Below are 72,089 nucleotides of genomic sequence, written 5' to 3'. Positions count from 1 at the left end.
TCCTACTGACCTTCTAAGTTGTCTTTGGCATTCATGAGTTGAGAGTTCTGGAAACTGCCACAGCTGCCTGCAATTCAATCCTCTGAGGCCTGCTTCAGGTTTGCTGCAGCCTGCATACTCAAGCTAAACTGTGCTTCTCTCCCTGCCTTGTGTGATATACCTTTCTGATCAAGTATCCAGGTTGTGTTGGGCTGGAAATTGGTTTCACTCTGTTTTTTTTTTGTGGGTTCTGCCACTTTAGAATTTGTTTAGAGCCATTTTTATAGGTATTCGGAGGGGTTTGGGGGAGAGCTCAAGGAATTCACTGCTTTCACTCTGCCATGTTGGCTCTGTCCCCCTATTGGGCAATCTAATAGGTATGAGGTAGTACTTCAGAATTCTTTTAATTTGCTTTTCTCCCATCAATAGTGAGTTAGAATATTTAGATTTCATTATTTCATCTGAAAACTGATCATATCTTTTCATCATTTATCAATTGGGGAATGGTGTTTTTTTTATAAATTTGAATTAGTTCTCTACATGTTTAAGAAATGAGAGTTTTGTCAGAGAAATTTGCTTCAAAATTTTTTTCAGTTACTATTTCTCCATCCTATTCCTCCACCCTCATTTATTCTATTCTCTATTCTTTCACCTTGACCTTCCTCAAATGTGTTTTGCTTCTGACTACTACCTCCCCCAGTCTTCCCTCCCTTGTATCACCCCCCCATTCTCTTATCCTCTTCCTCTCCTTTCCTGTATGAAAAGATAGAGTTCTATCCCCAATTGCATATGTATGTTACCTTGAACCAATTCTGATGAGAGTAAGGTTCAGTCACTCCCTCTCACCTCCCCTCTTTCCCTCTCCATTGTAAAAGCTTTTTCTGCCTCTTTCATTTGACACAATTGCATTCTACCTCTCCCTTTCTCTTCCTTCTAGGTGACAACCAAGTTTTCTATTCTTTTGGTTTTGTTTTATTGTTTCTTGATTTCTCATAAAGTCATTAACTCCATTTGCTCCATTTGTAATTTTTAAGGAATTATTTTGTTCAGTGAGCTTACTCTCTCACCTCTTAATTTTATTTTTTAGATATCATCCCTTCATATTCAACTCACGCCTCTGACTACATATACTTCTAACTACTCTAATAAGGAGAAAGCTCTTATGAGTTACAAACATTGTCTTCCCATGTAGGAATATAAACAGTTTAAACTTATCAAGTCCCTTATGATTTCCCTTTCCTGTTTACCTTTTTATGCTTCTCTTGAGTTTCTGCTCTGGTCTTTTTATCAAGAAGGCTTAAAATTCCTTTATCTCAATGAATTTCCATTTTTTCTCCTGAAGGATGATACTCAGTTTTGCTGGATAGGTGATTCTTGGTTGTAATCCTAGCTCCTTTGTCCTCCAGAATATCATATTCCAGGCCCTCAAATCCTTTAATGTAGAAGCTGCTAAATTTTGTGGTTTACTGATCGTGGCTCCATAATATTTAGATTGGTTTTTTTTCTGGCTGTTTACAATAATTTCTCCTTGAACTGTGAACTCTGGAATTGGACTATAATTTTCCCAGCAGTTTTCATTTTGGGATCTCTTTCAGGAGTTGATCAGTGGATTCTTTCAATTTCTATTTTAGTCTCTGGTACTAGAATGTCAGGGAAGTTTTCTTGATGATAAGCTGAAAAATAATATCTAGGCTCTTTTTCTGATGCTGGCTTCTGGTGGTCCAATAAATTTTGAATTATCTCTCCTGGATCTATTTTTCAGGTCAGTTGTTTTTCCAATGAGATATTTCACATTGTCTTCTATTTTTTCCATTGTTTGGTTTTATTTTATTGTGTCTTGGTTTCTTGTAGTCCTTAACTTCCATCTCCTCCATTCTCATTTTTAAGGAATTATTTTCTTCAGCGAGCTTTTGTAACTCCTTTTCCATTTGGCCCATTCTGCTTTTTAAAGCATGTTTTTCCTCCTTAGCTTTTTGAAACTCTTTTTCCATTTGGATTAGTCTATTTTTAAGGTGTTATTTTCTTTTTTTAAATTAATTTATTTTGATTTATCAATAATCATTTCCATATGCTTTTGAGTTTAAAATTTTTGTCTCCCTTCATCCCCACCAACTTCCCCAAGACAGTTCACAATCTGATATAGGCTATACATTTACATTCCTACAAATGTATTTTCACATTATTGATGTCATAAGTACAAATTAAAACCAATAGGAGGAACCATCAGAAAGAGGAAACAAAACTCAACAGAAGAGGACAAAAAAGCAATTTTAACTTCCATAGTTCTTTCTTTGGGCATGGATAGCGTTTTCCATCAGGAGGCCTCTGGAGATGTCTTACATCCTTGTGTTGCTGGGAAGTGTTGAGTTTATCAATATTAGTCATCGCACAACGTGGCTGTTATTGTGTACAATGTTCTCTTGGTTCTGCTCACTTCACTCAGCATCAGACCATACAAGTCTTTCCAGGTTTTTCTGAAGTCAGCCTGTTCATCATTTCTTATAGCACAATAATTCCATTACATTCATATACCACAACTTGCTCAGCCATTCCCCAATTGATGGGCATCCTCAATTTCCAATTCTTTGCCACACAAAAAGAGCTGCTATGAATATTTTTGTACATGTGGGTCCTTTTCCCATTTGTATGATCTCTTTGGGATATAGCCCTAGAAGTGCTATTGCTGGGTCAAAGGGTATGCACATTTTTATAGCCCTTTGGGCATAGTTCCAAATTGTTCTCCAAAATGGTTGGATCATTTCACAACTCCACCAACAATGTATTAGTGTTCCAATTTTCCCACATCTTCTCCAACATTTATCATTTTCCTGTTTTGTCATGTTGGCCAATCTGATAGGTGTGATGGGTACCTCAGAGTTGTTTTGATTTGCATTTCTCTAATCAATAATGATTTAGAGCATTTTTTCATATGACTATAGATGGCTTTAATTTCTTCATCTGAGAACTGTCTGTTCATATCCTTTGACCATTTATCGATTGGGGAATGGCTTGTCTTATAAATTTGTCTTAATTCTCTATATATTTTAGAAATGAGGCCTTTATCAGAGAGACTGGTTGTAAAAATTCTTTCCCAATTTTCTACCTTCCTTCTAATCTTAGTTGCATTGGCTTTGTTTGTGCAAAAACTTTTCAATTTAATGTAATCAAAATTATCCATTTTGCTTTTCATAATGTTCTCTATCTCCTGTTTGGTCATGAATTCTTCTGTTCTCCATAGATCTGATAGGTAAACTATTCCTTGTTCTCCCAGTTTACTTATGGTATCAGCCTTTATATCTAAGTCATGAACCCATTTTGACTTTATTTTGGTATATGGTGTGAGATTTGGGTCTATGCCTAGTTTCTGCCATACTCTTTTCCAGTTTTCCCAGCAGTTTTTTTCAAAGAGTGGGTTCTTATCCCAGAAGCTGGGGTCTTTGGGTTTATCAAATAATAGATTACTATAGTCATTGACTACTGTGTCTTGCATATTTAACCTATTCCACTGATCCACCTCTATTTCTTAGCCAGTACCAAGCAGTTTTGATGATTGCTGCTTTATAATACAATTTAAGATCTGGAATTGCTAGGCCACCTTCCCCTGCATTTCTTTTCATTAGTTCCTTTGATATTCTGGACCTTTTGTTTTTCCAAATGAATCTTGTTATTATTTTTTCTAACTCTATAAAATAATTTTTGGTAGTTTGATTGGTATGGCACTGAATAAGTAAATTAGCTTAGGTAGGATTGTCATTTTTATTATATTAGCTCCCTACCCATGAGCAACTGATGTTTTTCCAATTATTTAGATCTGATTTTATTGTGTGAAAAGTGTTTTGTAATTGTGTTCATAGAGTTCCTGGGTTTGTTTCGGGAGGTAGACTCCTAAATATTTTATAATGTCTACAGTAAGTTTAAATGGATTTCTCTTTCTATCTCTTGCTGTTGGGCTTTGTTGGTAATATATAGAAATGCTGATGATTTATGTGGGTTTATTTTATAGCCTGCAACTTTGCTAAAGTTGTTTATTATTTCAAGTAGTTTTTTACTTGATTCTCTAGGGTTCTCTAAGTATATCATCATGTCATCTGCAAAGAGTGATAGCCTATTCTAATGCCTTCAATTTCTTTTTCTTCTCTTATTGCTACAGCTAATGTTTCCAGAACAATATTGAATAACAGTGGTGATAATGGACATCCTTGTTTCACCCCGATCTTATTGGAAGTGCTACTAGCTTGTCCCTATTACATATAGTGCTTGCTGAAGGTTTTAGATAGATGCTATTTGTTATTTTGAGGAAGACTCCATTTATACCTATGCTTTCTAGTGTTTTTAATAGGAATGGGTGTTGTATTTTTCAAAAGCTTTTTCTGCATCTATTGAGATGATCATGTGGTTTCTGTTGGTTTTGTTTGATATGCTCAATGATGCTGATAGTTTTCCTAATATTGAACCAACCCTGCATTCCTGGTATAAATCCTACCTGGTCATAGTGTATTATTCTTGTGATAAGTTTCTGCAATCTATTTGCTAGTATTTTGTTTAAAATTTTTGCATCTATATTCATTAGAGAAATTGGTCTATAATTTTCTTTCTCTATTTTGACTCTTCCTGGTTTAGGTATCAACACCATATTTGTATCATAAAAAGAATTTGGTAAGACTCCTTCTTCACCTATTTTCCCAAATAGTCTATATAGTATTGGAATTAATTGTTCTTTAAATGTTTGATAGAATTTGCATGTAAATCCATCTGGCCCTGGAGATTTTTTCCTAGGGAGTTCATCAATGGCTTGTTCAATTTCTTTTTCTGAGATGGGGTTATTTAAGTATTTTACTTCCTCTTCGTTAATCTGGGCAATTTATATTTTTGTAAATATGTATCCATTTCACTAAGATTGTCAAATTTGTTGGCATATAGTTGGGCAAAATAATTCCTAATTATTGTTTTAATTTCCTCTTCCTTGGTGGCTTCACCCTTTTCATTCTTGATACTAGTAATTTGGTTTTCTTCTTTCTTTTTTTAATTAAATTAACCAAAGGTTTATCTATTTTATTGTTTTTTCATAAAACCAGCTCTTAGTTTTATTTATTAGTTCAATAGTTTTCTTAATTTTTCCTTTGGTTTTCAATATTTCTAATTTGGTGTTTAGTTGAGGATTTTTAAGTTTGTTCTTTTTTTTTTTTAGTTGTATGCCCAATTCATTAATCTCCTCTTTTTCTATTTTATTTATGTAAGCATTTAGAGATATAAAACTTCCCCTAAGAACTGCTTTCACTGCATCCCATAGGTTTTGGTATGTTGTCTCATTATTGTCATTCTCTTGAATGAAATTATTGATTGTTTCTATGATTTGTTGTTTGACCCAATCATTTTTTAGGATTAGATTATTTAGTTTCCAATTATTTTTTAGTCTATCTTTCCATGGCCCTTTATTACATATAATTTTTATTGCATCATGATCTGAAAAGGATGCATTTAATATTTCTGCCTTTCTGCATTGGATTGTGAGGTTTTTATGCCCTAGTACATGGTCAATTTTTGTGTATGTGCCATGTACTGCTGAGAAAAAAGTATATTCCTTTCTATCCCTAATCAGTTTTCTCCAGAGGTCTATCATACCTAACTTTTCTAATGTTCTATTCACCTCCTTAACTTCTTTCTTGTTTATTTTTGGTTAGATTTCTAGTGCCAGAGAGGGGAGGTTCAGGTCCCCCACTAGTATAGTTTTGCTGTCTATTTCTTCCTGTAACTCCCTGAACTTCTCCTGTAAGAATTTGGATGCTATACCATTTGGTGCATATATGATTAGTAATGATATTACTTCATTGTCTATGGTGCCTTTTAGCAGGATGTAGTTTCCTTCCTTATCTCTTTTGATTAGATCTATTTTTGCTTTTGCTTTGTCTGAGATCAGGATTGCTACCCCTGCTTTTTTTACTTCAGCTGAAGCATAATATATTCTGCTCCAGCCTTTTACCTTTACCCTGTATATGTCACTCTTTTTCAAATGTGTTTCCTGTAAACAACATATTGTAGGATTATGGTTTTTAATCCATTCTGCTATCCACTTCCGTTTTATGGGAGAGTCCATCCCATTCACATTCACAGTTATAATTACTATCTGTGTCTTTTTCTCCATCTTTTTTTCCCCATTTATGCTTTTTTTTCTCCTTTCTCCTTCCCCCCCACTAGTGTTTTGCTTTTGACCACGCCTCCTTCAGTCCTCCTCCCTTTTATTATCCCTTTCCCTTTTCTTCCCCTTTCCTCTTACTGCTTCTTCCCTCCCTTCTCCCCCTCCCTTTTCTTTCCCCTTTTCCCTCCCACTGCCTATAGGACAAGTTAGATTTCTATACCTAACTGATTATGTTATTCCCTTCTTGAGCCAAATCTGATGAGAGTAAGATTCAACAATTTGGGTCAGTCTATTTTAAGGTGTTATTTTCTTCAGTATTTTTTAGGGTGTATTTTTCCCAGCTGTTGATTCATTTTTTATGACTTTGTTGCATTGCTCTCATTTCTCTTCCTAATTTTTCCTCTCTTTTACTTGATTTTCAAAATTTTTTTTGAGCTCTTCTATGGCCTGAGACCAATTCATATTTTCTTGAGGCTTTGGATGTAGGACCTTTTACTTTGTTGTCTTCTTCTGAGTGTGTGTTTTGATCTTACTTGTCACCATAGTAACTTTCCATAGAGTTTTTTTTCCCATTGTTTGCTCATTTCCCCAGGTTATTGGTTGACTTTTAACTCTTTGTTTAAGTAGGGCTTTGATTCCAGGGTAGGGGCCACACTGTCCCAGTCTTCAGGAGTTTTGTGCAACTGTTTTAGAGATACTTCTAGGAACCTTTAAGTTTTTGGTTCTTCCATGGCATTGTTATCTAAGGAGAAGTGTTTACTCCTCTCCTGGCCTGTGCTGTAGACTATGAATGCCCACAAGCACTCTTCTGCCCTGGCACTGTGAGGAGGGTCCCCCATCCACTGTGGCTACAAGCTCTGCTATGCTGGTGCTCCTCCTCACCCTGGGATTGCCACCTAGGACTGAAGCCTGAATACAATCACAGACAAAGCAACAAAGTTTTGTCTTAGTGCTAGGAAAAAGACACCTGTAATTTCCTTCTGATTAGTTGTTAAACCCTCTTAATATCTATCTGTGGGCTGAGAGCTCCCAAAGCAGCCTTTGCAGCTGCTAATTCGATGGCTCCCTAGTTCTGATCCTGGTTTGCTGTGGCCTGGGCTGTGTTGGTGTGGTCTGTTTTGGACTGTGCTCACTCTAACTCAGGTGTGATGGACCTTTCCTGCCGACCTTCCATATTGTCCTTGGTGTCTGTGGGCTGAGAAGTCTGGAAACTCCAGTTACCCTGAGGCCTGCTTTGGGTTTAGTGAGGCCTGTTCTCTGCTGGTGTGGCCTGTATTGGACTGTGTTTCTCTCTCACCCTGGTGCATCAGACCTTTCTTGCCTAAGTTTCAAATTGTCTGGAGGCTAGAAATTTGTTTTACTCCCTCTTTTTGTGGGTTCTACTGATCTAGAATTTGTTTAGAGTTATTTTTAAAGGTATTTGGAAGATTTGGGGGGAGAGCTGAGTCTGTGCCTTAACTCTGTCATCTTGGCTCCACGTGGCATGTCATTTTAATGGAATATTTTTGTGCTAGAAGAAATGCCAAGTAGGATGATTTAAAAAAAAACCTGAAAAAAACAAACTGATAACAACATAAAATGAACATTGTACATAGTAACAGCAATATTGTTTGATGAAAAATTGTCAATGATTTACCTATTCTCAGTAATAATAAGTAGTCCAAGACAACCTTAAAGGATTCATGATAAAAAATACTATCCACCTCCAGAGAAAGAATTGATGTCTGAATACAGATAGAAGCACACTATTTTCATTTTCATTTTCTTTTCCTTCCTTCCTTCCTTTCTTCTTTCCTTCCTTCCTTCCTTCCTTCCTTCCTTCCTTCCTTCCTTCCTTCCTTCCTTCCTTCCTTCCTTCTTTCCTTCCTTCCTTCCTTCCTTCCTTATTTACTTCTTTCTTTCTTTTCAAGTCTTTTTGCACATAATTATTAATACGGCAATGTTTTATATGATTGCACGTGTATAACCTATATTAGTTTGCTTACCTTTACAAGGAAGGGGGCAGGGAAGGAAGGAGTGATAAAATTTCAAAACTTTTTAAAAAAATTAAAAATTGCTTTCATATGCAATTTGGAAAATAATTTTAAAAAGATATACTTGTTTGATTTTTCTTAGATTTTTAATTAATTTATTTTTACTATTCAATAATCATTTCCATAAGCTTTTGAGTTTTAAATTTTCTCCCCCTCCTTCCCCATCTCCCCCCTACCAAGATGGCATGCAACCTGATATAGGCTCTACATATACATTCCTATTAAACATATTTTCATATTAGTTATGTTGTAAAGAAGAATGAGAACCAATAGGAGGAATCAGAAGAAAGAAGAAACAAAACAAAGCATGTAATAATCTCTGACCATATGCGAGGCTTGATAATAAACATACTGCCTCCCCTTGAATTCCCTTTTTCTTGTCACATTAGAATAAAGTATAACCTTTCAGTTTCATATCCACCTCAAGGGTCTCAATCCCAAGTTACAGCATAACTAAGAGGTCCATTTTGCATTTTGGAATTCTTATCTTTGGATGGGATGGTTAGAGAACAGCCTGATATTTAGTACATAGCAAAGGAGGGTAAAAGTTCAGGGAAGGTGAGAGGCAAAGAGATATCTTGGACATCATCAAGGGCACAATGATTTACTAGGGAATATCTGAAGAGGATATACTTGAAAGAAAGGACTTGCTTTCATAGGTTGTTTTATGGTTTTATCCTTATGACCTTTAATGTTTCCTCAAACTAGTGCTAGGGAGAGGTCAGGGTTGTTCTTAAGTCACAGATTAGGGATTTGAGGCACACAGAGATATACCCAGTCAAATCAAGAGGTTAATTTATCAAGTGAAAAGAATATAATTATAATATGAGAGGTCCAATTAAAAAGAAGCTACACATTCCCTCAAATTAGAATGTCATGATCTTCTGATATGTGGATGAATATACATATATACACATTGGATACACACACACATACATATTAATATATACATATAGATCTGCATATATACACATGGGAGGATCATATACATAATACCTACAGGTAGTATATTTTCTACGTGCACAGTGTAAATGAAAATGCTATAGTATGTACATGGTAAATGTTTGATGATTCCTGATTTGCCCCTAGTTTGACAACTTCAGAAAAATTAATCACCATGTAGGAAACATGTAAATCATTAAAAGGATACTTCTTCTTTATGTGCCTGTGGGCAAAAGAAATAGGAAAGATTCTCAGGAACACAAAGGAGATTAGATAGATAGATAGATAGATAGATAGATAGATAGATAGATAGATAGACAGACAGATAAATGGATGAATGGGTAGATGGGATAGATGATCACTGTGAATTGAGAGGAAAAAAAAACAGGCCTTGAAAATTTTTTCACTCTCATACTTCACTTGTTATTCTAAGTCAGGCGTGTATAACCTGCAGCATGCCAAAGAATTTCCTCTACATACAAAGGATGTTTTCCTCTGTATTTTTCCAGACTGCTTGAAATCCTTTGGTATGCCATAAGTGGCCAGTAGGTGGCCCAGGGGAAGCAGCTTGTGCAGGTCTGTACTAAGTGGCCTCCTTGTTCTGGGTGTTCTTGACTTCCCTCTCTAAGTCATTCTCCACATGGCCTCTCTGAATGAGGGGGTTTATGTCTGGTCTCATACTCCTTTTTCTCACTGTGTCTTTGTACAGTAATACATGGCTGTGTCCTCAGTTTTAAGGGAATTCAGTTGCAGGTGCAGCATGGTGTTGCTGTTGTCCCTGGAGATAGTGAATCAGTTTTTCACAGAGTCTGAATAGCATGTGGTTCCTCCATTACTATTAATATATGGGAGCCACTCCAGCCCTTTCCCTGGAGTCTGGCGGACCCAGTTCATGCTATAGCTACTGAAGGTGAATCCAGAAGCTTTGCAGGAGAGGCAAAGAGATCCTCCAGGCTGTCACATCACCCCCAGACTCTACCAGCTGAACATCACAATGGACACCTACAAATACAGAGTCAATAAAGATAAGAGTCACATAGATACACCACTTCAAAGAATGTTTCCTTAGTCAAAAACCAAAACTACCTCATAAAATAGTTAGAATGAAAATTCCAGTCAGTCCAAAACCCATTGTTCAGGCTCTATACAGTGTCAGTCCTTAGGAGAGAAAGGTCACATGGAAGAAAAGCTCCTCTCCCAGAGCTGCAGGCACAGGTTTTTGCTGGTTTTCATCCCTGGAGGAAGGAGCCCAATTTGCATGTCTTTCTCTGTTTAGTGTGAGGAAGAACAACTGTCTCCCACTGTGATAAGTCCCTCCCTGAACTGCAGAGAGAAGTTTTCCCCAAAATTAGTTCTAAAACCCTGGGGAAAGTTGAGAATCCAAATATTGATAATAACACAGTGTCTCTCCACCACTCCAAGCTATGCTGAATACCAAGGGAATGCTTATTAGGCTTTTCTATGTTTCTGATATTTTCCTAGCTTATTTCAGTGCCATTTCTAATCAGGAAGGCACCCCAAGCATGCCCTTTTTGATCTTCAGCAGAGATTAAATCTACCTTAAGAATTTTTTTGAGGGGAGAAGGGATTTCTGTGCCTACTCCTACGGCAGATCTACTTGCTTATAGGGCTATATTTTGCTCATTCTCTTTGGAACTGGATGTCATGTGGATTATGTACTGCCAATTTCATTCATCGTATGTTATATCTAGGATGGGCTCTATTGGCATGAGAGAGATGATTGTGAAGTTTTCTATGTGAGCACTTCAAAAATCAGCAGACACTGAAAGAGCTTGACTTCAATTGTTTCTTTTTAATTGTTTGGATGGATAAAATATTAATACTGTAGATTAAACAAAAGTTAATCTTACATACATTTTTCTCCCTTGAAAGCTGGTTGTTAAACACTTATCAGCATACCCAAGCTGATATCCCTCTTTGAGCTAGAGGAATCAAGGCATAAAATGAACAGCTCACAGAATGAAGCCTTCTGAGCATCCTAGATCTTCCAAAATGTCTCATGTTTTGTTTCTCACTAGGACTCTTTGTGTGTGTGAGAACGTGATGAATATGTCCTTTGAGTAATGTGTGTATCTTCTGCAGTATCTGGGAACAAGTATAGGCTGAGCTTCAGACTGTAGGGATCTCCTTTTCAAAGCAATCAATTCTACTGCCACCTACTGTACCCAGTGGCATCAGGAGATAGAATATTTTTTTTCTGGCTTATATCTACTTTACATTAATTTATTTACTCATTGGGAAAAGGTAATTCTTATCAAGGATCATTAGAATGCTGAAAAAAAATACAAATTATTCTCCAATCAGTCTTTGAGATTGTGGAATTTTGTATATTGTAAAGCCTGAACTGGGTCAGTTTATCATTCTGTTTTTTCTTCCCTTGATACAGGCCTTACATTTGCATTATCATATCATCGCTACATATTCTATAAGAAAAATAACAATTCAAAGCAGTTTTATAAGATAAATTTCTGTTCCTATAAAATATATTTTGACCTCCCACATCTAAAAAGGCTCACTGACCCTATCTTATCTTCAAGCAATCTTTAAAAATATTTTCCCTTTCACTAACTCCTAGGAAAAGTATATAATTGATACTTTCCTTTAAGGAACTTCTTGACTCTTTGTGATCTCTTTTCTGATCTTCTCACTCAAGTCACATGTCCCAGGTTTCACACTTTTTCATTCCTCTCTCAATATGGCTGCCAATGTATTATCTATCCATATCACATATTTAATGAACTCCAATTTTTTCCTGATACCTGAAAGGTATAATGTGTACTTTAATCTTTGCTGTTAAATTGATTTTCTTAAACTAGCCTCAACTTATCTTTTTAACTTTTATATATGCTAGTCTTCTCATTGAAATCTATAGTTCAGTTAAACTAGCCTCCCCTTTGTTCATTACAAATAGCATTCATTCTCTGTTTCCATGCCCTTACAATAGTTGTTTCATATGCCAGAACACAATTCCTCCTAATCTACATTTTTTTATAATTCTTTGATGGCTTCAAAGCACATCTTACATGCCACCTTCTACATGAAGCCTTTCCTGTTTTCCTCCATTTGCTAGTACCCTCCACCCAGAGTTTCCTTCTATTTATTTTTATATAGTCTGTATATACTTATTTATGTATATATTTTCCCACAAAAGAATGTAAGCAATTTGAGAGTAGGGATTGTTTCATTTTTGTCTTCGTATCTCAAGCACCTAGCTACTAGCATATTGTAGGTGCTTAATAAATGGGTATTAATTGATTGACTAATTGATTGAATTTAGAGATAGTACAATATTTGTTAAGGAGTCTGCTCACAGAAATTCTCCAAGACAAAATCTGTTTTTAGTATGCTATTCTTTTGATCCTGTTAATTAAATATTTTAAAAGAATACACCTGATTAAAATGACTGTGAAAGTTTCAAAGGAGTATAGGTGTCACAATATGCTTCAGAAAAGATATGTAGGGGGACAGAGTGAAGATGGTAGAGTGAAAACAGTGACTTGCTTGAGCTCTCCTCCAAACCCCTCTAAATACCTGTAAAATATGGCTCTAAACAAATTCTAAAGCAACAGAACCCACAAAACGGCAGAGTGAAAAAAATTTCCAGCCCAAGACAACCTGGATGGTTGATCTGAAAGATATCTCGTGCCAGGTGGGGAGAGGAATGCAATTCAATGTGGGTACACAGGCAAAACGGGCCTCAGGGAACCTGGAGCAGGCTTCCAACGACTGAATCACAGGCAGCTGTGGCAGTTTCCAGACTTCTTAACCCACAAATGCCAGAGACAAATTAGAAGGTCAGTAGGAAAGTCTGTGACTACAGTGAAAGAGAAGTTTGGTCCCAGTCTCAGTCACCAAGAGCGGCTGAGCAGGACTGAACACCTGCCCAAAAATTTAAGTGAGAAGCAGATCTTGGCTCTGAAACAAAGCCCTACTCAATGACGAAGGCTTGAAAAAGGAGTGATCCAAAGGAAAAAAAAAACATTGCCTAGTATAAAGAAGATGGTGGCATTACTAAGAGGAGCCCTGATCTCCTACAAACACCCCTGTGGGTCTCAGAAATGCATCAGTATAAAAAAAAATAAGGTGAAACGCCTATAGATTCCATCACAAAGCCCATGAAATATATTTTCTCTTTGGCTCATTATAATTTTCAGCACATTTACTTCTTTTGTGAGGTTAAAATATAGATTCAAATAGATTTAAAATGAGGGGCTAGAGCAAAATCTATTATGCTTCAGCTGAACTAAAAAAAAAGAGGGTTAGCATGAATGATTAAAAAAAAAGCTCCAGTAAACATAGACATGATAAAAAGAAAGCATCAGGGAAATAATATTATGCATTAAGGCATTATAGATAATGCATCAAAATCAATACCTAACATATGCAATACACACACACACACACACAAACACACTAACCATTTAAACCCTTCATAGACAAGTCAACAAATTAGAGGGAGAAATAGAAGTTAAAACTATTACATTTGGAAAACTTCAATATATCTCTTTCTGACAAAGACAAATATAACCAAAAGATAAAAAAGAAGGACTCAAATAATATATTATAACATTAAAGAGATGACATTACAAACCTTATTGGATTGAGCTAAAGCAATTGCTTTTCTGAGAGCAAATTTTTTTATCTTTAAATGCTATCATTAGCAAAAGAGACGAAGAACAAATGAGTGAATCTGTTATACAAGAACAATAAAACATGAAAAACAAGAAATTAAAAATCAACTAAAAATTCTGAAAATGAATAAAACTGAAAACAAAATTATCATTGAATCAATAACTAAAAATAGTACCATTTTAGAGAAAGATGACTAATTAAGTTAGCCAATGAGAGAGAGAGAGAGAGAGAGAGAGAGAGAGAGAGAGAGAGAGAGAGAAACCCTACTACAAATATGGAAAAAAATGAAAAAGGAAAACTCACAATAATTGAAGAAGAAATGGAGGAAATTTGAAGAAACTATTCTTTTTTGTTTTCTTTTTCCCTCTAATATTTATTACTTTTTAGTTTTCAACATTCACTTCTTTAAGATTTTGCATTCTAAATTCTTCCCCCCTCCCAACCCCAAGATAGCATGCAATCTGATATACATGTAGAATCATATTTAACATATTGTCACATTGTGAAAGAAGAATCAGAACAAAAGGGGAAAATCCAAGAAAGAAAGAAAAAAAGAGAAAATTGTATATCTGCATTCAGACTCCATAGTTCTTTCTCTGGATATAGCCAAATTTCAAAATTACCTGGTCAAAGAGAAAATACTGCATGCAGCCAGAAAGAAATAATTTAAATATCATAGAAACACAGTCAGGATTACATAGGACCTGGCAGCTTTTAGATTAAAAGATAATAGGGCAGGGAAAATAATATGCATCAGGCAAAGGAGCTTGGATTACAACCAAGGATCAACTACCCAGCGAAAATGAATATAATGTTTTGGGGGAGGAGATGAATATTCAGTGAAATAAAGGACTTTCAAACCTTCCTGATAAAAGGACCAGAGCTCAACAGAAAATTTGATATTCAAATGCAAGTCTCAAGAGAGACATAAAAAGGTAAATGAGACAGAAAGAAACAACATGTTATTAATAAGGGCAAACAGTTTACATACTTGCAAGGGAAGATGACACTTGTAACTCTTGAGAATTGTACTGTTATTATACCATGTTAAAGTGGTATACATAGAGGGGGTGAGTGTAAGTGGACTTTGATGGAAAGATAAAAAAAAATCTAATCAAGTGGGTCAAATGGATCCAAGTAAGTTCATTAGTCTGATCTAAGAAAATGTACTGAGAAAAATGAAAGGAAGAGGCAGTCAAAGGCAAATTACTTTACAGGAAAAGGCACTAAAACCTAGTACATTACAGAGAAAGAAGAATGGAGATGAACATTCTTTGAACCTTACTTCATCAGATTTGGCTCAAGAAGGAATAACATGATCAATTAGATATAGAAATTTAACCTGTCCTATAGGCAGTAGGAGGGAAAAGGGGAAAGAAAAGGGAGGATAGATAGAAGTGAGAGAAGTAGTAAGGGTAAAGGGGAAGAAAAGGGAAGGGGCTAATAGAGGGGAGGTGGGAACGAGGGAAGCAGTGGTCAAAAGCAAAAAAAACTAGTAAGGAGGGAAAGGGAGAAAGGAGGAAGAAATGCATAAACAGGGGCAAAATAGGACGGAGAAAAAGACAGCAATCATAACTGTGAATGTGAATGGGATGAACTCTCCCATAAAACAGAAGCATACTATTTGCTATTTCTTTTTCTTCTGTTGTGTTTTGTTTTCTCTTTCTGGTAGTTCCTTCTATTGGTTCTAATGCTTACTTACAACACCACTAATGTGAAAATATGTTTAATAGGAATGTCTATGTATAGTCTATATCAGTTTGTGTGCTGTCTTGGGGAGATAGATGCAGAGGGAGGGGTACAAAAGTTTAAAACTCAAAAGGTTTTGGAAGTGATTGTTGATAAATCAAAATAAATTGATGAAATAAAAGACTAAGTGGGCCTACACTAAAAGACTGCAGGTCTTTGAAAACTACGTACCAAAAAGCAAAAGACCTGTGGTTGTGGCCAAAAATATAACCAGCAAAGTTAGGCATAATACTGAATGGAAAAAAAAGGGCATTCAGTGAATTGCCAGACTTTTAGGATTTTGTAGCCAAAAAACCTGAAATCATTCCAAAATTTAACATACAAGATCCAAGAGAAATATAAGATACACACCAAAGCCTGATTACAAGGGACTCAATAAGGTAGATTGTTTACTTTTTATAAGATGAAGTACAAATTGTATGTTAATTCTTAATAGTAATTGAGTAGTTCAAAAGAAAGATTGGAGTAGAGCTGAAGATGATATGACACTAAAAAGTAAACTATCTAGGAGGGTGGTTATCTAGGAGGTGCAAAGGATGATTACCTTATACAAATGAGGTGCAAGAGGAAGAACTGACATAGAGGAATTAGATAAAAGAGGAAGTCTGGTAGTTTCAGGGACCCTACTTTCATTGGGAATGGGTTAAAGAGGAAACAATACATATATATGTACAAAGACATAAAAGTCGTCTAAAGTTAGAAAGAATTAAAAGGCTAAGGGGATAGGGAGGGAGGAGATGATAAGGGAGGGATCTTTGGTAGGGGGGTAAGTTAAATAATAGGAGGGCAAGGTAGTGGGTAGAAATGAAGTATAGTTAGGAGGGATAGGAAATAAGAGATACACACAAAACAATAAAGATCTGAACTAAAATTTATTAGGAAAAAATGCAGGGATGGTAATCATGATCTAAGGCAAAGATAAAAATAGATTTAATAAAAAAAACTTAAGGAAACTACTTTCTATGTTAGCCATGTTAATCAATATCACTTCAAATTAAAATAACTACTAAAAAGTAATAAGAATAATGAGACATCATACCAAAACTTATGCAATGCAGTGAAAGCAGTTGTTAGGGGAAGTTTTATATCTCTAAATGTTTAAATAAATAAAATAGAAAAAAGAGGAGATCAATGAATTGGGTATACAACTAAAAAAACTTGAAAAATGACAAATTAAAAATCCTCAACTAAACACTAAATTAGAAATATCGAAAACCAAAGGAAAAATTAATAAAATTGAAATTAAGAAAACCATTGAACTAATAAATAAAACTAAGAGCTGCTTTTTATGAAAAAACCAATCAAATAGATAAACCTTTGGTTAATTCAATTAAATGAAAGAAAAAAGAAATCCAAATTACTAATATCAAGAATGAAAACGGTGAAGCTAGCACCAAGGAAGAGGAAATTGAAACAATAATTAGTAATTATTTTGCCCAAGTATATGGCAACAAATTTGACAATCTTAGTGAAATGGATACATATTTACAAAAATATAAATTGCCCATATTAACAGAAGAGGAAGTAAAACACTTAAATAACCCCATCTCAGAAAAAGAAATTGAACAAGCCATTGATGAACTCCCTAGGAAAAAATCTTCAGGGCCAGGCGGATTCACATACAAATTCCATCAAATATTTAAAGAACAATTAATTCCAATACTATAAAGACTATTTGGGAAAATAGGTGTAGAAGGAGTCTTAACAAATTCTTTTTATGATACAAATATGGTTCTGATACCTAAACCAGGGAGAGTCAAAACAGAGAAAGAAAACTATGGACCAAATTCCCTAATGAATATAGATGCAAAAATTTTCAACAAAATACTAGCAAATAGATTACAGCAACTTATCACAAGAATAATACACTATGACCAGGTAGGATTTATACCAGGAATGCAGGGTTGGTTCAATATTAGGAAAACTATCAGCATAATTGAGTATATCAATACAAAAATCAACAAAAACCACATGATCATCTCAATAGATGCAGAAAAAGCTTTTGACAAAATACAACACTCATTCCTACTAAAAACACTAGAAAGCACAGGTATAAATGGAGTCTTCCTTAAAATAATAAATAGCATCTATCTAAAACCTTCAGTAACCATAATATTCAATGGGGACAAGCTAGAAGCATTTCCAGAGATCAGGGGTGAAACAAGGATGTCCATTATCACCACTCTTATTCAATATTGTACTGGAACCGTTAACTTTAGTAATAAGGGAAGAAAAAGAAATTGAAGGTATTAGAATAGGCTATCACTGTTTGCAGATGACATGATGATATACTTAGAGAATCCTAGAGAATCAAACAAAAAACTCCTTGAAATAATAAACAACTTTAGCAAAGTTGTGGGGCATAAAATAAACCCACATAAGTCATTGGCATTTCTATATATTACCAACAAAGCCCACAGCAAGAGATAGAAAGAGAAATTCCACTTAAACTTACTGTAGACATTATAAATATTTAGGAGTCTACCTCCTGAAACAAACCCAAGAACTCTAAGAACACAATTACAAAACACTCCGCACAAGTCAGATCTAAATAATTGGAAAAACATCAGCTGCTCATGGGTACACTGAGCTAATATAATAAAAATGACAATTCTGCCTAAGCTAATTTACTTATTCAGTGCCATACCAATTCCACTACCAAAAAATTATTTTATAGAGTTAGAAAAAATAATAACAATATTTTGGAAGAACAAAAGGTCCAGAATATCAAGGAAACTAATGAAAAGAAATGCAGGGGAAGGTGGCCTAGCCATCCCAGATCTTAAATTGTGTTGTAAAGCGGCAATCATCAAAACTGCTTGGTACTGGCTAAGAAATACAGTGGTGGATCTGTGGAGTAAGTTAAATATGCAAGACACAGTAGTCAATAACTACAGTAATCTATTATTTGATAAACCCAAAGACCCCAGCTTCTGGGATAAGAACCCACTCTTTGCAAAAAGAAAAACTCCTGGGAAAACTGGAAATGAGTATGGCAGAAACTAGGCATAGACCCACATCTCACACCATATACCAAAATAAACTCAAAATGGGTTCATGACTTAGATATAAAGGCTGATACTATAAGCAAACTGTGAGATCAAGGAATAGTGTACATATCAGATCTATGCAGAACAGAATAATTCACGACCAAACAGGAGATAGAGAACATTATGAAAAGCAAAATGGAAATTTTGATTACGTTAAATTGAAAGGTTTTTGCACAAACAATAGCCAATGCAACTAAGATTAGAAAGAAAGTAGAAAATTGGGAAAGCATTTTTATAACCAGTGTCTCTGATAAGGGCCTCATTTCTAAAATATATACAGAATTAAGTCAAATTTATGAGAATTACAAGCCATTCCCCAAGTGATAAATGGTCAACGGATATGAACAGACAGTTCCTAGATGAAGAAATTAAAGCCATGTAGAGTCATATGAAAAATAATCTAAATCATTATTGATTAGAGAAATGCAAATCAAAACAACTCTGAGGTACCACATCACACCTATCAGATTGGCCAACATGACAAAACAGGAAAATGATAAATGTTGGAGGAGATGTGGGAAAATTGGAACACTAATGCATTGTTGGTGGAGTTCTTAAATGATCCAACCATTTTGGAGACAATTTGGAACTATGCCTAAAAGGCTATAAAAATGTGCATACCTTTTGACCTAGCAATAGCACTTCTAAAGCTATATCTCTAAGAGATCACATAAATGGGGAAAGGACCCACATGTACAAAAATATTAATAACAGCTCTTTTTGTGGTGGGAAAGAATTGGAAATTGAGAGGATGCCCAGCAATTGGGGAATGGCTGAGCAAGTTGTGGTATATGAATATAATGGAATACTGTTGTGTGTAAGAAGTGACGAACAGGCTGAGTTCAGAAAAACCTGGAGAGACTTGTATGGTCTGATGCTGAGTGAAGTGAGCAGAACCAAGAGAACTTTGTATACAATAACAGCCATGTTATGTGATGACAAATATTGATAAAATTACCTTCTCAGCATTACAAGGATCTAAGTCATCTCCAGCGGCCTTGTGATGGAAAATGCTATCAACATCCAAAGAAAGAACTACAGAAGTTTAATTGCTATCATTTTTTTCTCTTCTGTTGACTTTTGTTTCCTCTTTCTGATGGTTCCTCCTATTAGTTTTAATTTTTACTTACAACTTAAAAAAAAAGTAATAGGGTTGGAATATTTCTATGGTATAGAAAATGATGATTTGGTGGACTTTGAAAAATATGAAAAGACTAGGGCTTATGAAGAAATCTTCATCCACTCTCAGAGAAACAGAGAAATACAAGTACAGAGTGCGGTCTTATGTAGGTGCATATAAATGTATACATATATATGTATAATATATATATGTGATTATATGTATAAATGAATATGAACATAGATATCTAAGTACATGTGTGCATATGTAACTGTATGTATGTATGTATGTATATGTGTGTATGTGTGAGATATATTGGCCCTTAATTATAGCCTTCTTGGAGGGAGAGGAGATGATGGGGGAGGAAAGAACAAACTAAAAACTGCCCAGCAAAGAACAAAGAAAAAGCTTACAAGGAAGCAAAGACAAGTGAACAGCTTGGAACACAGTTTGTAGTATTTATTAAATAGGCTTTCTTGAAATGGAAATTTATTACTGTATATTTTTAATCCTTTGTTATGTCCTACTGTGCACTTGGAAATGCTTTTTTTCTTTTCTCATTTTATATCTAAGTTTTAGTATTTTTTATAATGTTTCTTTTTTCTTTTCTTATTGTGTATTTAAGTTGCAAATAAATTAATTTAAAAAAAAAAAGAATTGAGACTACTAGGGCAGTCTGTGATCAGTCCTGAAATATCTATCCACTACAGAAAATTTGCAAGGCAAATATTAGTGCCTTTCTCATTTAGTGCCCTTCCCAATCAGAAGAATTGATGGGAGTCCATGTCTTCAGGTTTCAGGAGCAGAGGCCCATAGTTTAACAGCTTCATTCCCTCTCATCATTTTTATTGTTTTAGTAATTCACATTACATAGAAAATTTCTTAAATTTTCTCTGAATAATCATGTGAGGAGTCACTCAGCAATTAATTGACCAGAAAATTAGCTTTTTACTTCTTGACTTCTGTCCAATTTTTGACTTTAGTACTATAAATCTACAAACGAGGAGCTTTAGTCAAAACCACTAGCAACTGTAATAAACCATACTCAACATTTTCTAGCTGCTACATTGTCTAGAACTAGTCCTGTGTAGCCAATGCTCACACAGGGAAAATTGTGGTGTTTCTACTGGAATTAAGCATCTAGTTTCTCCTTGATATTGCTGAAGTAATCTGCTCCTATGTAACCAACCTGGCCTTGTTTCACTGCTCCTTGTGTTTATCTGAGGATAAAATGGTTAGAACGGAGGGCTGAGGTCTCCAGTGGGCATATGTGAGACTGCATCTGTGACTTCCTCTGTGAAGGTGTCTTTACCAACTCCAAACTACTGGAGAAAGACAAAATATCAGGGTTGAAGACGTCGTATCACATGGTGAGGAATTGTGGGTTGTGGTGGGGTCATGAATGTTGTTACTGAACCTTTTCATTTGAGGGTCATAGGAAATGCTTGACTTTTGTATTTGTCCCAAAATGCCTTAAATGCTGGGTGGTAGGAGTAGGTTATAAATAAATGTCAGGTGCTTTCTGACATCTGCTGTTGCCCAGCTAATAAAGAAGGTGTTCATCAAACCCTGGTCCCCACCATCAATGCTGCCTTATTCAGAAGCCATATGTAACAGCTGATTGTATGTTTAAATGAAGGTTGTTAAACAAAGAGTCCAGAGTTGAAATAGTCCAGTTATCCTGAGTCTGATGCTGTTGATACCCCCTATCTCTCAAGAAGCTCAGCATTCATCAGTAGCAGACTATCTGCATCCATGAACACACATTTTGAATACTGAATTAATGACCATAATGTGGAGTTTAGTTAACATGATACCCAGCACAGGTCCTTTTTTTTTTCCAATTCCGTAAGGATTTATTAAACAACTACTTTATCAAGCACTGTACTAGGATAAAAAAAAGGGGTGCCCTTTGCCCTCTGAGAACTTACAATTGACTGGAAGGAAGCAGCATACAGACAAATATAAAATACAAAATAATTTCTGGGGGCATAGAAAGTCATTAATGATGAGAAAATAAAACAAAAAAAAGGCCAAAGACCATAGATTCAACATAGCCAGTATAGTTAGAGGCAGATTTTTTTTTTCATTAAATTTTGATTTGTCAACAAACACTTCTATATGCTTTTGAATTTAAAATTTTTCTCCCCCTTCCTCCCCACCACCCTTCCAAAGATGACACACAATCTGATATAGTCTATACATATAAATTTCTGTTAAACATATTTTCACATTAGTGATGTTCTAAGTAAGAATTAGAACCAATAGGAGGAAGCACCAGAAAGAGGAAACAAAACTCAACAGAAGAGAAAAAAAATGGCAAGTAGTATCCAGCACAGGTCTTTTCATTAAGGTTAAATGAGGTGAATCCTCACTGTCTAAGATGTTGACCATGATGACTACTTTGCAAATCTCTAAACTTTCCTGTGATGGTGCTGGTGGAGTCAAAGTCACTGGGAGGGAGTGACTGGTCACTATTTAGTGCAGGAAACCCAGGAACCGGGGAGAAGGAGCAGCTGAGAGGAACAGCTAGAGCTTCTTTACTTTTAAAAAGAACTTAAATCTTTTTAATAAGACATTCTAGCATTTGCCCAATTACCTTAATAGTATTTTTGGTTTTATTGGTCAGCCATCCAGTAGAAGTTCCTCATGTAGTGTCAGTTTCCTTCATGCGTAAAGCCCTAAAGTTCTCTCAGATGGATTAATGAAATTGCTTACAGAAGTTAAAGGAGGGAAGTATAAGAATTTCTTTATATTTCCTTGCAAGTTGTGATGGGACACTCATTAGTTTCCATGTGAAGGCATGTTAAATCTATGCATATGAGAGAAATAGTTATTTCTCTCTTATATTTAATAGGGTACTCAGGCAGGCTTTGAAGTGCAGGGCTGATACTGAGAGGGAGAACTCAGATCTGTTCAAAAGGTAAAGTTAGGTGAAATGATGGATTCTGGCCATTGTGTTTTACTCAGATATGTCTGGGAAAATGTAGATTCTCCCATTTATCAGATGGGGGATATGGATACGGATTCTCTTTGACCAACATTAAGTGATTAGAGTCACATATCCCAACATCCTCATTTGAAAAGGTCCTCTTCTAATTATAATATTCATTCATTCATTCATTATTCTTAGCCAGTCAGAGGTGATTTCTACCCTCAGAAACACCCAGTTTTCCAATGGCATAGATTAAATTCTATGAGGGGTGCTTGGCCTGAGAGGGATGGCTAAATGGCTGACCTTTTATTAATAATATACTAGCATTATTAATTAAATGATTAATTACTGAGAAACTATTTCTCTTAATATTTTATATAACACATATAATGGATATGTAATTACTGTATGCACATGATACTGGGAAAATTAAAATGGATCCTTTATCATTTTCTTATTGATCCTATTTACAGTTAATTGATTTTGTCTTATAACTGACTACTTAGTCTATGTTTATAAACTTAGTTCAGAATTCCACTGACCTGTAATGGGTAACTTTAGAAGTCCAGTCCTCTTCCTAACCATTATTGTATTCTTGCCTCAAGGAATTCTGCTACCCTTGGGGGATATGGTCTATCATAAGAGAATTGCTCCTAGCATATTTACACCACAAAGCTATCCCTCAATGATGTCTAGTTTGCTGTCCAAAGATGTCTGGGCCATTATCTTGGACATTGCAAGACCACTTTGTAGTCACAGGAGAGAGAGTAGGAATGTTGTTGCTAGCTCTCATTTCCAACTTCCAACAATTATGGTTTTCCCCACACCTCAGCTGTGTAACCAATCATGTTGCCATCAAACAATGATGTCACCTATCCTGTTCTGGGTTTTGTTCTGCATTATAAAAAGGGGAGCTGTCCTTTTGTTTGGGGTTTTTGATGGAAGACCGAGGGAGCCACTGACCCATCTTATTGTCAGTCCTGATAGTACAATGTTTCCTTGCTTAGAAAAATGTGCCTTTTTGTTAAATTTAACATTATATAATATGGCTATTTTATGCTTAATATGTTATAATAACAGAGAAATTACTCATTATGTACATAACATGGAAATCATGGACAGAACACATTTCAGCAATACTGCAAAGACTCATTAAGGAAGGAACAGAAGGTCAAATCAGAAACAAGCATTTATTAAGAACCTAGTATGTTCTGGGCATGGTGGTAAGTATTGGGGATACAAAGAAAGGCAAAAAATAGTCCCTGTTTTTAAGGAGGTCAGTCTCATTCAGGGAGTCAACATGAAAATAATTATGAAAAAATATATGTACAGCATATAGAGTATATGTATCATATAAAGTAATGTAATGAAATGTAATGTAATACAATGTAATATAATATAACATAACATAACATAACATAACATAACATAACATAACATAACATAACATAACATAACATAACATAACATAACATAACATAACATAACATAACATAACATAACATAACATAACATAATATAATATAATATAATATAATATAATATAATATAATATAATAATATAAATAATATAATATAATATAATATAATATAATATAATATAATATAATATAATATAATATATTATGGAATAATATAGTATAACATAATATAATATATGTATGTCTATACAGCATATATCCAAGGCAAAGGCACTGTAATTAGAATGGATGGAGAAGTGGTGGGGGTATTTTAGGTGACACTTGAAAAAAGCCAAAAAGGAGAAGAGGCAGAGATGAGGAGGAGAAGAATTCTAGCCAGTGAAAATACATGGAGTAGGTATATGGAATCTCTTGTGAAAGGAACAACAAAGAGGTCAGTGTCACTGAATTGTCAAATATGTGGAAGAAAGCAAGGTAGAATAAGATAGGAAAAATAGGAAAGGGCCGTGCTATGAAAGGATTTAAAAGCCAAACATGATTTTATATTTTCTCCTGGAAGTTATACAGAGTCTCTAGAACTTGTGGGAAATGGTCAGACCTGTGCTTTAGGAAGATAATTTTGATAACCAAGTTTAGTATGGACTGCAGTGAAGAGGGTACTGAGGCTGGGAGAACAACCAGTAGGCCAGCATAATAGTCCAGGTTGAGCTGCTAACAGCCTACTTCAGGATGATTATAGTACCTGAGGAGAGACGGAGAGTATACTAGACATGTGATGAAAGTAGAATTGACAGGACATAATTACTTAATGAATATGGGGTGGGTGTAGGATTGAGAATGAGGAATTGAGAATGACATCTAGCTACTGAAAAAGTTGCTTTCCCCTGGGGTAGAAAAAAAATAGCACAAGTCATAAATAGAAGTAGCTCATATTCACTCTACACCTTTTGCTGGATCTAGGCATCTTTTACTTTGTGCATCAGGAGCTCAACCTCCTTCTGGCCTCACTGACATCTCCCCTTCTGGCAGGGGAAGTTTCTGTGTAGTCTCACATTCCTTTTCCTCACTGTCTCTCTTGACAGTAACAGACAGCTGTATCCTCAGTATTAAGGGGAGTCATCTGTAGATATAGCATGCTGTTGCCATTATTTTCGGAGATGGTGGATCGACCTTTCACGAAGTCTGCATAGTATATATCACATCCATAATTACTAATGCTTGCAATCCATTCCAGTCCCTTCCCTGGAGCCTGGAGCACCCAGTTCAACCAGTAGCTACTGAAGGTAAATTCAGAAGCATTGAAGGAAAGAAGAGAATGCCAGGCTCTCTCACATCTCCCCTAGACTTCACCAGCTGCACATCAAACTGGACACCTGCAACACAGAGACATTGTGTTAAAGTCAATAGTCACGTTAAGTTACTGTTTCATATTGTCCCTTCCTCTCCAGAAAACTACCTTGAAAAATAGTCAGAAGGAAAATCCAGTTCAGCCTAAACTTCATGGTGAGTTTCTAGGTTAGTCCTCTGTGTGGAAGGACACACAGAACTTGAGCTTGTCTCCCAGAGATATAGGTACAGGTTTGGGCTGTTTTTCATCCCAGTAGGGAGGGACCCAATTTGCATGTCTTGCTACATTCAAAAAGAGGAAGAACATCTTCTTCCTCCCAGGGAGAAGTCTCTTTCCCGAACTTCAGAAAGAAAGTTCTCCTAGAGCTGGTTCCAAAGCATTGGGGAATGTTGGTGACTCTGAAGCTCCAGAGCTGATGGTTTTGACTCAGTATCAATCACACCAAATCACTTCAATAACTCTAAACAGTTGGATCTCGTATAATAGGCCTTTCTGTGTTCCCAATAAACTTCTAATCAATCTTAGTCTCATTTCTGATTGTCAAAGCTCCTAAACTCTCTTACATTTCCAATGATCTACAGATTGAATCTGTTCTATGAGTCACTTCTTTCTCAGTTTCTCTTGTCCTGATTTTTGGCACCTCTACTGCTTTCTGGGTCTTCTTTCTGTTTCCCTTTATCTAAAATTACATTTCACTTAAATTATTTATCCACAGTCCCAGTTGTACTCCCCCACTATCTTGCTAGAAGCAGCTTATATTTCTTAGTTCACTTTTCTAAAGTCACAGTGTACATTAAGAAAATTGCACGTCTCCTCCAAGAAACACCTTGTCCTCAGAAGGACATATCCTATTTGATAGGAGAGAGAAACTGTTTCCTCTGTGATGCTGACCTAATAGTTCATGATTTATGGAGCAAATATGGTTCAGATCTGCATGAGATGATCCTAATATTTCACGTTCCATTCTGTTTACCCAGAATATCTACTGCCACCTACTGCAAATTTAATTCTATACTGAGCCACATTTTTCCATTCTCATTTCTACTTTCCTTTTTTTTTTCCAGAAAAGGGATTTGTAATTTCAAACTTTTATGCTTTTAGAGAGCTATATCCAGAGATATTTTAGAGATCATCACTATTTTGAAAGATTCAACTCAGTGGGGAAAAAAAAACACTAATACCTCTCTTGGTCACCACTATGGCTGTGGAATCTTTATTACAAAGAAGGGGGTTGGGTTATGAGCCATGTCTTTTTGTTTTCTCTCCCCTGTGACTGATATTACATTTGAGGTGATTCTTTCTTATTCTATTATTTACTAAATTAGGGATAATTTATAATATAAACAGAGTTGTGAATACAGTTTAATGACTATAGAAAAGTTCATAATGGTCCTCTTCATGTGCTGAGTCCATAAATCAATGTTTTTTTTATTAATTTATTTTGATTTATCAACAATCACTTCCATATGCTTTTGAGTTTAAAATTTTTCTCCCCCTTCCTCCCCACCACCCTCCCCAAGACAGTGCACAGTCTGATATAGGTTATGCATATACATTCCTATTAAACATGTTTTCACACTAGTGATGTTATAAGTAAGAACTGGAACCAATAGGAGGAACCATCAGAAAGAGGAAACAAAACTCAACGGAAGAGAAAAAAAATAGCAAATAGTATGCTTCAATCTTCATTCAAACTCCATAGTTCTTTCTTGAGATGTGGATAGCATTTTCAATCACGAGGCCTTTGGGGATGTCTTAGATCCTTGTACTTCTGAGAAGGGTTAAGTTTATCGATATCAGTCATCGCACAACGTGGCTGTTATTGTGGACAACGTTCTCTTGGTTCTGCTCATTTCACTCAACATCAGACCATACAAGTCTTTCCAGGTTTTTCTGAAGTCAGCCTTTCATAATTTCTTATAGCACAATAGTATTCCATTGCATTCATACACCACAGTGTCTTCAGACATTACTCAAATGATTAGACATTACTCAAATGATGGGCACCTCTCAACATAAATCAATGTTTCAAACATGTTAGTATAAAGGTCTTAGACTTTTACACTTTTCCCATTTCGGAAATAAAATGATCACCCTATGTGTCCTGTTCACAGATAGTAAAGGTTGTCCCGTTCACTGTTCCTAAGAAAATTTAAAGAACTGTTTTTTTTATTTTTAGTCTCTCAGTTGACATGAACAATTTTAATAAACCTGAGTTTTTGAGGTCCTTGCTTATAAGATGAAAGCAACTGATGCCACATGGGCAAGGTCTAGATTAGCCATGTCCCTTTGGTTGATATAAAATAGCAATCTAGCCAATTCTGTTGTAAACACAGTGAGAGCAAACCCAAAGAACTCTCGCATTTTCATTGCCATGGAGTATCCTCCCGTGATCTCCTTTACAAATGGGCTCTGTGGCCTAGCGCCCCCTTCCCCCGAGCCAGGTCACCCATGATCGTCCGCCGAGGCCCACTGCCTGACGTGGGCTGCTCGGGAGCCGCCACTAAGGTTTACATCATCACAATAAGAAAAGCAACGTGGCAGCAATCCCGTCCAGCGGTTCACTCCTAGCAACCCATGACTACTGCCGAAGCAACAGCTCCTGTGGAAGTGCTGAGTATTCTGGGGAAGAGATTCCCCATCACCTTGGTCTTCCCAAATCAGATCCAGAGGTGAGCAAGTTTCTTCTTCGGGAAGTCGAGTCATCCATTCATGACAACTGTATTGGAATCCCGGAGCACTCGGGAACTTTCCAGGTTGCTCATGGCACGATCACCCATGACTGGCTCAGGAGGCCATGAGGAAGTGGCGGTCAGCGAGCCCAGCAAGACCAGCACTGGGCCTTCTGCAAGAGCAGCAGCACCTTTCTTGCTGCCCCCCCACCCCGCTTCTGAAGTGGGCTAGGCATCAGCCAATTTTCCCCTCCCCACCCCCTCCCCCTTCCATCTGCCACCTATTCCCTTAGAATAGACTGGCTGCATAGTGTAGAAGTAGTTGTGTTTTGTGTGTGTGTGTGTGTGTGTGTGTGTGTGTGTGTGTGTGTGTGTTTAAAGGAAAACAAAAGCAAAACACCAAAAACAGTAAAAGAAACCACATTGTTATTGGGTTTTTTTTTTATTATCTGAATCACCTATGTGCTTTCCAACAGCCTCAGTAACTTGTTACTTTGTACTCAAGTGGAAACTAAAAAACTTTGAGCAGCCTTTTAAAACAAAAACAAACAGACTGAGAGTCAGCTCTGCTGCTCAGAGTTGAGCTAAGGAAAAAAGCGGGCCAGGGGGATAAACTGTAAGACTTGTAAGACTAGCAAATATAGTGTTCCCACAAAGAGAAACATGGAAGTTGCACAATAAGAAAAAGGAAGTCAGCGTCTTAAAGTGGCAGAGACTTGAGTTGGCTTGGCCATATGTATTCTTCATATGTATCCTACGACTAGCATGTTCTATGTATGTGCCCATTCTTCCCCCTGACTCTGTGTATAGTTGTGGAAAATTGTGCCTCATGTTTATAGTTACAAAGTTCATGCTATAACTTTTGTCTTTGCTTTGAACTAATTGTGTCAACTGGTTTGGGCCCATGAGTGTGGACTTACAAACTACTTGGGGTACCTCATGAATATCCAACCTGTAAAAGTGACTTGGAGGAGTAGGCCAAGAGGAGGATGCTACCTTGGAAATCACAATTTTTTTCCCTGGTATCAGGAAAAAAATCCTTAGATTTCCTTCAACAAGAATATAAAGAAATTTGCATCAAAATCTGATCAGACATTTAGTCATGTGACCAACAAGATGAAGGAATCTCTAGCTTCTTCATTCCTCACAACCTCTCAAATGTTTTCAATATACAATAATGCATGAGAAGTAAAAGCAGTTTCAGCTATCAACAGCATCTAAACACTAAGCACTCTAACAAGGCATCAAATTGATGAACTAACAGCAGAGAAAGTTTATAATTCCTAATCCCTAACATGTTCCCTCAGAATTCCCTCTCATACCAGTACTAAACCCTTGGAAGGGTGGCACAACCCGACCCATAAATTTACAACAGAACTATATTCTTCCCACTCCTAACTGTGCAGCAGTAGTGGAGGAACAGAAAAATGATTTTTTTTTCTCTTGTTGGAATAGAATGGCAGCATGCTGTGCTACAGCAGTACTTAATTAGAAAAGTAAGGAACAGAGGGACCTTGAATAGGAAGCCAAATGTTCAGGGCTCCACCAGGTCTGAAGCAAAAAGTCCTGGTATCCAGGTGATGCCATTCATTTTGTCCCTTCAGAAGTCACATGGGCGGAGTCTGAGGCCACTGAAATGTGAATTGCTCTAGCACAGGAAGAGGCAGAGCTTTGATGTCTAGACATTAGGGAATCTACCATCAAAGCAGAAAGACTTAGAAGGTGATAGGTAGATAAACAGATAGATAGATAGATAGATAGATAGATAGATAGATAGATAGATAGATAGATGATAGATAGATAGACAGACAGAGAGAGAGAGATAAAGATAATGAAAAGAAGATTAAAATTACCAAAGATCTCAATAAGAAAACTCACAAATAAACCAATAAGGAAGAAATTAATAACATAAGAAAAGATAGCCTCTAGAACACTTAAACTATATCAAACAATGAGTATATATTGCAGCACAAAAGAAAATTAATTAATGCATGATGCAGCAGAAGGCTCTATGGATTCCCAAGCTCTCTTGGGAAGTGACTGCATGGAGTCACAGCAGAATGTTTCCTAATGCTGCAACAAAGAAATGGATGGTAAACGTTGGATTTATCTCCTGTGTAATAGACATAATTGGCAGCATAGAAAAACTTTAAAAGCCATATGGCAAATCTCACTAAAGATAAAAGAAAGAATAAGGGTTGGGAATATAAATATACAAACTGAAGAATAGTCGGAAGGAGAGAAGTAAAAATCAGTAACATGAAAAGGAAACATGATTTCCATATATAAGTTAAATATATTGCTCTCTAAGTGAGGATGAAAAAAAAAATAACAACATAATGATTATAGGTCACCCAGAAAAGCTTGAGAAGTCAAAAAGCTTGTACATCAAAATACAAGAAATAAATAAGAAAAGTCTAAACAATGAAACAGATTTCCTGGAGTTTGTAGCTGAAGAGCATAGTCTTTGTTGTTATTTGTTTTTTTCTTTTCTTTTCTGATGATGATACGTGAACACCTTCAAATATTTCAATATTCTTGGAAGCCAAATTAACATACATACACACACAAGTGATCTAGAAGTACCACTGGCTGTTTTAGTCTGTAATCAAAGCTTTTATCAATTAAAAAAAGAACTAGTTTTATTGAAATACAGAGTATTTATAAGCATTACGAATTTATAAAAGACAATCAAGACAAATACATTTACAAATTAATGGAAGAGAAGAAAAATAAAACTTGTTGCTAAAATCTCATTTCTTATAATGTTAACAAAAGCATTACAAATGAGATGCAGACTGAAGAGACGATCTTTTCTAAAAGGAACTCTGCTAAAATAAATGAATCTGACAACAAACTGATTTACAGACATTATGCTACATTGTTTTGTCTTGTGTGTGAAACCTTCAGAAAGTGAACTCTGTATTAAAGATCTAATACAAGTATTCATGGAAATACCATTTTTAAAAATGTCTGTGAACTGGATTTAATTGTCCATGTAGACAAAGTCCACAATATTCTGGCAAAAATGGTGATATGGGGTATGGTTTTGGAGACCAAAATGCACAAAATTATTACTCACATTGAGGCATAAAACAAACTGGAGAAATCTGAGGCGTTTAGCACAAGTATAGCCTGTGCAGTATCCATTGTAAGGAATATGAATCTTCCTGAGATCCCAAGAAATGTTAATATTGGTGACAACATAAAAGTGCCATGTCCGCCTTCTTTTAAATGAAAAAAGCTACTCAAAGGTAAAATCTAAGATAGAAAAAAATCATCCAACTTTACTACACAATTGCTTATAAAAAAGGAAGAATAAACTCTTCACATTTGCTGTGTGATTAGTTTAAGAAAAGATATTATATGTAATTGTGTATAAAATCAGTATGTTAAGATTAACATCATTTTTGTTTTACTCAGTAATTTTTAAGAAATTGAGTAGTCCCTAAATTTCATTCCTATACCCTCATAAGGCATGCCATCTTGGTTGCTACAGTATTTTGAAAATATGTTTATGGAATTCCTTTGTTATGCACAACCGAAAATATAGGGGTGTTTTGCATATTTTACAGAATTCTATGAGTGCAGCATTCTTGAACTCTTCCTGCTCTTTGTCATTATTATTCTAAAAATACACATGTGATGCTTGAAAGTATTCTTTCCTTTTTTAGAAAAAAATAAACTTCAAATTAACTGGATTTCTAAAGCAAAAAAAAGTATATAAATTAAAAGAAATTCTCCTCCATTGACACTTTCTCCAAGGGCAATTATTTCTGACAGGGAGAGTGGATATCCCTAGTTTCCTTCAAGACCAAGTTAAAATGTTAGTTTTTATATAAAGGTTTGTTTGATCTCCCTTGTTGCTAGTGCCCACATTCCTCACACTGCTATTTTGTGTGTATAGATATTGTCTACCTCACTAAAATGTAAAGTGAGACATAATAAACATCTACAATAATAAGTAGTTAACCATATTTGCTAGTGACAGGACAAAAAAACAGAGAATGCATCCATCAGCCAATCATCAAACATTTATTAAGCAACCATTATATCAGATACTTTTTTAAGTAGGGGAGATACAGAGACAAAAATGAAATCATTTCTACTGTCAAGTATCTCACTTTACATTTTAGTGAGGTAGACAACATCTATACACACAATATAGCAGTGTGAGGAATGTGGGCACTAGAAACAAGGGAGATCAAACAAACCTTTATATAAAAACTAACATTTTAACTTGGTCTTGAAGGAAACTGGTGATTCCAAGAGATGAAGGTCAAGAGGAGTACATTCCAGTCATGGGGAGGAAAATTATGCAAATGCAGAGTTAGGAGATATTGTGTTTTGTGCATGGAACAGCTAATAGGGGGCAGTATGGCTAAGAATTCAGAAATAGTAGAAAGGAACCAGGTTGTAAAAAGCTTTAAATGACAAACAGAAGAGATTACATTTTTCTTCTATTTATTTCAATTAATGAAAATCTATCTTATAAGAACCCTTGTTATACATGTACATATCTAGTTAAGCAAAACAAATTCGAACCATGTCAAAACAAACATATGTCTCAATTGGTACCCTTTATCCAAAATCTTTCTGTCAAGAAGTGGATATTATGGATATCACAAATACTCTGGAATTATGGTCAGTTATTGATGTGATCAGAGTTTCTAAGTATTTCAAAGTTGTTTGTCTTTACAATATTGTTGTCATTGTATAACTCATACCTCTGGTCCTGCTCACTCTGAGCTAGTTTGTAAAAGTCTTTCCAGGCTTCTCTGAAAACTTTCCTTTTGTTATTTCTCATAATTCAATAATATTCTACCAAATTACCCCACAATATACCACATTATACACATTTAAATATTGCTATTATCTATTCTGGTATGTTATATTATAATTATTCTGGACTATGCTATACTTTGTTATTCTGCATTATATTATACTGTTACTTTATGGTATGTTGTGTTACATGGCATCTAGGTGGTGTAGTGGATAAAGTGCTGGGCCTGGAGTGAGAAAGACCTGCATCCAAATCTGGCCTTAGACATTTACTAGCTGTGTGACTCTGGGAAAGTCACCTTAACGTGTTTGCCTCAGTTTCCTCATCTGTGAAATGAATTGGAGAAGGAATGGCAAACTTTTCCAGTATCTTTGTCAAGAAAACCCCAAGTACAGTCACAAAGAATCTGACATGACTGAAATGACTAAATGACAACAATACTTTATTATACACAATATATCATAACTTGTTCAATCATTTCTCAATTAATGAGAACCCTCTTCATTGCCATGTAAAAACAATTTTTAACATTTGTTTTTAAAACTTTGAGTTCCAAATTCTCTTACTTCCTCCTTCCCCACCCACCTTCATTGAGAAAGCAAGCAACTCAATACAGGTTATACACGTGTAGCCATGCAGGACACTTTCATAATAATCATGTCGTGAAGAACTAACTGTACTTCCCTTCATCCTATCCCGTCCCCCATTTATTCTATTCTTTTTTTTTTTAATTTTTAGGCAATTGGGGTTAAGTGACTTGCCCAGGGTCACACAGCTAGTAAGTGTCAAGTGTTTGTTCTGAGGCCAGATTTGGACTTAGTTCCTCCTGACTTCAGGGCCGGTGCTCTATCTACTGTGCCATCTAGCTGCCCCCATTTGTTCTATTCTTTCCTTTGACCCTGTCCCTTCTCAAAAGTGTTTGCTTCTGATTATGGCCTCCGCCAATCTGCCCTCCCTTCTATCATCCCCTTCTCTCTTACCCTCTTCACCCGTATTTTGTTGTAGGGTAAGATAGATTTCCATACCCAATTGAGTGTGTATGTTATTCCCTTCTTAAGCCAAAACCAATGAGAGTAAAATTCATTCATTCCCTCTTACCTTCCTCCACTTCCACTCCACTGTAAAAGCTTTTTCTTATCTGTTTTATGTGAAATAATTTAAAAAAGAAAATCTTATTAAGCATATAATTAGTTAATCTAATTTAAAGAAATGATAGGAGAAAATGATTTGTATCAAAAATTAAAAAGAATTTTCAACAATTGATGAGTAAATGAATGACTTTATGAGAAGCTATTTTAAATAGTTTTATGGCAACAAAATTAACAAGTTAAAGGAAATAAATTAATAATTACAAAAATATGAAATAATGAACAAAAGAAAAATATACTAAAACATATTTAATAACTTAATATCAGAAAAAAATGAAAAGAGCATAAATGACTTTCCAAAGAAAAAATGCAAAGACAAGATAGAGTCACAAGTGAATTCTAGAAAACATTCCAAAAACAATTAATTCCTACACAACATAAATTATTTATCATAGTAAGAAAGAAAGTATTCTTCCAATTTGTCTTAAAACCATAACCAGAGAGAAATCAGTGAATATGCCTAATGAAGATTAATGGGGGGCAGAGCCAAAATGGTGGAGCAAAAGCTGTGCTTGCCTGAGCTCTCCCCCAAACCCCTCTAAATACCTGTAAAAAATGGCTCTAAACAAATTCTAAAGCAGCAGAACCCACAAAAAGACAGAGTGAAACAAATTTGCAGCTCAAGACAACCTAGATGGTTGATTAGAAATGTCTATTGCACCAGGCTGGGAGAGAAATGCAATTCAGGGCAGGCATACGGCCAAAACAGTCCTCTGTGAACCTGGAGCATGCCTCAGAGACCTGAATCAGGGGTGGCTGTGGTGGTTTCCAGACTTCTAAAGCCACGAATGCCAAGGACAATTTAGAAAGTCAGTAGGAAAAGTCTGTGACCCCAGTGGGAGAGAAACAAGGTCTCAGCCTCAGTCCAGCCACAGCCCCGGAGTGGCAGCTGCTTTCAGAACTTCTGGCCCACAGACTGAGGGGGAATCAAGTGGCTGATCAGAGGGGGATTGAAGGGATCTGTTTGCTGGTGCTAAGGCAGGATTCTCTTGCTTTGTTTGTGCTTGGATCTGGGACATGGTTCTGGGTGGCGATTTTGGAGTGGTGGAGCTTGTGGTGGCAGTGGAGAGAGAATCTTCCTCACAGTTACAAGGCAGGGAAAGAGTGCTTGTGGGCGCTCATAGACCAGAGCACAAGCCAGGAAATGAGTAAACACCTCACCCTTGATCATAGCACCTTGGAAGATTTGAAAATTTACAGGTGCTTAGAAGTATCCCTCAAAACAGCTGTACAAAACTCCCAAAGCTTGAGACAGTACATTCTCCACACTGGAAGCAGACCCCTACCTTAACAAAGACTTTGAAACTCAAATAATTGTCTGGGATCATGAGCAAACTGTGCTAAAAAAGTCAGACCATAGAATCTTTCTTTGGTGACAAAAAAGATCAAAACATACAACCAGAAGAAGACAACAAAGTCAAAGCTCCTACATCCAAAGCCTCCAAGAAAAATATGAATTGTTCCCAGGCCATGGAAGAAATCAAAAAGGTTTTTGAGAACAAGTAAGAGAAGCAGAGGAAAAACGGGGAAGAGAAATGAGACTGATTCAAGAAAATCATGAAAAACAAGTCAACAGCTTGCTAAAGGAGACTCCCCCAAAAAAATATACTGAAGAAGATTGGGTTTATAGCAAGAATGTAAGGTTGATTCAACATAGGAATACAATAAATGTAAAAATGATATTAATACAAATAATGTAAATTTGATTATATCAATGCATACTAATTTCTTAAAAGGCTTTGACAATATTCAACACTCAATTCTACTTTAAAAAATATTAGAAATTATAGGAAGTACACAGACTTTTCTTAATATAGTTAGTGTTGATCTAAATACATTAGCAAAGAGTAGATGTTATTGATTTTGTCTGTCCTTTGTTTTCAAAGAATACTTCATGAGGTGGCATCGTGACATGCACGTGAATTGGATTTAAGTGAATCAGAGTTACACAAAGTCATCAGCCTCCCTTTCTCTTCCAGTCATTGAAGTTCAATGGCAAGACAAAAGTAAAGAGGACTAGGGATGGCATGGGATGCAGTGGATGACCTTGATGCCTTCAGTGTCTGATCAAGATCTAAGTGTGCTCCACAACACCTACATCAGTCATCTTCATAACCACTGGAACAAATGGCTATTATCCAATCATTCTTCTGGAGGCAAGTCTTCATATGCTTTGAGTAGACATCCTGGTAACTCACTGATGGATCTGAGGTTCATTGGTTACCCTCAACCTGATTTAGCCCATTGCCAAACCATTTTACTGAGGTATGCCCTCTGAGTATGCTACACCTCCTTGGAGCTACAGGAGAGTTAGGTGAGAGGTAGACACAAAAGGTGAATAAGCAGCCCTGAAAAGGGCTCATCAAGCCCTCGCACCAGAGGTGCTAGTCTTCTTCTTTTTTTCTTTTGGCTAGGCAGTGGGGTTAAATGACTTGCTCAGGGTCACACAGCCAGTAAGTGTTGTGTGTCTGAGGCCGGATTTGAACTCGGGTCCTCATGAATCCAGGGCTGGTGCTTTATCTACTTTGTCACCTTGCTGCCCCAGTGCTAGTCTTTGCTGATCTTTTTATGCTCCCTAGGGGAAGCTAGGTGGCACAGTGGTTTGAACACTGGGCCTGGAATCATGAATATTTGAGTTCAGATCCAACCTCAGACACTTACTAGTTGTATGACCCTGGGAAAGTCACTTAACCTTATTTGCCTCAGTTTCCTCATTGTCAGGGCTATAGCTCACTGTGCAGTCATTGGTATAAGTATTGAGATTTCTCCATACTGCCTCTCCCTTTTCCCCACCCCACTAGCTGTTTTCCTCACTTTGAATGTAAACTTCTGTTTGATTCTTGACTGTCCTGTCTCTAACCTGCTTTGTTCAGCTCCAGCCACCCACAAGTTAGAGACTGGTCTGATTGACAGGTGGACTTTCTGGTACCAATGTGAGTGAACTAGGCACTATTAGTGATTTATTTCTCCAAAGTCCTACCCTGCCCCCACCTCATCTTGTGTATCCACTGCCGTTTCCTAGCTCTAATCCTGGGCTCATGCTCTGGTTGAGCTCACCTTTTTTTGTGTGGAAAACTCCAGGACCACTCTCTTGACCCAGTTCATTCTGGAACACTTTGGTAAGGATAATTGTTACTAAATGCAAATTCTGTCAATTGTCCCTGCTGCCTACCTCTGTAAATTTACTACCACTAGCCTCCAGTTGTTTTGTTTTGTTTTCTCTTCACCTGTCAGCACTGTGTGCCTTGGTCAAAATTAGAATTTTAGTTGTGTACCTTATTAGAATTGTGTTGTGAACTAGCCTGCTATCTATAGCTGGCTTGTCATTTTTTCTGTGTATCTATGTAAAATGTAAAATGTCTGTGTAGATTCTTTTACCCTGAGAGATTTAAAATGGAGCCAGTCAAAAAAACTGCTGAGGGCTATAACCAGTGAATTTAGAACACTGGGAAGGATTAATGAACTTTCACAGCTGAAGCAGTTTTCCCAGTAAGCAGAACTAACTCCTGTTTTGAGCTTTCCACAGGAGATTAGGTTATAAGAAAAGAGGAAAAAAAAACCTGTTAGATACTTTTTTTTCCTCTGGCATTTCAACATTGGCAAAGCTGGAAATACAGAATTAAAGTCAGATAATCAAAGTTTGTAGAACCATTAAAAACGTCTTTTCAGATTCTGGAGGTTTGGAGATTAATCATTAAGGGTTTGAAGATTCATTATTTTAAGACTGCAAGGGAGAACTCCTGAGACTTTGAAATAATTCCAGTAACTCCCTCCCTTCTGAAATATTTCAACAAGTTTTGGGGTACTACTGTATAGAATTTGTTTTAAGGAAAAATGAGGATTAAATTTTATAAAGTTTTTTGAAAGTAAATGGCAAGATTAAAAGCTTCATTGTTGTAGGACAATGAAAGAAAGCAGCAAGTTTGGAGCTAATACAGGGTGGGGGGTAAGAGAGAAGTAGGTAAATGGTTTGTAGTTTATAGCAACCTTTTGTTAACCCCTCCTTGAATTGTGGTTTAAACCAGAGATCCCCTCTAACTCCACCAGCTCAGAGACCCACTCTCTCTCTCTGTTAACCCTTCTCAGACCAAATTCCCAAATACAGGTGTTGAAAAAATTGCTGGAAAATGTAGGAAAACTTGGTTTACATTCTGCCCCTCCAGCCGTGGAGTTCAAAACGTTAAGGCCCACTTGGTGGAAGGAGGCAGTAGCTGTGGTGGGGCGTGAGCCCTGGGTAGTGGCCCCAACAGCACTGTGACCCTGGGCATCCTGTAGCCCACCCCATTAGGCAAGCCTGGGAGCATCACCCAGGTACATTACATCCTGCTCACCCTGCCCTTGAAGCATCAAGTACCCTCAGCCCCAGCAGCACCTGATGCCAAAAGCTGTAGCTGTCAGGGAGTCAAGCCCCACAATCAGCATCTGCTTTGCCCTGCCACCAAGACCTACCACCAATGGGGATGTATTTGCATTAGCTACCCCGGCACTGGGATTCTGTAGCCAGTGCCCTCTGCCACAACCCTCAAAGCCCAGTCAGTTTGTTCTCCAGTGCAGGCCCAGCCCTCAACAGGCCCTGGCCAGCTGCTGCCTGGGAAGCTCCTGGTGCCCATGTTGTCTTATCTCTGTTTGCTTCAGTTTCCTGATCTAGAAAGAGGAAAAAAATAATGGTACCTACCTCAAGGGTTGTTGTAAGGATCAAAATAATATGATGATTATAAAGAGCTTAACACAGTGACTGGAATATGTTGAACACTATATTATCGTTATTTCTTTAATTGAATGTAATTGTTCCATGCCTGATAACTCTAAAGTGGTTTTAAAATGACAAAATTAATAAGACCAATGATTTTTATATATTATAATTTGGAAATGTAATTGATGTCATCTGAAGTTTATTGTTTGTGTTATTATTGTTTTTCTAAAGTCTCTTATATTGTGAAATTTGAGAGACCATTGTAAGAGAAACGTTATTAGACAAAATGCTTTTTCATTTGGATACTCTTAGATTTTGAACTGGGCTTTTAACAGAACATGATAAAATATATGTTTGAAAGCTTAAATACTTAATGAGGTATATTTTGTTATAAAACAGATAATAATAATGATAATGATAATAATATTTATTATAATAGCAAATTTTCTTTTGAAAATTCTTCGCAATTGGAAACTGAATGCTTGGAAAGCATATAGGTTGGTTTAAAGATGTAGTTTCAACATATCAGTGATGAGATCAGTTATTTGCTGTATGAAGCCCTAGAATAAGGGTAGTATTTGTAAGTAAGGGTAAAGGAAATGTTAACTTCTAGGAAACATCAGGAAAGATATTCAAGCCCTAAGTTTTGGTTAGTGAAATGTTGCTATTTAAAGTAAAAATTCCTGAGACTTTAATATGTTATTTTTTGGGGCTTTGATTACAGAGATAGTTGTCCGAATTGTCACGAAGTCAGTAGTAGAAAACAGCATGAGCTGCAGTCTGGTAACTGTTAAAAGTGGATGTCTGTGCCTGGGAAAAGTTTTGGTGATGACTTAGGCATGGCTTAGGTAGCACCCTCCTGACTGTATTTCCCCATTTTACTGTTTCCTTGCTGTAAAGGAAAATTCCCAGCTGGTTAATCCCGACCCTTGTTTTTGATACATGGTGGCATGATTGGCTGTCAGATATGACTCGTGTCTGGAATCAAACAGAGCTAAGGGAGTTTCCCCCCATCTGTTATGATACATGACATTGTTATAAATCTCCCTCTTTTTCTTTTCATAGCAAATTTCTATAATCAAGAACTTTTGCAAATACAGTACTAAGTCTATTAAATAATAGATTGATACTGGAACATCTTTGAGTTACTATCATAGGATGCACCTTGGCTTATTTTTGCATCTCTTTTATTTGCCATAAGGGCAGGGATTCTTTCAGACTCCTTCCCTTTAGCCAGAAAGGGGAAATGTCAAGATATTTTTGTTTTCCAGAGCTAAGGCCCAGCAAGCAAGCTGTGTCCTGAGTTTGGCATAACAACAAAATATTTCTAAAAAGCCATCTTGTTTTATCTTGGTAATTAAATCATTACTGATTAAAGAAAAGTAAATTAAAATAACTTTGGGGCATCATCTCATACCTTTCAGATTGGTTAAAATGATAGAAGGAAGAAATGACAAATGTTGGAAGGGATATGGAAAAAGTGGGACACTGTTGGCCAACCATTTTGAAGAGCAATTTGGAATTATGCCCTGAAAATTATGAACTGTGTATATCCTTAATCTAGCAATACCACTATTAGGGTCTATTTCCCAAGGTGATGAGGGAAAAAGGAAAATAACCTATATATTCTAAAATATTTATAGCAGCGTTCTTTGCTGTTGGCAAAGAATCGAAAATTGAGGAGATGGCCAATTGAGGAATGGCTAAATAAGTTGTGGTATTTGATTGTGTGGTAAGAAATGAGCCAGTTGATTTTAGAAAAACATGGAAAACTTACATGAAATGAAGAAGTTTGAAATGAACAGAACTAGGAGAATGTTGCATGCAGTAATAGCAATATTGTTCAAAGAATAACCAAATGACTAATTTATTTTGAGTACTGCAGACACTCTTTATCAATTACAAAAGACCTGTGAAGGAAGATGCTATCCACCTCCAGAGAAAGAACAGAAAAATTGAAGTACACATAGTATGGTCTTACATACATACATACACATGTGAATATGTATATACACATATGTGTATGCATGTTAAATGATGAGCTCTAGTGTGGGTTAGGTAGGGAGGATGACAGTTTTGAACTTAAAATTTAACAAAAAATATTTAATTTAATTTTTAAAAAAGGTAATGGGAGTTCAATAGCACCCTTGCAGGATGAGCAAACAGGACTTTGGGTAATCACAAGGTGCTATCTGAAATTAACATTAAAAGAAATTTGATGCCTAATAAGAAGAAACTTTAGGATTTCTAAAAATCACACTTTTCCTGAATAATCATGATTACTTTGATTAACAATGCAATTCATGTCAACATAAAAAAATAAGCTGGAAAAATGATGAAAGAGAGCTAATTTAAGAATTACTACACTTCCTAGAAATTATGACAAAACAATAACCTTAACATCATATATCAAGAAATTATAAAACAAAACTTTCATATTTATTAGAACATGAGGACACAATGAAAAATAGAAAGAATCATAGGTGACCCTTTGAAAGAAATTACAATGGGTAAGAATTAGACATAGAAAGGAAGCCTACCAATTGGGGAAGGGCCAAACAAGCTCTGGCATATGATTTTGATGCATTATTATTGTACTATAAGAAATATCATTGCAAACTGTTACTACAAGAATGATGATTTTAGAAAAACCTGGAAAAACTTACACGAACTGATGCAAAATGAAGTGAGCAAAAACAGAAGAACATTGTACACAGTAACAGCAATGTTGTATGATGAAGAACTGTGAATTTTTTTTCTTAGCAATAGTTTTCTCAGCAAATACAATGATCAAAGACAATCCCCAAGGACAAATGATGAAGCATACTATCTGCCTCAGGAAAGAACTGATATTGTTTGAATAAATGCTGAGGAATGCTGTTTTTCATTTTCTTTCTTTCATTCTTTTTTTATTCAAGTTTTCTTGTGCAAAATGACTAATATGGACATATTTTACATTAAAAAAGAAAGAAATCTCAAAATAAAACTGTCAGAAATATCATAGCCAAGATCTACACATTCCAGGTCAAAGAAGAAATCTGTGAAACAGCTAGAAAGAAAAAGTTCAAGCGCTAAGGAGCCAGTCAGAATAACACAAGATTTATCAGGTACTATACTGAGTAGAAAGCATGAAATATATTCCAAAATGCAGAAGATCTAGATTTAAAGCAAAGGATAAATTATGCAACAAGGTATAAATCTACCAAGGAAACTATGGACATTTAATGAAGAGAGTACTTTTAAGCATTCCTTATAAAAAATAATGGGTTCAACAGAAAATTTTTATCTTAAACATAAGACTCAAGAGAAGCATAAAAAAGTAAACAAGAAAGAGAAATTATAAGAGATATAATGAGTTTAAACTGTTTACATTCCTAAGAGAAGATGATGTATGTAACTCCCAAGAAATTTAATAATTATCGCAGAGTACACAGATGCAAGTCAATTACGTGGGGATGATCTGAAGAAAAAAATGGAAAGGTGAGAAAGAGGGATGTTCTGGGAGAAAGGGGAAGGTAGAATAGGATGAATTATCACACAAAAAACAGGCATTCAGTAAAGAGCTTTTACACTAGAGAGGAAAATAGAAATTGGGTGGGCAACATTTGAATGTCACTCTCAACTGCAGTGGTTTTAAAAGGGAAATGTACATATTTTATCTCACCCAATAGGTACGTAGGATGGAATCGGATGAGAGAAAAAGAATGATAAGAGAAAGGGTGGATCAAAGGAATCAGTGGTCAGAAGCTAAGCAGACTTTTGAAGAGGGACAGGGACAGTGGAAAGAGTGCTGGTCCTGGGGTCAGGAGGACATAAGACTAAATCCAACCTCATTTACTTACTAGCTGTGTTACCTGAGCAAGTTATTTAACCCTGATTGCCTCAGTTTCCTCATCTGTAAAAAGTGAGCTGAAAAAGGAAATGGCCAACGACTGTAGTATCTTTGCCAAGAAAATTCTGAATGGGGTCATAAAGATTCAGACACCACTGAAATGACTGAACAACAACAACAAGGTTAAAAGAGAAAGAAGACAGAAGAAAATAGGAAAAGACACAGCAAGTAATCATAATTGTAAATGAAAATGGGATGAATCACCCGTAAAAGAAAAACGGATAACAAAATGCATTAGAAAATCCGAGAACATGTTGTTTACAAGAGACACACTTGAAAACAGAAAGACATACATGCAAATGCAGGGGTAGCAATCATTGCCCCAGATAAAGCAAAATCAAAAATAGGTGTAATTAAAAGATAGAATCAAGGGAACTACATTTTGAAGAAAAGGTACTATAGACAATAAAGTAATATCAACATTAAAAACATATGCATCAAATGACAGAGCATCCAAATTCTTAAAGAAAAAGTTAAATGAGTTATAGAATGAAATAGACAGTGCAACTATACAAGTAGGGACCTACACTTTCCCCTCTCAGAGCTAGATAACTCTAACCATAAAAATAAATAAGAAAGGAATTAGAGGGATGTATAGAATTTTCTTTCTTTTTTAAAATTTATTTTATTTTCAATTCATGCAACAAGACAAACATTTGCATAACAAGTACAGAAAAAAGATGATTGCACATGAAACTGTAAATCTACCATGTGCACTTTGCTATTCACTCCAAATATAGAACAAAGTTATCGTGTACATTTCTTTTTTCATTTTTTCTTCTTTCCCCCCTGCAACCCTAGCGATGGCTACCATTAGACACAAATAGGTATATAAATAAAATTATTCTATACATACTGTTATTTATCAGTTCTTTCTCTGGATAGGATCTTTCTTCATATATCCTTTATTTTTATTTTGTTCATTTGTAGTAGTTTTAATGAGTTATATTAGTACAAAATCACTCAAAGTTGTTATTAAACCAACATTGTTGTTATTGCATACAATGTTCTCCTGGTTCTGCTCACTTTGTTCTTCATCATTTTGTGTAAGTCTTTTTATGCCTTTCTAAGATCATTGAGTTCTTCATTTCTTATAACACATTAGTATTCCACCACAACCATACACCACAACTTGTTCAGCTATTCCCCAATTAATGAGGATCTCTGCAATTTCCAGTTCTTTGCCACCACAGAGCTGCTATAAACATCCCTCTCACATTGAAAGTTATAATTATAATTTGTGAATTTCCCTACATCTTATTTTTATTCACTTTTTTCTTTCTCAGACCCCTTGTCCCTCTTACCTTATCTTCTTCCACTCTCATACCTCACTCACTTCACTTCACCTACCCCTCCAAGAGTTTTCCCCATCCCCCTAATCTCAATTCACATATCCCTTTAAACATTCCCCCATTTTCTCTCCCAATCTGTCCCCCAGTTTTCTCATCTCTCTATATATTCAGATTTCTACACCTTTCCAGATGAACATGTTTCTTCTTCAACCCAGATGAGACTAACATTCCAACATTACCAACTCTCTACCCCTACCTGATTCCTCTGTATTACTTCTTCCTTTCATGCCCTATTTTTATAATATAATTGCTCCCTTCTCCTTTCCAGTTTTGTTTTTTTAGAATTACCTCATCATACACAACTCAATTTCAAAATTTCTTTTAAACTATCTTGGTAATAATGACACTTTCAAGAATACTGATAACATTTTCATATATATGTATATACATATGGAAACAGGTTGACCTTAATGAATGCCATATAACTAGTCTTTAAATCTTCTTTTTATTTCTTCTATATCTTTTATGTTGAGTTTTCCAATGAATTCTGGTCTTTTTGTTAAAAATACCAGAAAGTCTTTCCATTCATCAAATGTTCTTTTTTCCCCTCATTCAGGATTATACTCAACTTTGCTGAATGTTATCCTTGCATGCAATGCCAGCCCTTTTGCTCTCCAATATAATGTTCCAAAACCTCTGGTCTTCTAGAATAGAAGATGCTGGGTCTTGTGAAATCCTGACTGTATTTCTATGATGTTTAATTTTTTTTTCTTATTTCTTCTAATATCTTCTCCTTAACCTGGGAGATTTAAAACTTGGCTATAACATTGCTATAAGTTTTACTCCTGAGATCTCTTTCAGGTAAGGAATGGTAGATTTTAATGAATAAAATTTTTAAAAAGTTAGATACAAAGGCCCTATGGATACAATAATAAGTGAAATATAATAAACCTTTTTCTGAGTTGTACATGATACTTTCACAAAAATTAACCAAGTTTTTAAACATAAAAACAAAGAAAAAGAGAAATATTAATACCTCCCTTTTAGAACATAAGGCATTAAAAATTATATTAAACAGAGGGCTATAGAAGCATAGATCAAAACTTAATGGGAAACTAAATAATCTAATTCTAAAGAATGGCTGGGGGGGCAGCTGGGTGGTGCAGTGGATATAGCACTGGCCCTGGAGTCAAGAGTACCTGAGTTCAAATCTGGCCTCACACCAAACAGTTGACACTGACTAGCTGTGTGACCCTGGGCAAGTCACTTAACCACAATTGCCTACAAAAAAAAAAAGAGTGGCTGGTCAGAGAACAAATTATAGCAATATTCTCATTAAAGAGAATGACAACAATAAACAGCATACTGAAATTTGTGGCATAAAGCCAAAATAATACTTAAGAGAATTTTTTTTTATCTGCAAATACTTATTTAAGTAAAAAAAATAGAAGAGCATATTGGTAAACTGGGCATGCAATTAATCCTCCCTCCAAAAAAAAATTAAATAAACACGGAAAAAGAAAGTTTTAAAAGTCAAAGGAGAGATTTATAAAATAAAAAAACTATTGAACTAAGAAATTAAAGTAGGAGGTGGTTTTGGGGAAAAATACAAAAATAGAAAAACATTGGTTAATTTGATTTTTTTAAAAAAAGAAAGTAAAAGCAAATTACTAATATCTAAAATGAAAACACTGTGCCACTAATGAAGATGAAATTAGTACAATGATTAAGAATTATTTTTTTCTATTGTTATTCCAAAGAAATGAAAAATTAAGTGAAATAGATGAACATTTACAAAAAATATATATATATATTTCCCAGATTAGTAAAATAAATAGAGTACTTAACCCTCTTAGAAAAAGAAATTGAATAAGCCATAAATGAAGTCCCCCTCCCAAAAATCTCCAGAAACAGCTGGATTTAACAGTAAATTTGAATGAGCATTTAAAAAACAATTGATTCCAATACAATGTAAAGCATTTGAAAAAATTGATTTTAAAAAGGCATCGTGCCAAATTCCTTGTATGACAAAAACATAGATTTGATACTTAAATCAGGGAGAACAAAAATAGAGAGAGAAAACTACAGGACAATTTTCCTAATGAATATTGATACAAAAATATTAAATGAAATACTAGCAGGAAACTAAAATAATTAAAATGACAATTCTGCTTAATTTACTTATTCAGTGACATACCAATCAAACTACCAAAAATATTTTATAGAACTAGAAAAAATAATTATAATATTCATTTTGAAGAATAAAAGGTCAACTATTTCAAAAATGCAAGGAATGTGGCCTAGCTGTACCAGATCTAAAATTATATTATAAAGCAGCAATCATCAAAACTACTTGGTACTGGCTAAGAAATAGAGTGGTGGATCAGTGGAATCAGTGGCTAGGTATACGCGACACAATAGTCAATGATTATAGTAATTTGCTGTTTGATAAAACCAAAGACTTTAGCTTCTGGGATAAGAATTCACTATTTGACAAAACCTACTGAGAAACTTGGAAAATGGTATTACAGAAATTAGGTATAGATCAACATCTTATACCATATACCAACATAAGGTCAAAATGGGTACATGATTTAGACATAATGGATGATACCATAAGTAAATTAAGAGAGCAAGAAATAGTTTACCTGTGAGATCTATGGAGAATGGAAGAATCTGTGACCAAACAAAAGATAAGAGAGCATTATGAAATACAAAATGGATGATTTTGATTACATTAAAATGTTTTTGCACAAAGCCAGTGCAACCAAGATTAGAAGGAAAGCAGCAAGTTGGAAAGCAATCTTTACAGATTGATAAAAGGCCTCATTTCTAAGATACAGAGAACTAAGTTAAATTTATCAGAATAAAAGTCATTCCCAATTAATAAATAAATCAAAGGATATGAACAAGCAGTTTCCAGATGAAGAAATTAAAGCTATCTATAGTCCTAAGAAAAAGTACTCTAAATTACTGTTGATTAGAGATATGCAAATTGAAACAACTCTGAGGTATGACTTCACACCTATGAGATTGGCTAATATGACAGAAAAGGAAAATGATAAATGTTGGTGAAGATGTGGGAAAATTGGAACACTAATGCATTGTTGATGGAGTTGTGAACTGATCTAACCATTCTGGAGAGCAATTTGGAATTATGCACAAAGGAGGAGAGAACAGTGCATACCCTTTGATTTAGGAATAACACTTCTAGGTCTGTATCCCAAAGAGATAATAAAAAAGGGAAAAGGACCCACATGAACAAAAATATTTATAGCTACTCTTTTTGTAGTGTCAAAGAATTGGAAATTGGGAATGCCCATCAATTGGGAATGGTTGAACAAGTTGTGGTATATGAATGTAAAGGAATACAATTTTATTATAAGAAATGATGAGTAGCAGATTTCAGAAAAAACCTTGAAAGACTTACATGAACTGATGCTGAGTGAAATGATCAGAACCAGAATAATGTACATAGTAATGGCAACATTGTTGGATGATTAATTATGATAGACTTAGCTCTTCTCAGCAATGTAATAACCTAAGAAAATTCTAAAGGACTCATGATGGAAAATGTATTCCACATCCAGAGAAAGAATTGTGGAATCTGAATATAGATCAAAGAGTACCATTTTCACTTTTTTTTTTTTTGGTTTTCATTTTCCATTCTCATGGTTTTTCCCTTTTTTTCTGATTCTTCTTTTGCAACATGATTATTATGATAATATATATTTAATAATTTTTCATTTATGTACTATGTCAGATGGATTTTTTATCTTTGTTTTTTTTATTTTTCACTTCTTCCTCTGAATGCAGATAGCATCTTTATTCCTATGTCCTTTATAGTTAATTTGGGTACATATAATAATAAAAATGACTTAATCACCCAAAGTAATTTTTTTTGTAGGCAATGGGGTTAAGTGACTTGACCAAGGACACAGAGCTAGTAAGTGTCAAGTGTCTGAATTCGGATTTGAACTCAGGTCCTCTTGACTCCTGGGTGGGTGCTCTATTCACTGTGCCACATAGCTGCCCCACAGCCAAAGTCATTCTTAAAACAGTATTGCTGTTATGATATAAAATGCTCCTTAAGTTTTACTTGTTTCAGTCTTCATTATTTCATGCAAGTCTATTCATGTTTTTCTAAGATCATCAAACACATTTCTCATTACACAGTAGTTTTCTGTCATAATTACATACCACAACACAACTTGTTCACCCAGTCCCCAGTTGACAGGCATCCCTGCAATTTCCAGTTCTTTGCCACTGCAAAGAGAGCTGCTAAAAATATTTTACAACGTATAGGTTTTTAAGCCCCTCACTCTAATCATTTTTGAAAATAGATCCAGCAATAGTATTTCTGGGTTAGAAGGTGTAGGCATTTTAATAACTCTTTGGGCATAATTCTGAATTACTCTTCAAAATGACTGGACTAGTTCATAATTCCACCAACAGTGAACTAATATCCTGATTTTTCCACATCACCTCCAACATTTGTTACTCTTTGCTTCAACCATTTTAGCCAATGCAATTAGTGTAAAATGATATCTCAAGTTTGTTTTAATTTGCATCTCTCTAGTCAATAATGATTTACAGCATTTTTTTATATGATTATAATTGTTTTTTATTTCTTCATTGGAAAATTGCCCGTATAACCTTTGACCATTTGTCAATTGGGGAATGTCTCATATTATAGATCTGACAAAGTTCTTTAAACGTATTTGATACATGAGACCTTTATCTGAGAAACTTCTCCCCCAATTTTCTGCTTTGTTTCTGATCTTGGCTACATTTGTTTTATTTGTAGAAAACCTTTTTAATACGTAATCCAAGATATACATTTTACATCTAACTTTGCTGTCTGTCTCTTGTTTATTCATAAATTAATCACCTATCCATAAGTCTGATAAGCAATATATTCCAGTTTCTTCTAATTGTCATATATCTTCTTTATATCTAGGTGATTTATCTATTTTGACCTCATTTTGGTAAATGGGGTAAGATATCTATGGCCAATTGCTTCCATACTGCTCTCCAGTTTTCCCAACAATTTTTTTTAACCAAATAACTAGTTATTTCCCTGAAATCTTAAGTCTTTATGTTTGTCAAACACATGATTACTATATTTATTTGTTGCTGTAAATTAAATGTCTACTCTGTTCCATTGATCTAACTTTTTATTTCTTAGTCAGTACCAGATAGCTTTGATCATCACTGTGTTATAATATAGTTTAAGATCTGGTACTGCTAAACCTCCTTGCTTCACATTTTTTTCATTAGTACCTTTTACATTCTTGACTTTGGTTATTTTGAATGAATTTTATTAATTTTTTCTAATCTGGAAAAATAAATTTTGGTAATTCAATTGGCATTAAATATATAAACTATTTTAATAAAATTGTCATTCAATTAATATTTCTCCAATTATTTTTATTTGGATGAATTTTCTTAAAATTAATTTTTGTTTATGTATTACCTGGGTTTGTTTTGCAGGTATACCCTCAGGTATTTTATACTATCTAAAATTATGTTAAATAGCATATTTTTCACCATCTCTTCTTACAGGGTTTTATTTGTGATATATAGGAATGCTGATGATTTATACAGATTTACTTTACACCCTGCTACTTTGCTGAAATAATTTTTCAATTAACTTTTTAGTTGAGTCTTTGGGATTTTCCTAGTATATCATCATATTGTCTGCAAAAGAGATATATTTATTACCCCAATTCCTGTTCTTATCATTTTTTTTCTTTTCTAATTGCTATTGCTAGGATTTCCAATACAGTGCTGAATAATATTGGTGATAGTGGGCATCTTTGTTTCACATGCGATATTACTGGGAAGGCTTCTAATATATCACCATTACAAATAAAGCTTGCTGATTGTTTTAAACAAATGCTTTTTATCAATTAAAGGGAAAATAATTTAACACCAATAACTTCATGTGTTTTTAATAGAAATTTGTGCTGTACTTTAGCAAAAGCTTTTTTCTGCATTTATTGATATAATATGATTTTTGGAACTTTTATGGTTGATAAAATCAATTACATTAATAGTTTATCATTTATTATTGATATAATCGATTATATTAATAGTTTGTGTTAAAATATTCCTGCATTCCTATTATAAGATCATAATGTATAAGCTTTGTAGTATATTGTTTTAATCTTTTCTTTAGGATTTTTGCCTCCATATTCATTAATGAAATTGGCTTAAAATTTTCTTTCCTGCTTTTACTCCTCCTGATTTAGGTATCAGTATCATATTTGATTCACAGAAGGAGTTTGCTTCATCCTTTCTTTGCTTATTATTCCAGATAATTTACTTAATATTGGAATTAGGTAATCTTTAAATTTTTGATAGAATTCACATGACTCCATCTGGTCCTGGTGTTTTTTTCTTAGGCAACTTATTTGTGGCCTGTTAAATTTCTTTTTCTAAAATAGGTCTGTTTAGATATTCTATTCCCTCTGCTCTAATCTATGCAATTTATATTTTTGTAAGTATTCCACCATTTCTCTTTAATTGTTAAGTTTATTAGCATATAATTGAGAAAAATGACTCATAATTGCTTTAATTTCATCTTTATTAATGGTTTATTTACCCTTTTCATTTTTGATACTAGTGATTTGGTTGCCTTTTCTCTTTTTTTAATCAAATGGATGATTTTCATTTATTTGTTCTGTATAAAACCATCTCTTAGTTTTATTCACTAATTCAATGGCTTTTTTACACTCAGTTTAATATATCTCACCTCATTTTTAGGATTTCTAATACAGTATTTAATTGGAGACATTTACTTTGTTCTTTTTCTAGTTATTTTTAGTTGCATAGCCATTTCATTAGTCTACTCTTTCTCTATTTTATTGATGTAAGCATTTTGAGATATAAATTTTCCTCTGATCACTACTTTTGGTATATCTCATAATTTTTTATATGGAGCAATAGTTTGTAGATCTTTGACATAAGCCATTGATGACTCCATCATCATCATCATCAATATCATAATAAATATCATTTTCCTATTGTCTGTTGTTATCAAGGTTGACAAATGTTTATCAATTATTTAGAAGTAAACACACGTCACTTACCAAATTGTACCAAATTATCTTAAAAATGAAAAGCAACTATGAAAGTTATTCCATCACAATATAGATATATAAAAAAGAGTTAGATATGCTAAACTAACCATGTTTTTTTTTTCCACTACAGAAACCATCAGCTCTTAGGGCAGAAGCTCTCAGTTTCAGAGCAGCCTGTGAAAGATAACAGCTCTCCATGTTCTTAGTGTGGAGTCCCAAAAAAGAGTGAGGGTGACAACACTTTGGATAGAGTACCAGTGTTAAAGAGATCTCAGTATATACTGAAAAGGTACCATTCCTAACCCATACTAGTGATATTTCATTTTTTCTAGTTCCCAGGATCACAAAGGTAATGATTGATTAATGAGATGGGAAAGAGAAGTTCAGAACACTCTCCATGCATGTAAAGTGGTCATTTAAACTCCCTAGAACTAGGTGCTTAAAAAAAACAATCAAACTAAACCAAATAAACAAAATAACTCCATTTATTTTGAGATGATCTTGATTGTGCATGAGGTTGGTTGGTGTTGCAGTGTTTAGAGCACTAGACCTGGAATAAAGAAAACCTGAGTTTGAATCATTCCTTTCTGCATGTATTTAGTACTGGGAAAATCAATCCCCCTTAGTCAGTTTCCTAATGTGTAAAATAAGAATAATAATAATAGTGACTACAATGTGACTACATTGGGTTGTTGGGAAAATCAAAGAAAGCACATGGAAAGTGCTTTTCAAAATTTGAATGCTATATAACTGCTAGTTATTGATACCATCATTACTGTTATAATTATTGTTACTACTTTTGTTGTTTTTATTGCTGTTATTTTGGAAACCAAAAGACTACTCAACAGTTTAGGGATAGAAGACAAACTAAAGACAGGCATAAAATCACTTGGGATGGGATGGGAGACTACACAAAGCATCAAAATGTTCTAAGGAGTTGTCTTTATCTTCAAGTTACATTTTATCTTTTCCAAAGGAAATGGCTTTAAGGAACACCCCTACAGAGAGGATGACAGGGCTTTTCTCAACAGAGTTTACAACTTTCTCTTGAGATTCTACAATTGAATGGGGACTTAGATAAGATGGTTTAGAGAAACTTTAGGGGCAGCCAAGAGGCTTAGTGGGTAGAGCACCTGGCCTGGAGTCAGGAAGACTTATCTTCTTGAGTTCAAATCTGACCTCAAATACTTCCTAGCTCTGTTACCCTATTTGCCTCAGTTTCCTCATCTCCAAAATGAGCTGGAAAGGGAAACAGCAAACCACTCCAATATCTTTTCCAAGGAAACCCAAAGGGTTACAAAGAATTGGATAACAATTAAAACAAACAAACAATGAAGACCTAGATGGGTGGGAGCAGTTTGTATCTTTCAAGTAAAGTATAAGAAATTTGAGAAACATAATTTCTGGGTAATTAATCATTTTATTAATCATGCTAGCAGACAATTAATAAAAATGTAAATGGAACTCTCAAATGCCAAAGATCCCTCATAGAATGTATGCAACATTTATATGCCTTTGGAAAAGTGAGTGTTCCTGAGGGTGGCAATCAACTCTGATTGGTTAACAATTAATGAGAAGAATGAATATTATAATGAGAGGGTGGCTTAGTCTAATGAGGAATTGGAGGACATGACTATGCTCACTCAGTCTAGGACAAAGAGATTATTTGTTTTCCAAACTACCCCAGACTAGGGCTCTAGGACTAGAGAAAACAGGGTCCACTTCTACTCAAACTCAGCTGAGTGGAACACAGTGGGCTGGAATTCATCTTATATTAAATTCTCATTATAAATTGTATTCATAAATTAAGTTATAACAGTGATGTAAATATAAAATATATTTATAAATTAAATTACTATGAACTAAATTTATATTAAATTCTATATTAAAGTTTTCTGGTTGGGTGAGGTAACAATTCCAAAATTTCATCTCATGATTCCCTCTGCCTTTCAGAGAAATAAGCTTTGATCTAATCTTCCAATGAGGAAGGGAAAAAATCCAGGATCTCCCCAATATTAATAATTAGTCATTTAATAATAATTTCTCTCGGTCATGTTAGGGAAAATAAGGATATATACTAGTGTAAATGCATGTATACATTCTTTAATAAACATCATTCATTCCTTTATATTTAAAAGGAAAAATAACACTTTTAATTAGGAAAATTCTTAACAGTAAACATATCCTTATGTTATAAAAAGAAATGAAAAAAACATGAAATCAGATATTACGGTATGCATTGTGTCACTCTCACTGGCACTCTCCAAAAGACTCAAAGGACCCAGACTTATTGGTTTTCCTCCTTCTGTCAGGATGCCCATGCCAAAAATACCTTTCTTTTTTATACTCTCTCTCTTTTTTTTTTTTACTATTAAGTGACACCCTGTTTTCCAGAGCTAAGGACCAGAGCAAGAAAACTGTGTCTTGAGCTTGGCATAACAACAACCCTTTGTGTTCACCCTCTGGATGAACTCTTCTGCAACTAAATCACAGAACTAATGATCCCTAAGTCCAGACAAGTATTAACATGCTCATACATGAAGCCCTGCCATGAATGGACTTTTTGTCACTAGGCAACCTTGAGTCACTACTATTGCTGCACTGCATTGTTTGATTCTTTGTCTAGAGACAACTACGTATATCAAGGTTTAGCATCACTGCCTTGGATCTCTCAGCTCATGTTTCCATCCTCTAGTGGAATATAGATGGCTTTTTGCTTATGACCACTGGTTTTGGTTTTATTTCATTTTATTTTTCAGAGTTTACTGTGGTTGTGATCACCTATGTGATCTCTTTAGTATTTTTAGGGTTAGCAGCAGTTGTAAAACCTTAATGACTCTTCAGTCATAAAGTTGTCACTTCGTACCAGAATAAAAATACAGATAATAATAACTAAAATTTATATAAAACTTACTATGTACCAGGCACTATGCTAAGTGGCTTACAATTATTTCATTTAATCCTCACAACAACCCTGGAAGGTAGGTGCTATTATTATCATCTCTATTATACAGATGAGGAAACTGAGGCAAATGGAAGTTAAGTAATTTGTCAAGGGTCACACAAGTAGTAAGTGAGCCCAGATTTGAATTCAGGTCTTTTTAACTCCAGGCTGAGCACTCTATCCACTGTGTACCTACCTTAGCTCAGATTCATGTTTAAACTTTGTCTGAAGACAGAATATGAAAATTAAGGATATTTGGAACCAATTACATGCTGGAAAATCTTTAAAAACCAATCTTTATGCCCCTCAAAAATTATGCACTCAGAAAACAGTTTTAAATTTAATTTGTGTTACTAGTATTTTTCGCATCACTTTCTTTAGTCTAGAAAATCAAGGGCAAAATAAATAAAAATTGAGGCCATTCTCTGCTAACTCCCTCTTCTCTCTTTTTCATTTTATATCACTAATATGCCATGGACAACAATCTCCTTTACTCACATGATGAGGTCACCATTTTTCAAACCTTATTTTCTTTGATCTTTCTGTTGCTTTGACACGGCTGACCACTTGTTCTTGTTATTTTCTCCTTTCCAGGTTTGTGGGACATAACACTCTTGGTTCTCATCCTACTTATCTGAGTTCTCTTTCCCTCCCTCCTTTGCTGAATCGTCATCCAGATCATGTCCTTTCATCGTAGGAATTGTGTGGGGTTCTGCTCTTCTTTTTTTATCTATATTTGGTGATCTCATCAATTCTCACTGATTTAACTGTTGTTCAGCTGTTCAGCCATGTCTGACTCTTTATCACGGCCCCATGGGCATATCACACCAGGTCCTTCTCTGCTATCTTTCAAAGTCTCTCCAAGTTGCTGTTCATTGTTTACTTAACACTATTTATTCATCTTATTCTCTGCCATTCCCTATTACATTTGTTTTCAATCTTTCCCAAGATCAAAATCTTTTCCAATGAGTACCATCTACTTATCATATGGTCAAAGTATTTAAGCATGACGTATTGTATTTGACCTTATAGTTAATAGCCTGAATTAATATCTTTAAATATTGATTGATTTGACTTCCTTTTTGTTCAAGGGACTCTCAAAAGTCCATGAGACTCCATGAAACATGAAGAAACAATGAAACAAAATCAAAAGAGTGAAAAAAATAGACGAAAATGTGAAATATTTAATCAGAAAAGCACCTGACCTGGAAAACAGATTGAGGAAAGGTAATTTAAGAATTATTGCACTACTTCAAATCCATGATTAGAGAAAAAGATAGAGGAATATAATTTTGATATTATGAGAGGTCTCATTGAAAAGAAGCTCCAATTACAGTATCATGATCCTCTGGTATGTGTATGAATATGCATACATACACATGGGATATATATGTATACATATATGTCCATATACATACACATTGGGAGGATCATATACATAATGTAGATATATAAATATATACATATATACATAAACACATATATGTATATTAAATGTAGGTACAAGTAGGCATGTTTTCTACATGCACGTATGTGAAAATGCTATGAGATGCATAGTGAATGCTTGATAATTCCTGATTTGCCTCATGCTTGAAATTAATCACCATGGACAAAACATGTTAACCATGAAAAAGGAGACATTTTCCCTCTATACTTGTGGGCAACATAACCAGGAAAGATTCTCAGGGACACAAAGGAGATTAGATAGATAGATAGATAGATAGATAGATAGATAGATAGATAGGTAGATAGATAGATAGATAGGAAGGGATAGATGTTCACTGGGAATTAGGAAGGAACCACAGACTTTGAAAACTTTGTCAGCCTGATTCTTTACCTGTTATTGTAACTGGTCTCCTTGTGCTGGGTGTTGTTGAGTTCCTTCTCTGCCATTCTCCACGTGGCTTGTCTGAATGAGGAGGTTTATGTCTGGTCTCACACTCCTTTTTCTCACTGTGTCTCTTGCACAGTAATACACGGCTGTGTCCTCAGCTTTAAGGGAATTCATTTGCAGGTGCAGCATGTTGTTGCTGCTGTCTGTGGAGATGGTGAATCGGCCTTTCACAGAGTCTGCATAGTATGTGTTTCCTCCACTACTATAAATATATGCAAGCCACTCCAGCCCCTTCCCTGGGGCCTGGCGGACCCAGTTCATGCCATAGCTGCTGATGGTGAATCCAGAAGCTTTGCAGGAAAGGCTAAGAGATCCTCCAGGCTGTCTCACATCACCCCCAGACTCTACCAGCTGAACATCACAATGGACACCTGCAAACAAAGAGTCATTTAAGACAATAGTCACACAAAAACACCACTTGAAAGAGTGTATCCTTGGTCAAAAAACAAACAAAAGACAAAACTACCTTGTAAAAGAGTCAGAATGAAAATTCCATTCAGTCCTAATCCCATTATGCAGGCTCTACAGTGTCAATCCTTAGGAGAGGATGGTCACACAGAAGAAAAGCTCCTCTCCCAGAGCTGCAGGCACAGGTTTTTGCTGGTTTTCATCCCTGGAGGGAGGAGCCCAATTTGCATGTCTTTCTCTGTAAAGTGTGAGGAACAGCAACTGCCTCCCAGTCTGATGAGTCCCCTCCCTGAGCTGCAGAGTGAAGTTTTCCCCAAAATTAGTTCTTAAAGGCTGGGGAAATTTAGTGACACCGAGAATCCAAATATCATTGATAAGAATTCAATTGTGTCTCTCCATCACTCCAATCTACACTGAATATCAAGGGAATGCTCATTAAGCTTTTCTACATTCTTGATATTTTCCTAGCTCATCCCAGTGCCATTTCTAATTAGGAAGGCACTCCAAGCCTGTCATTTTTGGTCTTCAGCAGAGATTGAATCTACCTTAGGAACTTTTTAGGGGGGAGAAGGGATTCCTAAGACACCTGTACTTGCTTATAGGGCTATTATTTTCTTATTCTTTTTGGAACTGGATGTCATTGGATTATGTACCCTCAATCCCATTGATTGTCCCTTATATCCAGGATTGGCTCTGTTGGCATGAGAGAGGTGATTGTTTAGTTTTCAGTGTGAGCTCTTATACTTCAGAAATCAGCAAACACTGAAAATTAGGGCTTGACTTTAATTGTTTCTTTTCAATTGTTTAGACAGAGAAAATTTTAATAATGTAGGTTAAATAAAAGTTTATCATAGTCAAGTCATACATTTTTCTCCCTTGAGAGCTGGTTGTTAAAACTTAACAGCATACCCAAGCTCATATGCCTCACTGACCTTGAGGAATTGAAGAACAAAATGAACACTTCACAAAATGAACAATAATGCCCTCTGAGCCTCCCAGATCTGCCAAAATGTCCCATGTTTTGTTTCTCAGGAGGATTCTTTTTGTGTGGTGAGACGATGATACCATATCCTCTGAAGAATGTGTATATCTTCTGCAGTATCTAGGAACAGGTATAGGCTGAGCCTCAGACTATAGGGACCTCCTTCCCAAAGCAATAAATTCTGCTGCCACCTAGTGTACCCAGTGGCATCAGGAGACAGAATATTTTTTCTGGCTTATATCTACTTTATGTTAATTCTTTACCTATTGGGAAAAGGTAGTTTTTATCAAGGATCATTAGTATGCTGGAAAAATACAACTCATTCTCCAATCAGCCTTTGAGACTGTGGAATTTTGCATATTGTAAAGCCTGAACTGGATCAGTTTGTCTCTCTTTTTTTCTTCCTCTGGTACAGGCTTTGCATTTGTATTGTCATATCATCGCTACATAGTCTATAGGAAAAAGAAAAATTCAAAGCAGCTTATGGAGCACAGTTAAATTTCTGTTCCTATAAAATATATCTTGAATTCTCAAGTCTAAAAAGTCTCACTATCTCATCTTCAAGCAATCTTTCCAAATGTTTTCCCTTTCACTAACTCCTAGGAAAAGTATATAATTGATACCTTCCTTTAAGGCATTTCTCAACCCTTTGTAATCTCTTTTTTGACCTCATTCAAGTCATCTACCCCAGGTCTCACATTTCCATTCCTTTCTCAATGTGTCTGCCAATGTATTGTCTACCCATACCACTACCATACTTAATGAAGCCCAATTTCTCCCTGTTACCTCATAGAACTAATGTATAGTTTAATATTTGCTGTTAATTTTTTTTCTTAAACTAGCCTTAATTTATCTTTGCAAGTTTTATATACGCTAGTCTACTCACTGAACTATATAGTTCAGTTGAACTAGCCTTTCCCCTGCTTCTTCTAAATGGCACTCATTCTCTGCTTTCCATACCATTATAATTATTATCCCCTATGCAAGAACACAATTCCTCCTAATCTACACTTCTTTTAATTCTTTGATTCCTTCAAAGCACGTCTTACATGCCACCCTCTACATGAAGCCTTTCTTGTTTCCCTCCATTTGGTAGTGCCTTCCATCCCAGAGTTACCTTCTATTTATTTTTATATAGTCTGTGTATACTTACTTATGTATATATTTTCCCACAAAAGAATGTAGGCAATTTGAGAGTACAGATTGTTTCATTTTTGTCCTTATATCCCAAGAACCTAGCTCCTGGCATAATGTAGGTGCTTAATAAATAGTTGCTCATTAATTGCCTAATTGATTGAATTTAGAGATAGTTCAATATTTTTTAAGGTATCTGCTCACAGAAATTCTCCAAGACAAAACCTTTTTCTAATATACTATGTTGTGATCTTGGTACTTAAGTATTTTAGAAGAATAGACCTGAATAAAATGAATGTTAAAGTTTCAAAGTAGTGTAGGTCTATGTCATATATGCACTTCAGAGAAGATATTTAAACAACAGTATGAACTGAGTAAGGATAAAATATTCAAAGAAAAAATACATTAAGTGTATTTTTATTTAAAAATGAGTCAGAAGATTAAAAGGATGTAGGAAAGGGTTCCCACTTGAAACACTTAGATATTCTCACTCAGATGGTAGTCTAGTACAATCAATGACTCTTCAGACAGTGAAGGGCTTCATCAGTAAAGTCCCAAGGTATTCATATAAGATCCACTGCGTGGACCTAGGAACCAGCCTGTATTAGCAACAGCCATTGCAATGTACCTGCTCTTTCCATAGAACAAAGATTGAAACACCCCAGCTCCTCGACCATTTTAGCTCCTACCAACAAATCAGGAGATTCCAAAGAGAATATCTAACTCTAAAACATCCAGAATGACCTTACCTCAGAAAAGGGAGGAAAGCATCTGAATATAGATGACCAATCAAGGCAGAGAAGGACTGTTGACCTGTCCAAAAAATAAAGTAAGAAGCAGAGCTTGGCTCTGAAACAAAGCCCCTACTCAATGACAAAGCCTTGAAAAATAAATTATCCAAAGGGGGGGAAAAACACTGCCTATTATAAAGAAGATGGTGGCATAGCTAAGATGTGGAGGAGTCTTGATCCCCTACAAATACCTCTATGGGGCTCAGAAATGCACTGGTATAAAGAAAATAAGGAGAACCACCTATAAACTCCATCTCAAGGCCCTTGAGACCCATTTTCACTCTGGCTCCTAATAATTTTCAGCACATTTACTTCTTGGGTGAGGTTAAAATATAGATTCAAATAGATTTAAAATGAGGGGCTAGAGCAAAATCTATTAAGCTTCAGTTGAACAAAAAAAAGAAAGGGTTAGCATGAATGATTTAAAAAAAGCTCCAGTAAACATAGGCATGATTAATAAAAAAAACATAAGGAAAATAATATTATGCTTTAAGGTATCATAGATAATGCATCAAAATCAATAATATATGCAACATATATATATATATATATATATGCATCACATCTAAATACTTAAAGAAAAAGTCAACAAATTAGAGGGATAAATATAAATTAAAACTATTATATTGGGAAAACTTCAATATATCTGTTTCTAACATAGACAAATATAACCAAAAGATAAAAAAGGAAGGACCCAAATAGTATTTTATAGCATTAAAGAGATGACATTCCAAACTTTATTGGATTGAGCTAAAGCAACTGCTTTTCTGAGAGCAAATTTTTAACCTCTAAATGCTATCATTAGCAAAAGGGATGAAGAACACATGAGTGAGTCAGTTATACAAAACAATAAAACTTGAAAAACAAGAAATTAAAAATTGAGTCAAAATTCTAAAAATGAATAAAACTGAAAAACAGAATTATCATTGAATTGATAACTAAGAAAGTAGCATTTTAAAGAAAAAATGACTAATTAAGTTAGTGAATGAGAGACAGAGAAACAGAGAGAAAGAAAAAGAGAGAGAGAGAGAGAGAGAGAGAGAGAGAGAGAGAGAGAGAGAGAGCAGAATCCTATTGCACATATGGAAAAAAATGAAACAGGAGAACTCACAATGATTGAAGAAGAAATAGAGGAAACTTGAAGGAACAAATTGTTTTCTTTTTCTCCCAAATGTTTATTAATTTTTAGTTTTCAATGTTCACTCCTTTAAGATTTTGCATTCTAAATTCTCCCCCTTTCTCAACCCCAAGATGCCATACAATCTTATATACATGTATGATCATATTTAACATATTTCCACATTAGTCACCTTGTGAAAGAAGAATCAGAACAAAAGAGGAAAATCACAAGAAAGAAAGAAAAAATGAGAAAAAAGTATACTTTCATCTGCATTCAGACTCCATAGTTCTTTCTCTGATTTGGATAGCATTTTCCATCATGAGTCTTTTGGTATTGTCTTAAATCATTGCATTGCTCAGAAGAGCTAAGTCTAAAAGTGGTTATCACACAATGTTGCTGTTACTGTGTACAATGTTCTCCTGGTTCTGCTCACTTCAGGCAGCATCAGTTCATGTGAGTCTTTCCAGGTTTTCCTAAAATCAGCCTGCTCACCATTTCTTATGGAACAATAGTTTTCCATTACATTCATATACCACAACTTGTTCAGCTTTTCCCTGATGGCATCCCCTCAATTTCCAAAACTTTGCCACCACAAAAGGAACTGCTATAAAGATTTTTTTTGTACATATGGGTTCTTTTTTTTTTTATGATAGCTTTATGTTGGAGACCTAGTAATGATACTGCTGAATTAAAGGGTATACACAATTTTATAGCCCTTTGGGCATAGTTTGAAATTGCTCTGCAGAGTGATTGGATCAGTTTACAACTACACAAACAATGCATTAGTATTTCAATTTTCCAACATCTACTCTAACATTTATCATTTTCCTGTTTGTGTTAGCCAATTTTAGCCATGTTAGCCAATCTGAAATTTGTGATATGATATCTCAGAGTTGTTTTAATTTGCAAGAAACTAATACTTAAAAGATGGTAAAACTGACAAGTTAGAGGAAATGGAGGAACACTTATAAAAATACAAAAGACAGCTAAACAAAAGATTATTATTTTTTTTTTAGGCAATTGGGGTTAAGTGACTTGCCCAGGGTCATACAGCTAGTAAGTGCCCAGTGTTTGGTCTGAGGCCAGATTTGAACTCAAGTCCTCCTGACTTCAGGGCTGGTGCTCTGATCACTGCACCACCCAGCTGCCCCAACAAAAGATTATTGAAATAGCAACATATGTATTTTTAAATTTTATTGATATTTTCTGTTTATTACTCTACCATGGTACCCCATGTACTCCTCCCCTTCCACCTCTTCAAGAACCTAACCATATGTTTAGGGAGAGACTTCCATGAGCCAATATGGTGGAGTAAGCAGCTAATCACTGTTGCTCTTCCATTTTCACCTCCAAATAACTATAAAATAGTTCCCCAGAACAAATTCTGAACAGTGGAACCAGTGGAAAGATCAGGTAGAGCAGTTTTTTAGGCCAGGAAACTTGGAAGATTGGCAAGAAAGTTCTATCTCACTTAGGAGAGCATTCTAAGACAGGAAATGTCTTACGAAACCAGAAGCAAGCCCCATCTCAGTAAACCAGTGGGAGATCCTAAGCCTGGGTGTGATAGAGTAGTCAAACACCAACAACAGGACCTTCCACATGCATCAGCATAACCAAGGGAACCAGTATACTCCAGCTCAGAGAACCACCATGTCCTTCAGTTCAGCACAGGGTACATGGCTATTTTCTGGCTACTGGACATCCCAGTGCTTTGGTACAGCCTCAGGTGGGAAGGCATCCTGTAGTGGCCAGAACTTTATGTGCTTCAGCACAGCTGAGAGCGGTCAGGGAATCTTCTAGCTATGAGACCACAAGGTGCTTCAGTGCAGCCAAGGGCAAAAAGGTATCCTTCAGGGGCCAAAACTTTACCACACTAAAAATATGCAACATTGATGATGAGGAAGACAGCATCCTTCCCCATCATTCCAATTGTTCCCAGTACCAAGAGAATGCTTATTAGGATTTTCTCTGTTCTCCTATTTCTGATTAAGAAAGCACCCTAACCCTCTCTCATCCTGATTTTGGATTGAATCTGTTTTGTGGGTTACTTTTTTTTTTATCAGTATCTCTGTCCCTATCCCTTGGCTCCTATGTTTCCTTCTAGGGCCTTTGCTTATTTTTAGAATTGAGATCCATCTGTTATTTACTTCTAGTGCCAATCATGTTCTCTCATATGCCTCTTCCAGCTAGAGGAATTAAGGCATGAAATGGGCAGGAGATGTGAAGAAAGCTCCCATTGTATCCCTAGGCATCATATTCTGTTTCTAATAGAGGCTCTTTGTGTATAGGGCAGTGACACAGTTCTCTAGGGGCATGAGTCTGTCTTCTTTATTGTCAGGGATAGAGTATTTTGTGCTGAGCTTCCAAAAGCAGGTACCTCTCTCCTTACTCAGACCTCCTGAATCTGCTGTCACTATATCCTTAGGAGATAGGATATCTTTTCCTTGCTCTTATCTACTTTCTCTTTCTTCTCTATTGAGTGGGAAATGAGGTAGGTTAGTGGTGCTTTTCATTCCATGGGGGTTAGAGAGAGAAGGTGGGGAAGTAAGGGTGGGGATTTATGGGATCCACATTCCTTGGTCAAAAACCAAATTATTTTCTTATCAGTCTTCTTTTCTGATGACAATCAAGATTGTGAAATCATGTGTAATGCATAAAATCTGAACTATAGCAATTCTGTATTTTTTTTTCTTTCCCTGGCAAAGGACTTCTTTTTTCATTTTTCTGTCACTACTTCATAATATTTAGAAAAAAAATAGCAATTTCATACTTATATAGAATGTAGTTGAATTATACAAATAATTCCTTTTCTCTCTTTTAAAATTATCTTTGGGATATACACCTAGCAGTGGTATTGCTGGATCAAAGGGTGGCTTTTATGGTGGCTAAGAATGGGAAATTGAGGGGATGTACATCAGTTGGGAATGGCTGAATGAGCTATGATATATGATTGTGATGGAATATGATTATGCTCTAAAAAATGATGAGCAGGATGATTTCAGAAAAACTTCGAAAGACTTACATGAACTGATGCAAAGTGAACATTGTGTGCAGTGACAGCAATACGGTATTATAAAGAACTGTGAATGGGCAATTCTCAGCAATATAGTAATCTAAGATTCCCAAAGGACTCATGATGAAGCATGGTATCCATCTGCAGAACTGATATTGACTGAATACAGACTGAAGCATGCTGTTTTCACTTTCTTTGTTTCATTTTTTTTTATTTAAGTCTTCTTGTACATAACGACTAATTCAAAAATGTTTTACATGATTGCACATGTATAACCTATATCAGATTGCTTACCATCTGGAGGTAAGGAATGGGGCGGGTAGAAAAGGAAAAGGAGAAGGATTAAATTTGGTGCTCAAAATTTAAAAAAAAAAGTTAAAAAATTTTTTTAATATGGGGCAGCTAGGTGGCGCAGTGGATAGAGCACTGGCCCTGGAGTCAGGAGGACCTGTGTTCAAACCAGGACTCACATAACACTTACTAGCTGTGTGACTTTGGGCAAGTCACTTAACCCCAATTTCCTCACCTTGCAGGTTTCTGTCAGTCCTCTTTAGACACTGTGATTTCAGGTCTCCATCTCCTTAACAACATGCTTCTCAGTTTCCCTGAAAATGTTTAGAATCCCTTTAGTAAAGAAAGTTATGTCAATAATTGATTAGAGTTTTTCTCAACGTGGATCTGTTTGTCTTCTAAGTCATCATGATTGCCTGGCTCACTCTTTTGATTGTTACCTCAGAAAACTGAATGCTTCCATAAATCTCTTTAGTGAGATCACCATGCTCAGCTGATCTCATGGAGAGTTAGAGATTAGAGACTATATATCTTCATCATCATCCATCATCATAATGACAATAAAAATTACCACTTTAATTTTTGCAAGGAACTTTACCAATATAATCACATTTTATCCTAACAACCCTGAGAGATAGATGTTATTATTATTAACCTCTAACTCAGTGTAAGAATTCTCTTAAAGGGTTTTCCAGGGTGTGTAGTGTAACCCTCTCTCACTTCCTCCATAGTTAGAGAATACCCTTAATCCTGGCTCCTGGCCCCCAACCTTTTTTTTTTTTTGCAATTTATTTAATTTTATTTTTTTAAATGTTTCTTCATTTTAAACTTAAATATAATAAGACAAAAAAAGAACTTTCCATATACACAGAATGGAATAAAAGAAGATTCAATACAAAGCTATGAATTTCCAATTCATACTGTTTACTTTTCTTTAAAAAATTATGTAATAAATAATATACCTCATTTTCAAAGCTACCCTGTTTTTTTTTTTTACTTCCTTCTAAATTATTTTGTTTTCTGCTCTGGACTTTTTTTTTTTTTCCGCTCCCTCCCCACCTCACTCTAGAGATGGCTACCATTAGACACAAATTTGTATTTATGTATGTGTACATATGTAAAACCATACTATACATACTTCAATTTATCAGTTTTTTTCTCTGAATGTGAATAGCATTTTTATTCATATATTCTTTATAATCTGAATATTTATGATAGTCAAAATGGCTTAGTCATAGAAATTTGTTCTTTGAATAATATTGCTGTACACAGTGACAATGTTCTTTTGATTATGGTCATTTCACTCTTCATTATGTCAGTCTTTCCATGTTTTTCTAAAATCCACCGGCTCATTATTTCTTTTTTCTCCCCTAAATTAATTAATTTATTTGTTTATTTTTAGTTTTCAACATTCATTCCACAAGATTTTGAGTTTCATGTTTTCTCTCCATTTTGTCCCTCCCCACAACCCCAGGACATCATGCATTCAGAATACTGCTTCCCCTAATCTGCCCTTTTTTCTACCCCCTGCAAGAACGTTAAGAATACATATACTCTCTGACTTTTTTATTTTCACTGCTAAGTGTTTATTTTTGTACATAGTGCCACCAAAGCATTCAAAAACCTCACTGTCATCTCCAAAAGATATAGAATTGCCTTTTAGCATGCTACACACAGAAAACTGGTTCAAAAAAATCACTTTTTTGAAAGAGAGATAAAAAAGGTACTGTTGGGGTGCTTATGCTTGGGTGCTTATGTTTAGGTGCCTGTACTTGGACCCCAATTTCTCTCTAGCCTCAGAAACACTATCCCTGACAGTTTCTCCCCAGCCCAAGAACCCTGTGCCTAGCAGTTACTCATGAGTGGGCCCCAGCAAGACCCTTATCTCTCTCCCTGGTGCAGTTCCAAACAGCACCTGAAGAATTTATTAGTTTGAACTGGCTTTGCACTGGGTCATGAAGACATTGTTACCCACTGGACTATCTCCTACCACCCTACCTCATTATCTACATCCTGGGCTCCTCATTAACTGTTTTCTAGACTTAAGACATATGTATACTCCCTACATCTATCTTGTCAAACAAGACATTGATTGGTGGCAGACTGGACAACTCTCAGTTATCCCTGAACTCTAGTTAACTTAGTGATGTAGCAGGCCTAAAAACCACACCTCCATGTGGCCCCCCTTGTGGGCTTTTCCCATTGAACTCTGGGTAAAATGCCTGCACGATGGATGCAAGTGCATGTTTCTTTAAGAACTGACCACTCCTTAATCCCGCCCTGAATCACCTAGTTGGCATTTTTGACACATGTCTTATCATATTTTATACTATATAAACTTTAGCTATAGTGTTTTAAGATTACAGGCTCCTTAAGAATCCTTGCCCACTGAAAAGTGTAACAACACACTTTTGCAACTTGGCTTAAGATTGCTTGAGTTTGTGAATTTGTTCCAGACAACCAACTTTGTACTATGGTTTTTTTTTTGAGGGGGTCCCAACCTCTCAAACCTCATCAGTACCACTGTTTGTGACAGCATTATTAAAGCTGTGACTTAATTTGACAGTGTTACATTGTTTTTCCATAAAAGAAGAATTGGGGAGAAAATTCTGGGAAGATGCTGGAGTAGGTCAGAAAATTCCAAGCTCTCCAGATTTCCTCCACAAATAAGACAAAATAACTCCTCAGTGTGAATGTAAAGTGGTAAAAATAAACAACAGTTGTGGCAGAACAGTGGTCCTCCTGGAATAACTGGAGAAGATCTGAAGTTTGGTCTCTATGAAGTATAAACACCTCTAGGGTAGTTCATGCTGAAACAGCAAGTGGAGAGCCCTGGGACCAGCCTCCAGGACACTGTGGAGAGTGGGGCATGTGAGCAGGGCAGGATTGAGGGAACCTCTGCTGATAAGGGACACTAGGCTCAGCTGTGCTGTGCAGACATGGCCCAGGGTGAGAAAGAATAAGCATAGGAACCAGCAGATGCCCTATGAGTACAGAAGCAATGGGGTGAGGACACAGCTGGCTGGTGGCATTTCCAGGAGGGCAGAGCTCTTGGTTTCCATTCCAGTCAGAGTAGAGAACTGATGGAGGATCTGACGCCAGAGTCACATTCTTCCCAGGGACAGAGTTGATTATAATAACAGGCTGCTATAAAGAAGAAAAAAAAAAGAGCAGATGAAAGAGAAAGAATCCAATCACACAAAGTTACTATGGAAATAGAGAAGACCAGGGTTCATATCTAGAGAACTATATTGAAGGGAAAAAAAGCCTCTCCTTCTCAAAAGAGTAATGTTAAATGGTCACCTGCCCAAAAAGAATTAATAGAACTTTAAAAATTTTTTAAAATCAAATGGGAAAGACGGAAGAATTTCTTTCTTAAATAAGAAAAATCCAAGAAAAGCAAGAAGATTATGAAAAAGAAGTCAACCAAGTGAAAAAGGAAATCCAGAATCTTAAGGAAGAAAATAATTCCTTGAAAATTAGAATTGGCCAAGGGGAAGCCAGTGAAGTTATAAGAGATCAAGAAATAACGAAACGAACTATAAAGAATGAAAAAATAGAAGAAAAAATGAAGCATCTCATAAGAAAATTAAAGATCTGAAACAGATCTAGAAGAGAAAACATAAGAATAACTGGACTACTTGAAAGCTACAATGAAAAAAGAATCTTAATACAATAATGCAAGGAATAGTTAAAGAAAATTGTCCTAAAACTTTAGAAAAAGAGGGGAAAGTAGAAACAGAAAAAAAATCTACCTGATCACCACCTGAAAGAGATTCTACAAGGAAAACCCACAGGAATATTATAGCAAGTTTCCAAAGCCCCAACTCAAAAAGAAAATATTAGGAGCAATAAAAAAAAATCAAATATAATGGAACCAAATTTAGAATTACATAAGACTTAGTGATGGCTACATTAAAATACTACAGGTCTTGGAAAATTATGTATCAAAGAGCAAAAGAACTGAGATTGTGGCCAAAAATATCATACCCAGTGATGTTAAGCATGGTACTAAATGAAAAAAAAAAGCATTTAATGAATTGCCAGACTTTTAGGATTTTGTGGCAAAAATACTTGAAATTAATAGAAAATTTGACATATAAGATCCAAGAGAAATGTAAGGTCCGTAACCAAGACTATTTATCAGGGACTCAATAAGGACAGACTATTTATTTATAACATGAAATGCAAATTATATGTTAATTGTTAATAGTAATTGGGTAGTTCAAAAGCAAGATTGGGGTAGAGCTGAATATGATGTGGTACTAAAAAGTAACCCTCTAGGATGGTGGTTATCTATAGGAGGTGAAAGGACTGATTATCTTATACAAATGAAGTGTGAGAGGAAGACCTAACACTGAGGAATTAGATGAGGAGGAAGGCTGGCAGTTTCTGAGACCCTACTCTCATAGGGAATGAGTTAAAGAGGAAACTACACATATGTATCTAGAACGGCATAAAAATCTTCTGAAGTTAGAAAATTAATAGGCTAAGCAGATGGGGGGAGGAGAGGTTAAGGGAGGGATTTAGGGAGGGAGGAGAAGATAAGGGAGAGATCTTCGGTGGACTTGGGTAAGTTAAGTAATAGGAGGGCAAGTTAGTGGGTAGAAATGAAATAGAGTAGTTAGGAGGGATAGGAAATAAGAGATACACAGAAATATAAAGTAAAGATTAGGACTAAAAGTTATTATGGAAAAAAGCAGGGGTAGTAATCATTATCTCAGACAAAGATAAAGCTAAAATAGATTTAATAAAAATATAAGGAAACTACACTATATGTTAGCCATATTAATCAATATTGTTTTAAATTTAAAATAACTACTAGAAAGTAATAAGGTTGGAATATTTCTGTGGTATAGGAAATGATGATTTGATGGACATAGAAAAATATGGAACAACTTGGACTTATGAAGAAGACTTTATCGACTCTCAGAGAAACAAAGAAGTACAAGAACAATAGGGTCTTACATAGATGTATATAAATGTATATGTATGATTATACATATGATTATAAATACCTAAGTACATGTATGTGTATGTAAGTGTGTATATGGATGTGTATATGTATGTGCGTGTTTACGTGTGAGATATATCTGTGCTTAATTGTAGCAGCCTTCTGAGGGCGGGGAGATAATGGACAAGGAAAGAACAAAGTAAAAAGTGTGCAGCAGAGAAAAAAAAAGCTTACAAGGAAACAAAGAAAAGTGGACAGCTCAGAACACAATGTATAGTATTTCTTAAACAGGCTTTCTTGAAAAGGAAATTTGTTGCTCTATATTTTTAATCCTCTCCTGTTCTACTGTCCATGTGGCCATATTTTTTTCTTATTCTGTATCTAAGTTTTAGTATTTAAATTTATAATGTTAATTTTTCTATTCTTATTGTGTATTTAAGGTTATGTATTTAAGTTTAAATTAAATTAATTTAAAAAAAAAAGAATTGAGACTACTACAGCAGTCTCTAATCAGTTCTGAAATATCTATCTACTATGGGAAATTTGCATTGCAAATATTAGTGCCTTTCCCATTTAGTGTCCTTCCCAGTCAGAAGAATCGATTGGAGCCCATCTCTTCAGGTTTCAGAAGCTGAGGCCCATATTTTAATGGCTTCATTTTCTCTCATCCATTTTTTTTTTGTAATTCACATTAAATAGAAAATTCACTAAATTTTCTCTGAATAATCATGTGAGTAGTCACTCAGCAATTAATTGACCAGAAAATCAGCTTTTTACTTCTTGACTTCTACCTAGTTTTCAACTTTAGTACTATAAATCTACAAATGAGGAGCTTTAGTCAGAACCACTAGCAACTATAACAGATCATATTCAACACTTTTCTAGTTGCTAAATTGTCTGGAACCAGTTCTGTGTAGCCAATGTTCACACAGGGAAAATTGTGGTATTTCTATTGGAGTTAAGTGTCCAGTTTCTCCTTGATCTTATTGAAGAAATCTGCTCCCATGTAACCAACCTGGCCTTGTTTCACCACTCCTTGTGTTTTTTTGAGGATAAAATGGTTGGAACAGAGGGCTGAGGTCCTCCAGGGGCATATGTAAGAGTGCATCTGTGACTTCCTCTATGAAGGTGTCTTTGCCAACTCCAAACTACTGGAGACTGGAAGAAGATTGGTGGTGAAGACATGTCATCACTTGGTGAGGAATTGTGAGTTGTGGTGAGGTCACAAATGTTGTTACTGAAACTTTACATTTAGGAATCCTGGGAAATGTTTGACTTTTGCTTTTGTCCCACAATGCCTTAAATGGCTTGGTGGTAGAAGTATATAAAAATGGTGCTTATGTTATAAATAAATGCCAGGTGCTTTCTGATATCTGTTGTTGCCCAACACTAAAGAAGTTGTTCATCAAGCCTTGGTCCCCACCATCAAAGCTGTCTTATTCAGAAGCCATATATAACAGCTGATTGTATGTTTAAATGAAGGTTGTTAAACAAAGAGTCCAGAGTTAAAATAGTCCAGTTATTCTGAGTCTGATGCTGTTGATAGTTCCTCTCTGTCAAGAAGCTCAGTATTCGTCAGTAGAAGAGTATCTGTATCCATGAACACACATTTTGAATACTGAATTAATGACCAGAAAGTGGAGTTTGGTTAAAATGATACCCAGCACAGGACTTTTCAGTAAGGTTAGATGAGATGAATCCTCACTGTCCAAGATGTTGACCATGATGACTGCATCGTCAATTTTCCCTAAACTTTCCTGTGATGGTGCAGGTGGAGTCAGCAACACTGGGAGACAGTGACTGATCACTATTTAGCACAGGAAACCCAGGCACTGGGAGAAGGGGCAGCTGGGAGGAACAGCTAGAACTTCTTTATTTTTAAAAAAGAATTTAAATCTTTATTAATAAGAGATTCTAGCAATGTCTTATTGTACCCAATTACCTTAACAGTTTTTTTGCTGTATTGGTCAGCCAACCACGAGAAGTTCCTCATGTAATTTCAGTTTCCTTCATGAGTAAAACTCTAAAATCCTCTTGGACTGGGGGTGGAGCCAAGATGGCAGAGTGAAAGCAGCTACTTGCTTGAGCTCTCCCCCAAACCCCTCCAAATACCCATAAAAATGTCTCTAAACAAATTCTAAGGCAGCAGAACCCACAAAAAGGCAGAGTGAAACAAAGTTCCATCCCAAGATAAGAATGATTGATCAGAAAGGTATATTGCATAGGGCTGGGAGCAAAGCATAGCTTGGTGTGGGTGCACAGGCCACAGAGAACTTGGAGCAGGCCTCAGAGGACTGAATAGCGGGGAGCTGTGGTGGTTTCCAGACTCCTCAATCCAGGAACGCCAAAGACAACTTAGAAGGTCAGTAGGAAAAGTCTGTTTCTGCGCTGCTGAGAGAGGAGGATGGGGTCTCAGCTCCAGTTCCTCAGGAACTCAGCCCTGGAGTGGGCAGCTGCTTCCCTAGCTTTGGGACCACAGACTTAGGGGAAATCTAGTGACTGATCAGAGGGGGATCACAGGGATCTCTCTGCTGGTGCTGAGGCAGGAATCTCTTGCTTTGCCCGTGCTCGGATCTAGGTCACAGTTCTGAATGGGGGTCCTGGGATGAGGAGGAGTGCTGGCATGGTGGAGCTTGTAGTGGCTGTGGATGGTAAACCTTCCTAGCAGTTGCAGGGCAGAAAGGAGTGCTTGTGGTCACTAATAGACCACAGCACAGGCCAGGAAAGGAGTAAACACCTCACCCCTTATCATACCACCTTGGAAGAACTGAAAATTTACGGGTCCCTAAAAGTATCTCTGAAAACAGCTATATAAACCCCCACAGCTTGGGACAGTACAGTCTCCACATTGGAAGCAGACTCTTACCTTAACAAAGAGTTTAAAACTCAAGTAATTGGCTGGGATCATGAGCAAGCAGTGCAAAAAGAGTCAGACTATATTATCTTACTTTGCTGACAAAGAAGATAAAAATATGCAACCAGAAGAAGACAACAAAGTCAGGGCTTCTACAGCCAAAGACTCCAAGAAAAATATGAATCAGTCCCAGGCCTTGGAAGAGCTCCAAAGGGATTTTGAGAAGCAAGTAAGAGAAGTAGAGGAAAAACTGGGAAGAGAAATGAGAGTGATGCAAGAAAATCACGAAAAACAAGTCAACAGCTTGCTAAAGGAGACCCAAAAAAATACTGAAGAAAATAACACCTTAAAAATAGCCTAACACAGATGGCAAAAGAGGTTCACAAAGCCAATGAGAAGAATGTCCTAAAAAGAAAAATTGTCCAAATGGAAAAGGAAGTCCAAGAGATTACTGAAGAAAATACTTCCTTAAAAATTAGAATAGAGCAATTGGAAGATAGTGACTTTATGAGAAATCAAGACACAGTAGAACAAATCCAAAAGAATGAAAAAATAGAAGAGTGAGAATGTGGAAAAACAACTGACCTGGAAAATAGTTCCAGGAGAGATAATTTAAAAATTATTGGACCATCCAAAAGCCATGATCCAAAAAAGAGCCTAGATATCATCTTTCAAGAAATTATCAAGGAAAACTTCCCTGATATAGTAAAACCAGAGGGCAAAATAGAAATTGAAAGAATCCACTGATCTCCTCCTGACAGAGATCCCCAAAG

General features: G+C 35.6%; 1 gene segment (V, D, J or C); it reads right to left on the bottom strand.

Annotated features, from left to right (window-relative positions):
• Window positions 1-32,054: 32,054 nt before the first annotated feature.
• Window positions 32,055-56,360, bottom strand: LOC110203237 (immunoglobulin heavy variable 3-48-like). The segment is given in 4 exon segments: window positions 32,055-45,127; window positions 46,495-46,522; window positions 55,713-56,140; window positions 56,236-56,360. Coding segments are annotated over 2 exon segments (471 nt in total).
• Between the last annotated feature and the right edge of the window lie 15,729 nt (window positions 56,361-72,089).

The sequence above is a fragment of the Phascolarctos cinereus genome, unplaced genomic scaffold, assembly GCF_003287225.1.
Source record: "Phascolarctos cinereus isolate Bilbo 61053 unplaced genomic scaffold, phaCin_HiC Scaffold_3;HRSCAF=262, whole genome shotgun sequence".
In the NCBI taxonomy this organism is placed as follows: Eukaryota; Metazoa; Chordata; class Mammalia; order Diprotodontia; family Phascolarctidae; genus Phascolarctos; species Phascolarctos cinereus.
Note: the sequence above shows the minus strand (reverse complement) of the source record. Positions and strands in the feature narration are given on the sequence as shown.